This window comes from Crocuta crocuta, unplaced genomic scaffold, assembly GCF_008692635.1.
Source record: "Crocuta crocuta isolate KB4526 unplaced genomic scaffold, BGI_CrCroc_1.0 scaffold717, whole genome shotgun sequence".
Lineage (NCBI taxonomy): Eukaryota > Metazoa > Chordata > Mammalia > Carnivora > Hyaenidae > Crocuta > Crocuta crocuta.
This window is the reverse complement of record NW_027527973.1, coordinates 517642-589730: the sequence shown is the minus strand read 5'-3', so window position 1 is coordinate 589730 and position 72089 is coordinate 517642. Positions and strand designations below refer to the sequence as shown.

At 34.3% G+C, this 72089-nt stretch overlaps 1 non-coding gene across 1 annotated transcript; it reads right to left on the bottom strand.

Moving 5' to 3' along the window:
• Positions 1–39716: 39716 nt before the first annotated feature.
• On the bottom strand, positions 39717–39843 carry LOC144222335 (small nucleolar RNA SNORA1). Its single transcript, XR_013332381.1, has one exon. It is a non-coding gene; the product is annotated as a small nucleolar RNA SNORA1 (small nucleolar RNA).
• Between the last annotated feature and the right edge of the window lie 32246 nt (positions 39844–72089).

Here is a 72089-nt window from a genome sequence, read left to right as displayed (position 1 = left end):
GAGAGTGAGGGAGAGAATCCCAAGCAGGGATTAGCACAGAGCCTGAGGCCAGGGTTGGGAGTGGGTGGGTGTGGAATTCACTCTCCAGAATCCTGAGTGAATATTTAAACTTCAAATGAACTAGTTCATTATATTCTTTTTACCTCTCCTATAGTAATTCTCATTTATGTAATATGAGTTAATATAATTATATCATAAATTAAATGTTACATTAATATATGTGATTTATATATCATAAATAACAATATTGTATATAATATATATTATTAGATGTTAATAGATATATTAGATATTAACCTTAAGCAATGGAAACCTGGCCTAACGAAAAAGTGACACTAAATATACTGATGAAAATAATGATGTTATTGTTAAAGGAAATCTTTATTACAATTAGTCATATTTTCCTAGCAGATATCACATATGGTAAGCAACAAAATTGGCCCAGCAATAAATGAAAAGTTATATAGATACAGCAATTCATCACTGTGGCTGGAAAACTGGTCAACAACTGAGATAATCATTGGTTTTTGTTTGATAACAAGATTATTTCCATTCTCGTTTTTAATAAATACTCAACACACACCTGTTTACATATGTGTAATGGGTTACCTGTAACCCATTCAAAAATGGCATAATAGCAAGGAATAAGGTGTGTAATGTTTTAAGGTGATCCGAATGCATTTTTCTCTTTCTGAAGATTAACAAGTTTACCTGATCTCGCGCACATTACACTATGTGGGAGGAAAGTGGTTAAGAAGAGTCGTCCCGGGGACCCGGCACGCCACTCTCCCACTTACAGCTTCTCTAACACCGGCGGGTCTCTGGGCCTCTCTGCAGGACTAAGATTTGTGTCTCCGTCGCAAGGTTTGTGAAAAATGATAAAATGTGTAAACTGTGCTTCGTATACTTCCTGGAATAATAACTTCAGTAAATGCTAGCTATTTTCAATCAATAAAATTATTTGAAGGTTTTGACAATTTAATGAAAGCATATGCTATTTAAGTTAGATTTGTAAAGGTACGTCCAGGTTTTTGACCAATACGTTTGATACTTTGCTAATATAAGATAGAAATAGGTAATAATGGACAGATTCCATTATTTTAATTGATATTTAATATTAACATTTTTGTTGTTTTATTAAAAGTGTAAATATTATTTTTGCCCTAAATTAATNGACAGAGAGACAGCATGAGCAGGGGAGGGTCAGAGAGAGAGGGAGACACAGAATCGGAAGCAGGCTCCAGGCTCTGAGCTGGCTGTCAGCACAGAGCGCGACCTGGGGCTCGAACCAGCGAACCGTGAGATCATGACCTGAGCCGAAGTCAGACGCTTAACCGACAGAGCCACCCAGGCGCCCCGACAAAAGTGCAGTTTAATGGCACCCCCACCCCCACCCCAGGTAGGCAATGTTTGATATTCTTTGGACACCCCTGGCTACCCAAAAACAGAAAAGGACAAAAACAATGATAAAACAAATGATTAATCTGATAAGAATTGCCACCAGTTTACAAGAAAAAGGGAATCCCATCAATGGCCTTAAGTCGAGGAACTCCGCTACTGTCTTAATGTTAAAGCTTTGCTGGAGGGAAAAACAACGTTAGCTTGACAAGAGCCAGGCCTCCAGTAAATCTTTAGCAAGTGAAAGTCTCTTTGGAAACTCTCTCTTGATTTTATCTCCCATGATGACATAATAAAATAGTCACCTCTCCACACTTGCAATGCAACTCTTCCTGCTGATGGGTCCCTTTTGTTTCATAAAATCACATTTTTCACCCAAGAGGTCTTCAAGAATTCTTTCTAGGTTCTCGGCGCGCCCCACCCCATCACTCCAAAACGTCATCAATTGGGATTTCGAGTTATATTGAAGCATTCATTTTAATATTTTCAATCACAATCCTCACTTAGGGTATTGCAACATCCATACATTTGCTTGGCTAAGAAATCATAGAAAAAGGTATGATTTATTGTTGTTTCGATTTTCTTATGTAAACAAGTTGATTACCTCAATAGAAAATAAATTATTTAAAACAGATTTAATAAGGCCACAAATGCTCTCAAAAGACACTGTAGTTAGATGTAGGAATCAGGCTTGTAATTTAAGTTCTTTGTTTTCCTGTGTTGCTAACAGAACTCAGCAGATTTGTGCATCTTTCTTTTGGACACTTACATATTCCTTGTAACAGTAAAATTCAACCCTAACCTAAGTTATCCAGAGCTAATGGTGTATTTACTCCTGACTTCAATTAGGTGAATTAGCAATAAAAATGTAAGTGATTATAAAATGGAGTCAACTAAGACCATTGTGTCTGATTTCACTTGGGTTATAAGCTCTATTTCAAAATTCCATTAGCTAAATTAGAGGTTTATCCTGTAACCCATTTCTCCTACGCAAATGGCAACTCTGCATTTGTGCTGATTGTCACTGTATGATTTTATGAGTTTGTCATTTAAAAAAATAAATGTAATTGTACCATCGTAGAGCAGAGAAAATGAAGCTATTCAACTATACCCTACTACCTCACAGATATTCACATGAATATTACATATTTTTCTACTGAGTGGTTGTGGGTATAATGAGATTACACCTATTCCTAGTACCTTTCTGGATAATAAGAAGCCGCTACTATACAAGATCATTTTCAAAGTCATTGAAAAGTAGAAAATGACTACAGCATACCAATAATGAGGGCACAAGTAAAATTGCTATTAAATTTCTTCACTCTATAGTACCAAACTGTATGAAGAAAAATCGAGAGACACCCATTATTTTTTATTATTATTTAGCTAATGAGAAAATACATGGAAAAAGGACTTTAATGGCCATTTTTAGGAAGAAATAACCATGACTTTTACTTCAGAAAACGCTATAAAAGATTAACACTTTAAAGCAGGGTTCCATTTTTATTTACGAGAATAAGCAGCACTGATTTAAATTTGGTATAGGCTTCAAAATGGAAAAAATAATAATATATTTTAATTTGATAATAGTACCAGCCTTCATACACATATTATAAGCTAAGCTCAGCAACTATGTATAAAATGTGTCTCTACAGAGAACATTTTTAGAATGTTATAACCTTTCTCTAGATGTTTCCCTGTAGCTCCATCTACAAAACTTAGGTAAGCCAAGTGTGTATAATGACTTCTTTCTTCATAAGAGACATAAAGAAAAAAAAAACACAAAGGATAAATCAAAAGCTTAATTCTGTTTATAATATCTTCTTGATATTTGTTCTAAATAGCAGCTGCCCAGATTTTTTATCAAGGATGAAATACTCAACTTATCCAAACTCTTTTCCTAAGTCCCATTTCTTCCTATCCCTGTCGTCTTAATGATTTAGTCACCAAAGCATCTCATAATTTTTTCTTCTTTCATAGCAATGCTGCACACCCTACAAGATATACTCGCATATGAAATCTTCTTGGAGTCATTCTAAATTCAACTGTTTATCTGATTCCTCAATATTAATGTTGATGTAAATACTCACCCTGTTTACTAGGTTTTGAGCTCACTATATCCATTCCTTTTGAGATCTTGAGTTGACTTGATGAGTACCCTTCTGCTTTTGTAAACATTGTTGCCATTTCCATAGCCCTGGCCACAGGGAATATTAACCTTGTTCAATTCTTACTGTAACTTCTCCTGAGAACTTTGGCCACTTAAAAAATTTACTGAGAAATAAACAGCTTACAAGTAGAAATGCTTACCTTGTCAAGGAATTCCTGCTTAGAGAGGAGTTTATCTTTATGACCAAAATCTGAAAAACAATGATTCATTTTCAAAATAGGCTGAATGTTACTTGTGTTCCTCTTATGTTTTAAAAATCAAAAGAATCCAAAGTTATTTACAAATCTAAATCATTAAAACTATTTTTTGGATTTTTCTTTTAATAAAAATAAGCCTCTCACATATATTGATAGAATTTGGGAGTAATGGAACAAAAAATACTAACCATGTTATGTAAATATCACTGGGTTCCATATGATGGTTAAAACTTATTTGCAATATTTAGGGGTTCCTGGGTGACTCAATAGGTTTAGCATCCAACTCTTGATTTTGGCTCGGGTCATGACCTCATGGTTCGTGAGTTAGAACCCTGCTTGGGATTCTCTCTCTCTCTTTCTCTCTCTGCCCCTACCCTGCTCACGGCCCCCCCCAAAATAAGTAAATAAGTGTAAAAAACTTATTTACAATATTTATATTTTAACATTACTTATGAATTGCTGTGACTTACTAAAGAAGTTAAAAGTTAAGCTAGATATCCATCTTGAAAATCATCTTCTTTTTAAAACACTGGAATTCTATTTCTACCAGGATCATTTTTTAATTCCTTCAACATATATTTATAGACCCCTATAAATACTTAAAATGATTTCAAAATGTTTGAAATTTGTAAAAATAAATTCTATTACTACCAGAGACCTCTCCTTGTTGTTTGATATATAACACATTTTTCAAGGTCTAAATAATTACTGAATCTAATGGGGATACATAAAAACACAGGAAATAGTGTTGGAATTGATCCAGTCAATAGCATTGTAAGTAAATGAATTATCCTAACATTACATCATAAGCTCTTAACAGAATTAGAACTTACCCTATAGACAAAAGTAAACAAATTATGAACAATGAAGCAAATTAAGTGGGTTAAAGAATTTTGGGCATGCCATAAAATTTGTATTAGCTAAGATAAAATTATATAAGCAAAAATTACTCTTATTAGAAAGAATTTTATCATTCAAAGTATTTCAGCTTTTAAGCCAAAACAGAAAAATCACTGAGTTTGGTTTTTAAGACAATTTTTATGTTTCAAATAGAATTGTTTTTCTTCATGATACTTTATTTTTAATACTTGTTATTAACACTGATTTTCATTTATAACATTTCAGGATAAACTTATCTACTTGTGAAAATTATCTTTATGCATCTTAACTCTCATGTGCCTTCCATTAGCTTGGGTAGTTAAGCCATTATTTATGATTGGCAAAAACTATAGTTATAAATTATCAATTAAACAGTAAGCAACACCAAATATCTTAAAATTGGATTTTTAAATATACCAAATTTAATTTTGCCTCAAATTAAAACAATGAAATTTTTACCTCAAAACAAGAAGACAATTTAAAGGATTTGGAAGAAAACATGTGGAGTCTGAAATATTTATTTGTCAGGGTGCCGGGGTGGCTCAGTCGGTTAAGCCTCCGATATCTCACAGCTTGTGGGTTCGAGCCCCACATCAGCCTCGGTGCTGACAGCTCAGATCCTGGAGCCTACTTCAGATTCTGTGTCTCCCTCTCTCTCTCTCTGCCCCTCCCCTGCTCACACTGTCTCTCGAAAATAAATAAACATTAAAAAAATTTAAAAAAATTTATGTGTGAAGTTAGGGGACCTTTCTAAATTAGGAAGCCCAGGTGCTATAAAAAATAAATTTAATTTCATAAAATTACATTTATTTGCAGAGTGGAAATAAAAACAAAGTTCAAAATATAAAATTGGAATGACATATGAATAAACATCTTAAAATACTTAATTTTCCTAACATATATGTACACTCTTAAAACTGATAGGAACAATATTAGCAACATAATAAAAATACAAAAAAGAGGAAAAATTGATTCACAAACTAATATACAAATTGCTTTCACATATCAAAATATGCTGAACATTCTATATAATTTTTAAAAATGCAAAATAAAACCAATCCAAGACATCACTTTTTATATTAAGATAATTAAGGACCAAAAATTTAATTCACATTGTTAGTGAAGATATGAAGAATGTGAACTTCTTTGGGGATAATTTGTCAATATCTGTCAAACTTTAATATGCACATGACCTTTGATCCAGCACTGAAAGTCCCGGGAACGTCTATTAAAGACAGACATTATAATATGCAGGCAATCACTGGTACAAAAATATTAATAACAACAACTGAACTTCCTAAAAAGGAATTCAACCAAATATATCTTTTTTTTAAAAATTTTTTTTTAATGTTTTATTTATTTCTAGGAGAGAGAGAGCGTGAGCAGGGGAGGGTCAGAGAGAGAGGGAGTCACAGACTGAAACAGGCTCCCAAGCTCTGAGCTGGCAGTCAGCACAGAGCCCGACGCGGGGCTCAAACCCACGAACTGCAAGATCATGACCTAAGCGAAAGTCGGACGCTTAACCGACTAAGCCACCCAGGCGCCCCACAACCAAATATATCTTAAGAAAAAAATAGTTAAAGCATAATTCTGTTTTATTCTGTGATGTGATATCATACCACCAGTAGAAAACTCTTTTGGTGCCCTGCCCAGATCTCTTGACATCCAGATTAACTCATCTTCCAAGTTCTGTGAGTTGGGCAGCTAGGGGTTTATAATTACAACAGTTTACAATGTTTCCAGAGAAATGGTTTCAGTAGCTGTATTCACCTTACCTGTAAGAGTATAGTTCCATCTGGGAGTTACAAGGACACTTGTTGGCAATTAGCTACAGATGCAATAGTACAAAATATCAGGCCCCTTTTCTTAAGGATGAAACAACTGCAGCACAATTAATACTACAGAACTCACCACGAATCAGGCTGAGGATGGATTTCAGCTAGAATGTATCTGAGTTCACTTCTTCTGGGACCTTATCCCGGTTTCTCTATTTTCTCAAAGTTTTCTCTTGATAGCATTCTCCCAATAAAGCACTCATACAAAAATCCTTAACTCAGGATTTGTTTCTAGGGAATCTGACCCAAGACACATCATTTAAAAAAATGGAAGTCCTATTGTATTATTATTGATCAAACACTAAGAATATTAAGTGCAACTGAGAACTGTAGACCAAACTAATTTTTAGAAAAAAATATGTATGCATAAATATTAATACGATTTGTGTCTAGGTGCCTAAGAAATTATAATGGTTGTCTGTGGAGTTAGTGACTGTGGTAACAGTAGAATTCCTTGTTTTTCTTTTTTAAGTAGGCTTCATGCCCAGCACACAGCCCAATGTAAGGCTTGAACTTAAGACCCTGACTGAGATCAAGACCTGAGCAGAGATCAAGAGTGAGATGCTTAATTGACTGAGCTACCCAAGTGCCCCGGGAAAACTTCCTTTCAACAGGAACATTGAGTTTTCGTAATTTCTACATTTTGGAAATTTTATAATGTAAACAGAATTATTTTTGAATTGTATAAAATTAATTTAAATGGCAAATGGACTTTGGTATAAATGAATATGACTTTTAATATATTTTTAAAAAGCTAGTGATGCCTAAATAGATGTCTAAGCATGTGTATATTGCTCATTTATATTAAAAGTAATAAATACCACTATATCCTTAAAAATTGGAGCTGCAATTATCAGTGACAAATACAAAATGTATGTAGAGGTTTGGCAAGCTAAGCTGAACATTTCCTCTCTTAACAGTGACAACAAAACAAGCCCACTTTCTCACTTGCAATTTTCTAATCTATAATTACATTTTTCAAATGGAAAATTTGTATTTTCCTTTATTTTTAAAATCTCAATAGGACTATGGGTTTTAACATATACTAAGGGCCCTCATAAATTTAAAAGTGTGAAAGCTAGATCTTTGCAGATTGTTGAAATCTCAGGTCACAGATATTTTACCAGGATTCTTTTATCCAATTTATTTTGTACCAGTCTGTCTTTTTGTGTGAATATATCAGCATTAAGATGAGTTCTAAAAAATCACAATCATGATAATTTAAACTTTAATGACTGTGATGTTTTTAAAATCCTCTTTTTTACAACTTGTTTTCCATGTAAACTCTCAGAAGGGGAAAATTATTATTTTTTTTAAAAGTAATTTTTGTGGCTGTACTTTGCAGGTCACAGTTAATTATAGAATCAATATTCTGCTCTCCAGGTGGTCAAGCTACACAAAGCCAAAGAGCTATTTTATCACATTAGTCAAAGTTACATTTCTTTGAAGCCCAAAGGAATGGAAAAGATTGAATTTACGTTATAAGACTGTAATTATCATGGAATTGCATGTTTTTATAGAAAAATACCATTGTGGTTATCATGATGTTGTTCTAAGCTCCTTATGTGCATTAATTCATCTAAAGTTCACAGAAACTATATTGATCATATCAGGTGCATTAGTTTTACATGTCTGTAATGCTAAGAATATCTATTAATATATAGATTTTTACCCCAATTCAAAGTTAATTTGAACATGTTATATATTTATTGTTCTGTGTCTGATCTCAGAAGTGTTAAATACATATATATATAGTGAGATATACATATATAAATATATATGTTTTACTTTATATTTTTCAGATTGAAAAATATTGATAAGGATTTACTTAACAAACTACTCTTGAATATTATCATTGTAGAAAAATGGCATCTTTTGATATCTATATATTTTGTGTATAGATGATATATACAAAAATGTTTATTTGCAATATCTTGAAAACAAAGGCTTTCCAAAATCATCTTCAATCCCACTGAAAGCAGTGCATTGTTTCAATATTTACATATAGTATAGAACCTAATAAAATGCCTATTCCCTCTACTCTGTAATTTTTACGTGTGTGAAAGAGGTGCATACACATGCTCAGTGTGTGTGTATACATATCTACACACACACACACACACTGAGAAAGATGACGTCTACAGTACATACTGTGCGTATCTGCTATAGTAATAAACATCTATCTCTCCATTGTCAGTTGGTAGATTGTTAGATTTTTTTTTAGATTTGTTAATAAATCTCAATTGGTAATTTTGAGCTTAAGATAAATCTAGTTTTCTTTGTTTTCCTTTAAGTACATAATACAGAACTGATTTTCAAAATAGCAAGTCTTGAACTTCCATTCCCTGCAGTCCATTTCCTTTTTAGAAATCATAATCATAAAATTAGACTTAGGGTTAGGGTTAGGGTTAGGGTTAGACTTAGTGCTGTAGTTAAAGTCACAATTGCAAGTGGAGGTAAAAATAATGATTTTATATGGGGGTATCTTTTAAGGAGCAAGGAAAAATAAAACATAGTTTGATGAAAACAAAGCTACGATCTTTCAATACAAGTGACAGTGGCTCCAAAGTAGAATGGGACTGGTATAATTCCAAGGTGTCCCATAATTCTACAATGCACAACGGACATTTTTCAAAATAGGACTCAACCTTAAAGGGAGAGATTTTAATTTTTTTTTAACGTTTTATTTATGCTAGAAGAGAGAGAGAGACAGCGTGAGCAGAGGAGGGTCAGAGAGAGAGGGAGTCACAGACTCTGAAACAGGCTCCAGGCTCTGAGCTGGCAGTCAGCACGGAGCCCGACGCGAGGCTCAAACCCATGAACCGCGAGATCATGACCTAAGCGAAAGTCGGATGCTTAACCGACTAAGCCACCCAGGCGCCCCCCCCCTTTTTTTTCTAATTTTTTAAAATGTTTTATTTATTTCTAAAGGGAGAGATTTTAAAACCTTGGGTCAGTTTGGTTCATTTTTTCTCACATCAGTGTCACACTGAATTAGACATTTATCCTATGAACAAAACAATCTTCATTTAAATTCTATTTATGTGTTGGTCAGGGAAAAGTGCTTTTTTAGTTCTAGAATCTAGGAGAAAAGCAAACCTCAAATTATTTGTCTCTTTACATCCTGCAAATTTAGAATTTGTGTACTTTATTCATCCATCACCTATTTGGCACCTTTGTCAGAAAATGTTCAATGATCCTTGAATATTGATAGGGCATGCTTATTTAAAAGCTTACATAATTACTTAAATGTACATATTTAAATAGGCTCTTGTCTAAGCCAATACCCAGCAACACAGTCAAATATGGTAATTTAAAACATAATGTATAATATTTCATTAAAGTAGTGATATTGCTCAAGTGTGTATTTTCTCTATTTCTCCATTCTTTTTTAAAGTTTATGTATTTATTTTGAGAGAGAGAGAGCAAAGCAGGGGAGGGGCAGAGAGAGAGAACCCCAAGCAGGCTCCATACTATCAGCACAGAGCTCGGGGCTTGAACTCTGCAAGATCTGCAAGATGAACTGCAAGATCATGATCTGAGCCAAAATAAGTTGAATTGAATGTGCAACCAGCTGAGCGACCCAGGCGACCCTCTCTCCATTTTTATACTCAAGTAAAATATCATTTAACAGCATAAAATGCTAAATATTTACATGAACTCATTATGTCTTTTAAGAAAATTTGGACTCATAAATCTTGGCTTTGTCCACACAACAGAGTATGGGAAGTGCTCTCAGTGTACTTCCAGTATCCTCTAGGATCCTTTTATTATTTTCCTACATGCCGGCTATTAGTGTGATTTCCTACCCTAGAGCAGCACCTGGCGTCTTTGTGGAGGCCAGAACTTAGTAGCCAAGATCCTTTTTTTCTGGTGCAGAAAAAACAATAACAACAACAACAAAACTGAGAATTTATATTCCTCCATGTACAAATTTGAAATTGTTGCTAATGGCTCCCAGAGTATAAAATTCCAATAACCTTATCTCTTATTGGGACAACTCAATGATGTCACCTAAACCATCTAGAATTTCCTAAGGAACTGAACCCAAGTTACCATCTGGGAAGCTGTGCTTGACACAGCACCTTTCTTTGTCTCACTTTGCTACCTTCTTAAAAGTTTCACCCAAATCCTCATTTTAGAGTTTGTTTTGGAGGGACTCAAACTTAGACATGACCGTATTAGATGTTTAAGGTTTGCAACTTTGTTTTCATAAATTTTTAGGTGGAACTATTGATCATTGCTTTCAAAAGCCCTTCTTCCTCTACTTTCTATTAAAATCTCTATACATTTACCCTTTATATTATTTAATAATTTTTAAGCTTTGCCACAAAATCTAACCTAGTTGTTGAGCTGGAAATTTAGATCACATATTTCTTTTTTCAAATAGTCACAATCTGCTTAATATTGATTTTCAACCTTGGGTGGAAATCAGTAATACATGCCTGCACTCATGGATTTTACACTTTAATGGGAAAAAAGTGAGTATATACAAGTAAATCAATTTGTAAATGTGGTAATTCTTGATAGAAAAAAAATTAAATGATATACTAGAGCGGTGGTTGCCCATTCTAGCTGTGCATTATAATCACTTGGTGAAATTAATAATAATGAGGCCCTGACTTCATTCTTTTTTTTTTTTTAATTTTTATTTAACTGGTCTGTGGAGTGGGCCGAGGCATAGGTTTTTTGTTGTTGACTTGTTTTAAGTTACCCAGGTGACGCTGCTTTGTAGGAATAAAGGAGAACTGTGATAGAAATTATAGGGGTGGACAAGTACTTCAGATTTTCTAGTCTAGAAAAGACATGTTTATGAAAGTTGCATTTGAATAGACCATTTAGTGATGATAAGGGGCCAACATGTGAAAATCATCTGAAAGAATGTTGCAGGGAGAGGCAGAAGCTAGTTCAAGGCTTCTGAAGCAGGTGAGCCACGGAGGAAGAGAGAAAAGGCTGGTAAGGCTGGGATGTGATGAGTGCCGACAGCCTATGAGATGAGATCAGACAGATCAGTGGCTAGGACATGAGGTCCTTGTAACCCATGGTAAGGAGTTCTGAATTTCTTCCCTGTACAACTGAAAGCCACTGGAGTGTTTTAACTAAAGTGACATCATCTGATTTATGTTTGAAAAGATGCTGGCAGTTATATAAAGAATGGATGGAAAAAGTAAAAAATGGAAACAAGAAGGCCATTTGGAGTATTGAGTATTCAAGAGGAGAACTACCTCTTTAAAACTATAGCCAGCACGCCAGCAATTGCAAGATGCACAATGGTACATGATAGCAATTTATAACCGAGCACTCAGAAAGTTGTATGCTAGTGTTGCTGGCAAGTAGTAAAGTGGATGAATGATGAGCTGGACACAAACAAGATGACATTTCTCTACTGTAAAACTCCTTTGGTTGGTCTCACCTTAAATTACTGCAGCATTCAACTGCAGGAACTCAGAAGAATAAAAAAACAAACACCGAACCACTTTGCTCAAATCTCCTCCCTTAAAATGTTTTATGCTCCTTTCTCTAACAGACTCTTTGTACTCGTGAGGGTGTACTCTTTTGTGAACTTATATCTTTTTTATATCAATTGAAAAAGAAACATCCAGTGACTTCACTTCAACAACTCAAAAGCTCAAATTGTATCACTTCCCACACTTTTTATGTCTAAGAGATCGTCATGGAAGGTATGTCGAAAATAGTAAAACGTCCTGTAATGAAAATGTCATCTTTTGTTGTTCGGTTGAAGCTGAAACATAAAGTTAAGGATAAGTTCAGGAACAACAGACATAGAATTTCATTAATAATATAATAGCAGTAATAATTCTTTGACAACTAACATTTATGGAGTTTTACTATTTGCTAAGTCCCTACTATTCACTGAGCACTTTTAAAAACATTTTACAAGTAATAAGACATTTAATTTTTATAAGTCTTTACAAGATAAGTATTCACTGTCTTCAAGATTTAAGCAAATCCCTCTATTAAAGAGAGGGGGAAAGAGAGAGAGAGAGAGAAGGAGAGTGAGAGAATGCCAGCAATTGTAAGATGCACATATTATAGGATGATGAGAAATACCACAAAACAACTATCATCTGTCACTACAATATTTATGCTTCAAAAAGCTATATTTTTTTAAAAAGCAGTAATTTATGTTTCATTAATTTATGCTTTAAAACATATACTAATAAGGCTATAGTAACAAGGTTTTGAAGTATAAACTATTTGACTACTTCTTATTTAACTATTCTTTTAAAGACACTGTCTGCCCCAGCAGGCTAATAGTTGTTTCAGTAAACAAAGTTTTGCAAGGAAAACAGCAGAGATGAATTCTGAGGCATTAAGTTTATGTCAGGATCATTGAAATGAATGTTCTGGAGTGAGTCACCAGGAGATGGAGCCTATTTACAACCAAATGCAATTTCAGAAAAATTCCTCAATTTTTCAAATAATGTTAGACACCAAACCAGTAATTTCAAGTAGAACAACTCATATTACTAATTTGTTACAAATGTAACTGACAATTCTACCTCCCCCCCACCCCACCCCGCTCTTCTCCCCAGGAAATGATGATTCTACCTCCTCACCACTTGAGGAAAGTGATGTGTAGGTGATCAAGACAAAGAGGCGCTATTTGTGGCTCTTCTGTATCAGGAACATATTCATGACTTTATACAGGGAATTTATTCTCTTTGCTGTAGCATTGTCAGTCAAGAGAGAAGGAAAAACTATATTTAAAAAACCTTAATACTGAAAACTATTATGTAAATATAAGGCATGTGATTTATTTCAATAAATGATCATAATCATTATTTTTATCATCATCATTAATTATCATGAATAAAAAGTGTGCTAAGATCTCTTTTATACATTTCAGACATGTTAATTCTTTCAATTACTGCAACCATATTATGAGGGAAGAGTTAATATTCTCCCTATTTTAACATTGCAAATTTGCCAAGGTCAGAGAGTCAGTGAGGTGAATCTGTTTTCAACTACTAAACATTCTGCTTAGAAATGGTGATGGTTTGGAAAGATGACTTATGACTCTCATTCTGGACAAAAATAATGGTATGCTAGAGACAGAGATAAAAGAGACGTGAGCATGACAGAGAAAGAGACAGATGTGTCATGAGATTAAAAATTTAATGGTTCATTTTGCTGTTTTGAAGAATAAAATTTAAAACTTATACACTTTGCTTTTATCATCTCAATAATAGTTATGTCACACCAGTCCATCTGTTTACTCAGTATGTTATCTCTAATGATTATAAGAATAGTATATTATGGGAGAAAATAATAATCATCCTGGAACACATCAACCTTATGATATAAGTGGTCTCAGACATCATCAACTTTCAAGGATCACAGTTGGTTGATGTAGAGAATTGGAAACCCAAAAGGTCAAGGTCAAAAGTATATGCAAATGTTTACTGTTCTTTTATTTCAGTGGAAAAGCAAAACAAAACAAAAATTTGTTAGATAAATGAAAACAAACAAAACAAAACAAAACAAAACTCAGAATGCCCAGATCCTAGGACTGGATGAAATGGAGCGGTGTTTTCTTGCTGAGCCACTGCAGGAGAACATAATAATGATTTCCTTTTCTACAAAGTGAGAGCAATAATGAAGTGTTTGGTTTTGTTTTGTTGTGTTTTCTCCAGCCTTTTGAATATTGATGCTGGACTACAGTTCACAAATTGAGAAGTGTTTTATGACTACAAATTGTCAAACTCTCAGTGTTGATAGCCTTCTGTATCTGCCCCTGCACAGGAAAAAGGAGATAACTCTTGGAATGACTGAATAAATAGATTAATTTGTGAGCCTTAATTAGTTTATTTATATTTTAGTTGTCTTTGTTTAGTGTATCATTCCTAATAGAGACATTAGAAATACTGAACAAGAATATTTTATTATACTGTAACAGGACTTCAAATCATTTAACCCCATTTATGTTCAGAAAATAAAAACAAAAATAAATCTTGGACACAGAGGCAGAGTAAGCCATCAAGTTCACAAAAGGAGTAAATGGTAGAGCCTGAATTTAAGTAAGACATTCAGAATTTTTCTTTAATCCCAATATAAACTATATATATGACTTTTTAAGATTTAGGTCATATTTAGTTAGCAGACAAGAACACTAGTTTGAAAATAATGAAAGCTTATGCAAAATATGCTTTTATATAGTTGTTGTCAAGTTTTTTTATCCTTAAAATATCAAAGCAAACTTATTTCCCATTGCATGAAAACTATTCTCAAACTTTCTTCACTACTGCTCTCATTAGCACCCTGGGAAGGCAGTTTTGCAGATACAGTGCTTCTGACGGTGATGTCCTGAACCCGCCACCATACTTGGCAACCTGAGTGCATTGATAGGCTTTTTCTGTGCAACTCATTTGTAGTAAAAAACAGACCACGTGCTCTTTGAGCCATTGACAGTTGCCTTGTTTCATATTTAAACTGCTCATAAAAAGCCAGCACTGTTACTGTGAACTACATCTAACTCTTAGCAAGACTAGCAAAAGCGTCAGTCTGCTGTTTGGAAACGCATGTTTCTGAGATTCTGTTTGTGAAAGGTGTTTCTTCTCTAAGCCATAAACAGAAAAATATTATGTAAAAATGTGGATGATGTTCTTAAGAGAACATTCATAGCTCACATTTGTTCACCCGTTATAAAAGACTGAATGAAGGTATAGATTTATAGATTCAACAAACAGGAACAGATCCTTTATTTAAGAAAAGTGGTATAAAAAGCATTCTGACAAGTGATTTCCCTTAACTTTCCCCCATCTCAACTCTACCAAATAAATCAATACATTTCTAAATAAAGGATCAACATTGACAAGGCACATCAGAATTTTTTTTTAATAAAATGGGCCATTTGTTTTCATTTAGAGGATAGAATGAAATAGTACTTCACTGCTATGTGCTGAATTGTGCCCTCTCTTCCATTCATTTATTGAAGTCCTAGCCCTCAGTACTTCGGAATGTGGCTGTATTTTGGAGATAAGATCATTACAGAGGTAACAAAGTTAAAAATGAGGTGATTAGGGGCACCTGGGTGGCTCAGTGGGTGAAGCGTACGACTTTGGCTCAGGTCAGATCTCACGGTTCATGGGTTTGAGCCCTGCATCAGGCTCTGTACTGACAACTCAGAGCCTGGAGCCTGTTTCAGATTCTGTGTCTTCCTCTCTCTCTGCCCCTCCCCCACTCATGCTCTGTCTCTCTCTGTCTCAAAAATAAATAAACTATAAAAAAAAAGAACACCAACATTTAAAAAAAAATGAGGAGATTAGGGAGGGCCCTAATTCCATATGGCTGGTCCTTATATGTCCTTATCAGAAGGAAATTTGAACTTTGACACATACAGAGAAATATGACATGAAGACACAAAGAAAAGATGGCCAATGAAAAGATAAACACAGGAGTCCTGAAATAGGTCCTCCCCTTAATAACATCTTGCCAAAACTTGATCTCAAATTTCTAGCTTCCAGAACCATGAAAAAGTAATTTTCTGTTATTCAAGCCACTCAGTCTGTGGTACTTCGTTATAGGAGCCCTAGGATACTATTTAAATTCTTAAATTAGCAGATAAATTTGTGTTCCTTCATAGTTTTTAGTATTCCTCACTGCCATCACTGTATGAATGGATTCATACATCTAGATGCATTATTTCACACACACATAGTCACAGACTATATGGGTGTGTGTGTATTATGTACATTTAGATGTATTCATCCATTTGGTGCTATACATATATATCTGTATGTTTGTGTAGACCTCATAAAGCTATGTTTATGTTTATATACGAAATCAAATTATCAGTAATAGCACCAATTTAACCGCATCATGACTTCTACCTCCTTAACATAGGAATTCAATTCCCATTCAAAGGGCTTCTCTCCTCAATCATTTAAAAAAATTTTTTTAAATGTTCTATTTATTTCTGAGAGAGAGAGAGAGACAGCATGAGCTGGGGAGGGTCAGAGAGAGAGGGAGACACAGAATCTGAAACAGGCTCCAGGCTCTGAGCTGGCTGTCAGCACAGAGCCCGACTTGGGGTTCGAACCCACGAACCATGATATCATGACCTGAGCCCAAGTTGGGCACTTAACCAACTGAGCCACTCAGGTGCCCTTCCCCAATCATTCTTAAAAGTCCTTTGGGCAATTTCATGCATAATAACAAGTACTATTTTCCTTTTTCTTATCTGTCTTCCATTTTGGCCCCCTGTATGATGTCTGCTACTGACAAAAATATTTCGAACTGGCCTTGCCACTTTCACTGCTGCTACTATCCTCATTAACGGAGATTGAATTCCTGAGCTTGGAGGAGCCCAAGTGGTATACCCTGTTCCTTCCATTCTGTGCAAAAATTTTAGAAATGTCCCTATGCCCTTCCTACTTCTCAATTTCCCAAGTGCTTGTTCTCATGACACAAACAAACAAAAAGCTCATTCATTCATCCATCCATTCATTCCCTGGTTTAAACATCATCTTTAGGTTTTGTTCCTATAACCTCTTTCTTAAAAGCATTCAGAATGATTCTGTATAAAAGAGCTATCATGTTGACTCCTGTCTCCAAGTGTCTGTTTACTGATCTATTCCATGCAGGCTTCATCTCTTCTATAAAACATTCCTTATTTATATGGAACACTGAGGTCCAAACAAGCCATAAGTTTAGGCCTGTCATGATATATCCCCATGCCTATTACCTACCATTTTTAGTGCAACCAGAAATCCTACCATATGGTTGTCTCTCTATTCATCTTTCTATCTACATAGATTTTTATCACCAATCTGGTGGAAAGTATTACATATTATATACAAGATATTCATAATATGAATGTAAAGGCCCATATCTTAAATCACACTGTTTATAAACTAAATGAAATGCAATTAATCAACTGTACCTAAAGGAGAGCTATTTTAATGTCTCAGACAAATTATAAATATTATTACTGATTGAGTTGTTTTATTGTCAAAATGACATAAGACACATTTTGTACACAGTAGAAAATTACTTTATTTTTTAAAAACTTTTTTCTTTTTTTAAATTTATTTTTGAGAGTCAGAAAGAGACAGCGTGAGCAGGGGAGAGTCAGAGAGAGAGAGATAGAATCTAAAGACAGGCTCCAGGCTCTGAGCTAGCTGTCAGCACAGAGCCTGACGTGGGGCTCGAACCCATGAACCGTGAGACCATGACCCAAGCCGAAGTCAGACGGTTAACTGACTGAGCCACCCAGGAGCCCCCACAGTAGAAAATTACTTCATAATTCTATCTCAAAAAGAAATAAACCATGTACATGCCTTGCCTATAAAAGTACTTTCTTTTTTTTTTCTTTTTGTTTGGACTTTAAAGTTTTAGGTATTTAAGCAATATATGCAGTTGACTGCCAAATGAAAATGACTATAGCAGATATAGTGCAAGACAAATTGTACTTAGGTATTTTCCCTAGAGTGGTAAATAATTTTTCACTACCCTGTTTGAAACAAAATGTGATTTGTGGTTTGAATGAACTCTAGTTTTCTCTTATCTACTGAAGCTCTCCTACATTTGCATGGATATTCAAAAGACTACTACTGCATTGTGATTGCCAAAAAAAAAAAAAGAAAAAGAAAAAGAAAAAGTTTAGCTGAAGTTCAGATCAATGTGTTTAAATAAGACCTACCTCCCACCGGTAGACAGTGAAGTATCTATTTATGACTAGCCAAGAGGTGTAAATCAAAAAGGTGTTTAAATCTCAGAATCTCTACTCTACATGAAGTGTTTCTTTGTTCATCTCCACTTTCTATCTCAGTAGACTCTTTTAGCATGCTTATTGTGTAAAATCTTGACATATTTATGGCACATTCACTCAGCAATAATCCCATAAATTTTTAAGGCTTTCATTTATCCTGATTCAGATTGTTTTTTACTATCTAAATTAATTGGAAGGTGTCCTTCCATGTCAATTACCGTCTGATTAGAATCATCCTGAGACTGTGATCCAAAATAAAAGATTTTATAAGATGAAAAGCTTTCTTTCCAATGGATAATGAAGGCCAAATTACTTTTATATTGTCTCCAGTTATGTTTTATATAAAGATTTGGCTTTCAAACGTCAATTCTGAAGGGAATGAAATGAAACTTATGCTTATCACATACATTTGAATGAAAAGTAATTAAGCATTTAAATGTCTGATCAATTATCTGCATTGCTATGAGATGCCATCGATGATAAGATATGAGATTGCTGATTATAATACTAATGGTGTCATAAATATTTGGGGACATATTTTGTCAGTAAGCCTTCAGCCTTAAACAAGTAACCTGTATAATTTAACATGATCTGGTTCTTATTTTATAGGGATCTGATACATATTTAACTTACCTTATATGTAATGTGTTAAATATATACACAAATAGTTTAACGCAGGCCATTGTTTCTAAATAAAACTTTAATTAAGGCACTACTGACACAACATTGAACCTAGATGTATCAGTAGAACAGTCATAGATGGTCCTCTAGCATTTTCTCTCTGTGCAGATGTGTAAAGGTCTTTTATGTAGCGGGGTCCTTTATGTCAGTAGCAGAGATAATGAAAAGTCAGCATTTCAGGATACATTACACATCATATCATATTATAAAAGCAAATATTTTTTATGAAACATACTGAATTGGGATGATTTTTCTTAGATCTTATGCTTGGTGGAGGGCAATCTGGAATTCAATTGGAAGAGAAGACGAAGGCCCTCTAAAAAGCAATAGTTGTGGAAAAGGTTTTGGGCTTACAGACTGGCCAATCAGCTTACACTTGATCTGAGTTTATTCCTCACCATCACCAAAGCTACAATGAGGGCAAAGCCCTCCTTCTCCACTTTCCAATCCTTGCAAGTAGGCTTCTTTCAATTTGAAATTTTCACTTTGGGGATATTAAAAAAAAAGTCACACTAAAATAAAAAAAATAAGAAAGGTAAAAGCCAGAAGCATGCCAGATATAAAATGTTTTGGTGAAAAGCACAAGTTGTTTAAATGTTTCTATTTTAGAGTATCCTTAGAAGTACATCAAATCTTGAATTCTTTAGTGGCAGCTCCTTCTATTCCATCTATATAATCTCATATTTGAATATAACCAAGGATAAAGTTGTATCTCAAACTAAGGTAAAATTTATTAACATACTGAGCTCCCATAAAGGCACTGAGCTCTACAAGAAAGTACAACAGGATCCCAAACAGACCCAATCATTTGGTTGAGTGCTTTTAGAATTTTCAATTAATTGAAAAGACAAAATCAAAGAAAAAAGAACCACCGCCAAATAACTACAACATGNCCCAAGACAGAGCAACCTTATCCAGCCCAGTTAAATACCGCAACTGGGGGGTAAGGCTAGAAGGAGGAATCTTCTAGTCGCTCTTGAGATCCGGAAAAATTTCCTTAGCACCTAACCATACACCAGGAAAGAACATGCCTAGGGGTGGAGGTCAGGGCAGTCAGGAGAGGGAAATGCAGAGGTAAAACTGCAGTAGTGCTAGGCGTATGAAGGAATTTACCAGTAACAAAATCCATTTGATAAATCCATTTGATACTAATCCAGAATTTATCATTAACAAATTTTATTTGAAATTAATCCAGAATTCCATAAATGTTTATTCTTCAACATAATTTATATGTGAAAATGTGTATTAGCGACATCTGTTAAAGAAGTTGATTATATGGAAAGAGACCACCCACTTTGAGGAGTGTGGAGGGGGCATGCACTGCTAATGAGTGAATCTCTCATTATATAATTCTCTCATGTCTTGTTAATGAAATGTTCCACAGTCATGGGTATAACATTATAAATAAACTGAAACCCAGAGTGTTTGGTGTTTGAATAATCCATGAATGGGGACATTTGAAATGTATGTCAAATTCGTAATAGGGCTTAAAATCCATTTAAAAGCAAGCAATCCTCATTTAAATTTATAATCAGAGCATGAGACAGAACAGAAGGGAATATGTTCTTGGTGTGCTACCTTATTCTATAGAAAGGAACTCATGTGTCCCCATATTTAAATTGTGCAACATAACCTGAACTGAGACACATGGGCGAAAGCCTGTACTGCTATAGGAAACTGCATTCGTCCAAAAGAAAATGTCTTTCTGGAAGGTGAAAAGTCACATAAGTGAAGATGGTGTGTATGGCTATTGACTATGAAGAGCTAGACCTGGAAATCTTTCTCACTTTTATCTTGCTCCTGTATAGAAGTTAGCACATAAGGAACAAATTCTCCTCTGTTGTATCTTATATGCCTTGATTACAAACATAAATGAACAGTCTGCTTTTTAATAGTTCTGAAGCTCAATTACACAGCTGCACATATACTCTAAATATTGCATTTATGGATAATTTGATTGCCAAATCTCTCTGGGTCTCAGTTTATTCACAAAGTAACACTCATAACTGTAGGGCATGCCTGTGTCAAGGCATATTGGAATGATGTGCTGGGAGATGTGTTATTTGAATTTGCATATTTCCTCCATATCCCCCGACGGTGATCCCTCTTCAGATAATCATTTGTTTGAGATATGTAACTAACGGAAATATATAGATTTTATTTAAAGATATATTAAAAAATAATTATTGTTCATGTGAACCCAGTTTATAGTTTATAGTAAGCAGCTTTAAATAATCATTTGGGGAATCCAAACTGCAGAAGTTAAGCAAAATCTAATGTGAGTAATCACTGAACATTAAATAATGGCTGAGAATAAGACTTCCTTCTCACTGCTTTAACTGAGAGAAAGAAGGAAATTGAGCAAATAAGATAGGGGAGGACATGTGTGTTCAGTGGTTGGAATATACACTGAATATGCATAAAGTTTTTTTGTTTCTATAATCCTGTTCCTCATATATTGCCAAATTCACCCTTTTATAACTATACTTACTATTATGTAACACATCATTAATTTTTTGGTGAAATGTGATTTTCATTATAATAAAAAATTCTNCAGAATCGCTGCTTCCTTCTCTGGGTCAGGCTGGTGCGCAGGGGCGGGGGCTTGCCCGCAGGGTGTTCTGAGCCCGAGCCCGGTTAGAAGGCTCTCTCAGTGGATTCTGCGTCCTTTTTCTCCCAATCTCTCAGGTTTTGTAAGGTTTCCAATGGCTTCAGATCTTTTCTGTGTGATGTATGGGCGCGAGTGCAAGTACAGAGCTCCTTACTTCTCCGCCATCTTGCCCTCTCCCTCTACAATAAAAAATTCTATATGCCAGTATGACATAGAGACAAGTATTGAGACTTTTTTTCACAGATGTATTGGCACCATACATCATTTACCAGCCAAGGCCAGAATGCTTTGGAGAGCATAGAATTTGGTTATTAAAGCTGAAGTGAAAGTCAAGAGGCTTTACCTACACTGAAAGTCCTTATTTCTTGGTGTGCCTGGGCACCACAGTTGCTTAAGTTCCTTACTGTGCCTCAGGTCATGATCTCATGCTTTGTGGGTTCGAGTCCCGCATCAAGCTCTGCAACGACGCACTTAAATAAGAAAAGTAAGTCCCTATTTCTCTAGCCCTCTCTTTTGATGTTCTCATTACCAGAGTTGGTGGAACTGTGCAGACACCCACTGCAGCCTAAGGAGGGTATATCATCAGAATCTTCAGGAATAAGTTATAGATGCCTGATTATTTTGAACAGATCTCTGTACATTTCAGTCAATAATAACATAAACTGATTCAATTAAATAGACAAATAAAGAGAAGGAGAAAAGAAGAATGGGAAGGAAGGAAAGGGAGGAAAAATTCAGAAGGCTCATTGTAAATTTTGTATGAATTCATGTGCAGATATGTCTTATATTAAACATTGTAAAATTAGGTGCTGACAAATATGTATTGCCAAATTGCAGTGGGTTATCATAATAGAAATTTATGTTTTGTCCCTACGACAGCCCCATGTGGGGTTTCCCGGGTAAGCAGGCAGCCTCTTCTATATTCTGAATCAAGAACACTGTACTTTTCCAATCTGAAACTTCAACACCTCCCATTGGTTGGTCTTTATCTATATCCATCTGGCAAAGAGGAAAAAGTGCATCAAAAAACCTGTCCCATAAATGTCATTACAAACAAATAGCACGATATAATAAATGTCATTTGGCAAAGGAGAGGCAATTACCTACACACCTAGGTTAAGGGGAACAGGGAAATGGAGTTCCTAACTGGTCAGCCACTTCTCAAGGATAAGGTTACATCACAGAGGTTGATCATAGAATTGATCATCTCCACTTTGTGTTCCTTTCCTTTGAGATTCTCAACAGGAGACTAGAAGTCTAGGCAGATATCCAAAGTATTGTCATAAAACTAGTAATTCATAAACTTTTACCAACTCAAGAATCACATAAAATTATTTTGTGATTGTATTCCTCCTTTCTGGGGTTAAAGGGTGGAAATGTGGGAGCCAGAGCCAGGGAGTACTTTCAGTGTTTGGGAGTTTATCATGTTTTAACATCTAATGCAGGCTTTAATGAAAACCTATTTCTTTGGCCTTAAATAAGTATATATTAGAAATTACTAATACATTTACTTAAATAATCTACAAGCAGAATAATGAATATGAACAAAATAATTAGACAGATTGCTTTTAAATCCTAAACTTGATTAATCACCAGTATGAAATATTGATGAAATTAAGCCATCAATTACTAATGAATGTTGGTGAGTCCTTTCTAAGAAAATGTGATTAAAAAAATTAAGAATAGTGACATCCTTGAATTTGCATTATACTAGGCTTTTTGGCATTGATCTTTTACTACTGACTAATTTTTCATGGTTGTTTATTTCTTCCATATGATTTTTCTACTGAAAAATTTTTCCTTCAGATTTTTTTTCCGAAAGAAAAGAACAGGAGAAGCAATAAATAGGAAGCAAAACTGATTAGAAGAGGTTTAAAGGTGAAAAGATAGGAAACCTTCTTAGTGTCCATCAAAAAAGGGGAGGTTTGAATAAATGATAGCACACAATGCAGAGCACTGATACATATCTGCAAACAGGAATGACCAAGGACACTGACTATAACTCTGACAAGTGCTCTAAAACCTATAGTTAGATGAAAATGCAAGGAGCAGAACACTGTCTCCAGAGTATAATTTTGCATACAAATGATGGAGGAGGGCAAGAATATAGATTAATACATGCTTCTGTTTGCCTAAAGAAACTCTGAGAGAATATATAATACATGAATAAAAAGGGGCTATCTGTGGTAATAGTTTTTAGAAACAAAGCAAATCAGGAAACAAGAGAAAGAGCACAATTGTTCACTGCAAGTTTTTTTTAAGGTATTATGAATCAAAAAATAAAATAATTAAGGGCATACAATGTGAATGCAGGGAAAAAACTGTGCTGGAGGAAAGAGACTAATGACAAATCGAAAGCAGTAAATCGGCCTGATTTTCTTCTTTCCCTATTGCTTTTTTCCCTGTGAGGTCTCATTTGGTGTCATTGCTCAAGTTATGAACATCTCTCTCCTCTGTGGCTATAGAGCCTGGGTTTCTTGTCTAATTCCATCCAACATCCTCCTAGCTTGATGACTTGTTAACATGTTTAAACCACTTGTTCATCTTTATTTCTACCTAGTCCCTCTCCTCATTAGTCTGTTTTCTTTTCTTTTCTCTCTCTCTCTCTTTCTTTTTAAGTTTAGTTATTCTGAGAGAGACAGAGACAGTGTGAGTGGGGAAGGAGAAGAAAGAGAGGGAGAGAGAAAGAATCCCAAGCAGGCTCTGCATTGCTAGAGCAGAGCCCAGTACGGGGCTGGAACCCATGAACCTGAAAGATCATGACCTGAGCCTAAAACAAGAATCAGACGCTGAACCAACTGAGCCACTCAGAACCCCCTCATTAGTCTATTTCTGTTCAGTGTCCTCTTACCCCTTGTGGTCACACAAGCTGGAAATCCTTAAAGTTGTATTTAACTGTTTCCTTTTCCACACTGCTAATAAACATGGATAATCACTGTCATAACTTGCTTTTTATATATCCTTTCATTTTATTCTTTCTACTGCTTTACCAAGTTTAGAATCTTCTTGTCATCTGGATGGTTCTTGGAGTTAATTTCTATAATTTAGACTTGCTTGTCTAAATTTAATCTTCCATATTTTAAGCAGATTATTTAAAATATTCCTCTTATCCCCCCAAATCCAGCGGCTACTGTATTTAAGAATATATTATTCCTTTTAGGAATAAACATTTTATTAGATATTTTATTATTAAGACTTGAAANAAAAAAAAAAGAACAATACCAAGTTTTCAAGCCTAGTAATGATTCTATTTCCTTTTTATTTCACTGCATCTAACCATGAATTTCTTTGATTGCAGAAATGTTTATAAATAAATTCAAGCAAAAATTGAAATCAGAATCGTATGAGCTTGTTGCAGTTATCTGACTACTTTCCAGTCTTAGCTATCAAGCTAAGAATTCTCAGAACAAAACAATAGAAGCCATCTTTCTTGATTTTCACCCTTCTAATACTGTTTGTATTTCTCTTACAACAAAACATTGTATTTTTTTAACTTTATATTTTTAACATAAATTTCTTTCTTTTGTTCCACCCTAAATTATAAGGAAGTAGGATTGTGCCATATTGCTTACTTGTATTGCTTTTTTACCTATTTTATTACTAAGATTTTGTTAGAAATTGAGGTAGAGGAGCTCTTTAAATACTGGCATTTCAATTGTGTTGAAACTAATAAGATTTTAGCAAAATTTTCCTTATATGCTCCAATTTACTATTTATAATATATATGACCTTGACTTATGAATAAACAAACTTAGTGTATGAATAGACAGAAATAAAGTAATACAATGTAAATAAAAACTATGATTTTAGTGTTTCCCACTTCTCTTAGTTACATAAATCTTGTTACAATTATATTTATATTTCAGAATTTAATTAACATAAAATTACTTAAAAAAGAATGTTGGAAAAGTTTTAAATTTCAGTGACTAAAGTATTACTGTAAAAAAAGCATAAATAAGAAAAACATATTTTTGAGGACATGGCAAATAGATCATATAGTTCTTAATATTTAAATACGCCTTGTCCCTTCTTCTTGTCTTGGTTGTAAGTCTTTCTAAATGTTTATTACAGTTAATAAAAATAAAGCAAATGAAATATTTTTTGAGATATTTAATTTACCAGAAAGCATTTAAAATATAATGGCTCAAACATTTAACTAAAAAATTCTATTAAAGGAATAGGTATTTGTTCACTCAAATCATAAAAAGAGTATTTCCTTATAAAAGTACACATTAAGTTATTAGTCTTCTATTAAAGTATCTGTATATGATCAGTTATGTTCATTTCTTAAATTGTGATAATATTGATTGCTATCTTCTACAGATACAGTAAAATTGAGAACTCTGAAAATCTATTCCAACAACTCTACAGAGACTAATTCTTCTACCAGACCTCCAATGTAAACCGTGCCTATTTTCATAATTATGTACTAATTTCCTTGATCCATCCATACAACTTTATGTACTTTTTTATATTAAGTGCCTTATTTGCATTTGTATTTAATAGAATATATTAACTTGCTTATGCTTGGTTTTCAAAATGTTCATTTTGGTAATGCAAAAAAATATGTTTATGCTTCATGGTTCACCAAACTAGGGGTTCTCAAACTTCAGCATGCATCAGACTGTTCTGAAGGGTTTGCTAAAACACAGACTGATAGGCCCTCTGCTCAGAGTTTCTGGTTCAGTAAGTTCTAGAGTGGCTTTTTAAAATCTGCATTCTCAGGTGATCTGATGCTGCTGGTTTGGGAACCACACTTTGAGAACGAGGTCGTTATTGCATTATTATGAAAACGGGCTGTTCAAAACTTTTTGCTACTATATATTATACTGCAACACATATTTTTGTCAATTTAGTTCATTGCTTTGTCAACTCATTTCTAGATACCTGTTTTATTCTGAAATCGTTATTGCTTTCCTTTATAGACTATGAGAATGATGAAGATGACACTTTGAGTCATTACAATACATGTTTAAAAAGATGTAGATCTAAGTCCAGATTGATCTAATTTCTAACTTTTTAAACACTGATTGAACAAGTAATATTTAAGTTTCCACAAATTATTAGTGTTGTTATGTTTGTTGGGTTTATGTTTAATCTAGCTTCTCTCATGTGAGCCAGCACTTTCTACAGTTCTTACATAGTCTACCACAGCATTGTTCTATAGCATAAGAACTTTCCATATCAGACTTCCCAAAGATTATACCCCACAGGTGCACTAGGAAATTAATACCTGTCCTTAGGGTGATGGCCAGTGCCTAGGATGGCCAAAGGTCTGAAGCTTATCATCTCTGGCCACAGGCCAGAGGGTCCTGATAGGATGTCACTTTTGAATCAAGGTTAGATGGCACATTTTGTGGTAACTGCAGGTAGAAAGCAAGAGTGATATTTAGCACACAGTATCCTGCCAAAATGTGCCAAACACAGCCAAAGATCAGTTCTGTTCTGAAGATACCGACTTTAACAGCGTCAGCAGAAAGTACCATAGCACATAGTAGATAAAATGCCTATAGAGATTCTTAGAGTTAATGTCTCTGGGTGTGGAAAACAAAGCACACAAACAAAAAATATGTAAAGAAGAGACATATGTTTATTACATATGTGAGAAGGAGTAGAGGAATTGGGCAGTGTACCTCACTGGGCACAGCTCTAGTCTACAGACCCTTCAATGTCTAACTTGTCATGTATGGTATACATTTCTCTCTTTGTGGTTGAGATACCCTTTCAGTGGCATCCAAGCTGGTCACAGTAGGATTGCTCTAACAACCTGCAAATTAGAGCTTCTTAATTTTTTGAAATATTAGGTTAGAAGAATTCAGGTGAAATAAAATTAATTTGCAATTTCAACATTATATTAATGAAATGAAAGAAAGAGACATTTTTAGGTACGAAAATCTAATTGGCTTTATTAAATGATTAATGAGTCAGGCAGCATCTTATCTATCTAATAGAGGGGTGCTCCTGAAATGTGGTTTTTAATAATATAATTTTAACTGTTGTTAAATTTTGAATGGCTGTAAAAAATATTTATTTTTTTAGCAGCTACTCAAGTGAATGTTTGTAGTCAATTCTGATATCAAGAATTTGAAAAGATTGGAGCCTCTAGAGATGGCGGAGTAGGAACAAGATGTAAGCTCACCTTGTTCCACGGATACACCTAGATAACAGGCACATCAGTGAAACTAACCCAGAACATGACCTGAAGATGGGAACAAAAGACTTTTCATGGTTAATTTTAGAGAGGAGGCCACATAAAAAATGGTAGAAGTGGAGATGCAGTCGATAACCAAACTCCTGGTGAGATGAACCACAAACTGGAAAGTCACCACAAGCACAGAGAAGGGAGAGGAAGAGATCCCATCAGGCACCCCAGACACTGGGTTCTTCCATTGTGAAGATAGGTCCCCATGACATTTGGCTTTGAAAACCAGTGGGACTTATCTTCCTGAATTAATATGATCAATGGGGGTTTAACTCCATGCACTTTAGAAATGAGTGAGCTCTGCTCTGGGAGAGCCAGAGGGTGATAGGAAACTATACCCCTGCCCTTAGGGAGTTAGCATAACTAAAACCTCACTGATGTACAGCATAGAAGCAGCGATTTGAAAAGTCCCTCAGGTGTATGGAAAGATTTACTAATCTGAGAGCCTGTGCTGGAGAGACGGGGAGACTTAAGACTTCTCCAGGAACAAAAGAGCTGGAAGGAGCCATTTCTCTAATTTGGGGGAAGAAAACATACCTCTAAGTACAGGAAGCAGAGAAACCCCCAGCAAAATCAACCCAAGGAGGTCCACATCATGGCATATAATAAATAAAATGGCAAAAAAAAAAAAAAAAGTGAAAAAGAGAAATTTAAAATCAGCAGGAGAAAATAAAAAAAGTTTTACATACAAGGTAAGTCCTTTAAGACTATCAGTAGAATTTTTCAGCAGACTTTACAGGTCAGACAGAGTGGCAAAGTGCTGAAAGGAAAAATCAAGAATACTCTCTATCAGTGAGCCTCATTCAGAATAGAAGTAGAGTTTCCCAGACAAATAAAAGTAAAAGGAGTTCATCATCAGTAAACAGGCCTTAAAAGAAAAGTTAAAGAGAATTCTTTATGAAGAAAAGGAGTGGAAAAATCAGGAGTAAGAAAAATTAGGAAAGCAAAAATTTAACAAGTAAATACAAACATAATAAAAGTAAATCAATCACTTATAAAACAAGTATGGTGGGGAAAAAAAGCAGTACAGAGATTAAAGTACAAAAGCAGCAAAATAGAAAAAAAATCCATAATATCTTTAAAAAAGTCAAGGGTTTCACAGAATAAAAGGATGTGAAGTATGACACCATATACATAAAACATGGGAGAGGATAAAAAGTTAGTGCTCTCAGAATGGGTTCAAACTCAAGTGACCATCAACTTAATATAGACTGCTATATGCAGAAAATATTACATATCAGTCTAATGGTAACCATGAATCAAAACTTTTAATACATATGCAAAAGATAAAGATAAAGGAATACAATCATATCACTAGAGAAAGCCATCAAACAATAAGGGAAAAGAGCAAGAAAAGAAAGGAACAGAGAAGAACTACTAAAGCAACTGTAAAAAAAAAAGTAACAAAATGGCAATTGGTACATACCTATCAATAATAACTATAAATGTAAACAGCGATTGAAAGGATAAAAAAGCAGGACCCACCTATAGGTTGCCTACAAGAGACTCAGACCTAAAGGCACATGCAGATTCAAAGTAAAGGGATAGAAAAACACTTATCATGAAAATGGAAGTGAAGAGAAATTTGGGGTAGCAATATTTCCCCATATCAATATCAATTTTGATAACAATGTCAAACAAAATAGGCTTTCAAACAAAGACTGTAATGAGAGACAAAAAAGGATACAGCATAAATAAAGGGAATAATCCAACAAGAAAATCTAACAATTCTAAATATTTATGTACCAAACATGAAAGGACCCAAATACATAAAACAACTTATAAACAGACATAAAAGAAGAAATTGAAAGTAATACAATAATGGTAGGGGGCATGAATATCCCATTTACATTAATGGCTATATCAACCAGACAGAAAATCAACAAGGAACCAGTGGCATGGAATGACACACTGGACAAGATGGATCTAACAGATATATTCAGAACATTCCACCCCAAAACAGAGGAATACATATTCTTTTCAAGTGCACATAGATACTTTCCAGAACAGATCACATGTTATGCCACAATACAAGTCTCAACAAATTCAAAAAGATTTAAATCATGTCATGCAACTTTTATAAGCACAGTGGTATGAAACTAGAAATCAATTTTTAAAAATCTGGAAAGAACACAAATACACAAAGCTAAATAGCACGCTACTAAACACTTAATGAGTTAACTAAGAAATCAAAGAGGAAATAAAAAATACATCGAGAAAAATGAGAATGAAAACGCACTGGTCCAAAATCTTTGGGATGCAGCAAGAAACTCATCTACAAGGAAGATTATAGCCATACAGTTATACCTCAAAAAACACAAAATGTTTCAAACAACCTAACCTTACATCTAACGGAGATAAAAAAGAACAAAAAAACCCTGAAGCCAGTATAAGGAATGAAATAATATAGAATAGAGCAGAAATAATGAAAAGGGACCAAAAGACTAAAACAAAAACAAAGAATAGATCAATGAAACAAGAAGCTAGTTTTTGAAAAGATCAACAAAACTGATAAACTTTTACCCAGACTCTTCAAAGGAAGAAAGAAAGAAAGAAAGAAAGAAAGAAACAATGAAAACGAAAGAAGACTGAAATCAATAAATAAGAAATGAGAAAGAAGACATAACAACACACACCACTGAAATACAAAGGATAACTAAAGATTATGAAAAAATATATGCCAGCAAATTAGACAAACTAGAAAAAATGAATAAATTCCAGGAAACATAACCATCCAAAACTGAATCACGAAGAAATAGAAGCTCTGAACAGACTAATTAGTAGAAATGAAATTGATCAGTAATTAAAAAACTCCCAGTAAACAAACTCTAGGACCAGAAGACACCATAGGTGAAATCTAACAAAGATTTAAAGAAAATACCTATTATTTTCAAACTATTCCAAAAAACAGAAGAGGAAGGAAAGATTCTAAATTACTTCTATGAGGCCAGCATTACCCTCATACCAAAACCACACACAGATAATAAAAACCATAACAACAACAACAACAAAAAAAAACTACAGGCAAATATCTCTGATAGACAGATGCATAAGTCCTCAACAAAATATTAGCAAACTGAATCCAACAATATATTTAAAAAAATCATTCACCATGATCAATGGGTATTTATCCCATGGATGCAAGAGTGGTTCACTATTTGCAAATCAATCAACATGATATATCACATTAACAAGAAAAAGAATAAATAACATGGTAATCTCAGTAGATGAAGAAAAAACATTTAATAAAGTACAACGTACATTCATGCTAAAAAATCTCAACAAAGTAGGTTTAGAGAAAACATATGTCAACACAATAAAGGCCAAATATGTAAAATCCACAGCTAATGAACAATACAAAAAGGTATACCTGGGTGGCTCAGTTGGTTCATGATCTCATGGTTCAGGAGTTCAACCCCCTGCATTGGGCTTTCTGCTATCAGTGCAGAGCCTGCTTTGGATCAACTGTCTCCCTTTCTTTCTATCCCTCTCCTGTGCTCGCTCTCTCTCTTTCTCAAAAATAAATAAAAATTAATAAAAATTAAAAAAAAACAATAAAATAAAATAAAATAAAATAAAAAAATCCACAGCTAACATAATACGCAATGATAAAAAACTGAGAGTTTTTTCTCTAAGATCAGAAGCAAGACAAGGATGTCCACTCCAACCATTTTTATTCAACATGGTACTGGAAATCCCAGCCATAGCAATCAGATATAACTTCTCAAGCAAAGGAAACAAAAGCAAACTATTAAACTATTGGGGCTACAATGAAATAAAAATCTTTTCTCAGTGAAGGAAACCATCAACAAAACCAAAATGCAATGTACTGAACGAAAGAAGCTTTTGAAAATGGTATATCCAATAAAGGGCTAATATTCAAACTATATAAATAACTTATACAACTCAACATCCAAAAAACATATAATCCAATTAAAAATGGACAGAGGACCTGAATAGACATTTTTTCCAAAGTAGACAGATGGCCAACAGACACAAGAAAAGATGCTCAAAATCACTAATCAAAAGGGAAATGCAATTCTAAACAATAATGAAATAACACTTCACACCTGTTGGAATGGGTAAAATAAACAACAACAACAGAAGAAGAAGAAGTAGCAATATTGGTGAAGATGTGGAGAAAAAGAAACCCTCTGTTAGTGGGAATACTAACTGGCATATCCACTGTGGAAAATGGTAGGGAGGCTCTTCAAAAAATTAAAAATATAATTGCCATATGTTCCAGTAATTACACTTGTGAATATTTACACAAAGAAAATGAAAATACTAATTTGAAAAGATATATGCACCGCTATGTTTATCGTAGCATTATTCTATAGCCAAGATACGGAAGCAACTCAAGTGCCCATCCATAGATGAACAGATAAAAAAGATCATAGAGATATATGTGATATATACGTGATATATATATATGTATGTATATATATTCTATGGGGAATATTACTCAGCCATAAAAAGAATGAAATCTTGCCATTTGCAACACCATGGATGAATCTATTGGGCATAATGCTAAGTGAAATAAGTCAGAGAAAGACAAATTCCATATGATTTCACTCATATCTAGAATTTAAGAAACAAAACAAATGGATAAAGGAAAAAAGAGACAAATCAAGAAATGGACTCTTAACTGTAGAGAACAAACTGAGCGAAGGTGGGTGGGGGATGGGTGAAATAGGTGAAGGGGATTAATAATATATTTATTGTGATTAGCACTGAGCAATGTGTAGAATTGGTGAATCATTATACTGTACACCTGAAACTAATATAACACTGTATGCTAATTATACATGAATAAAAATATCGTTTGAAATTACCATGTTCAAGAAGTATTGATCCAGAATTTTTTAGCCATTTCAGTATATTGCCTGGGATTAGGCTCAATATTTATTCATTAAATATTGTATAATTATTTATAGTTTATGATTTGATATTTGATATTTGAGCACATTATTATAATGCAATATTTGATGCTTTCCTTACATTTTGTTTTGTTTTCCTCTTTAAAACATTTCATATAAAATATTTATTCACTCAGACCCATACAAATATATCCCTGATTTATCCAATGTGCTGAACAGATACTTTCTATTATGCCAGGCATTTGAAAGGGAAACACAGTTCTAAAAGATAAATCATTTTTCATATCAATTCTTCACTTGTTGCTAAGTTTTTCCTAGTAGTCTACTATATATACTCCTTCTCCCAGAGACACTAGAGCTCAAATCTAGTAGCCATTGTCAATTTTCAGAAGTCAACAGCATGTCTCTCTTTTCCAGTGTAAACTGTAAATGAACACCTCCACAAACACTTGTGCCCCTCTGTTCAGCAACTCTTAATTTTTGCTATGACGGCATTACTATTGTGGTTTTTTGTCTTATATTTTATGAGATATCTTATTTCTCCTAGGAACTCAATATAGTCACACTCCTTTTGAACACAGCCATGGTACATATAAATTTTGTTTTCTCATATGCTTTTCCTTTCATTAAACAGTGGGCCCAAATTTAAGGCAAACCTCCCCCTGTTTGAGAATGTTGTTCTCTTATGGTCATGTTTTCTGAGAAGTAAGACCTAAGTCACATACCGAAAAGGAAGTGCAGTAAACAGAACCTTAGCAACTTACTGATCATATGACTCAGAACCAAACAGAGATAGGATAGAAAAAAAAATCATTGGAAGCAATGTTTTCTCAGTTTTGTGTAGTTGTATTATGTGCCCTATTAGGAGAAGATATGCATATTTGAAGTGCTATAAAGGAAGACACTAGGTATAATAACCATAGGACAGCAAGAAACTGAGGAAAATGTTCTCATGATAGGGAAGATTTTAAGAACAAAAGCACACAATAAGATGGTTCGAGTTTCTTTTGAGGACAGAGAAGAAAAGGGGGAAGAAAATGTCTTTTCCCAGTGATTCCAAGTGGTCTTTGTGATTGAGATTTTGCCTGTTAATTCTTGGCTGAATGTTTTATAAATCTGAAATTTACTCTAAAGTGTCTGCATATGCATATCTAGGTTAATTGTCTATAACTTTGGAAGCGGGTATTTAGCATTTGAAGGTCTCTATTAACAAGTGTACACTGCATAACTGGCTATGACCAACCATTATCTAAATCTGCACCGGGAGGTTTTTTGTTTTTTTGTTTTGCTTTGTTTTTGTTTTATTTCAATGGTAGGAATGCTAGAAATAATTTCCCTGGAGAAATGGATAATGTTCAAAAAATGTGTTTTGCAAAAAAGATTATATAGGCATTACCATCTTTGCATGAATAAAGTATAAAACTTGACAAACTCAGCAGGCAAGTGCTTAATGAAGAATTCCATCATCTGACTCAATTAGAACACAGAAGTAAACACGTGACTCTAGAGGTTTCTCAAAATGCCTTATAATGGAGGTGGTGGGGTGGGAGGTCATCTGCTAGCTTATACTGATAATTTATATGGCTTTTTTGGCCTTCTTGATATCAAATATTTTTATATGTAGACAAACTTTTAGTATAACATAGTATGTGCTAGAGTGATACTATGGGCTGAGGGAAAACAATATTTCATATAATCTGAAAATTGTTTATTTTATTCTAGATCAGTTTGTAAAACTGATATTTACATCTGCTTTCTATTAATTGAAAATAAAATTAGTTCTCAGTAAGAGCTCAATACCAAACACATGTAATAGTCCTGGAAAGGTAGTTAGAGAGAGCCCTGAGTAGAAGGGCCCCTTTATCATAATGAATGCCTTAGCATTCTTGTTATTATCTGGCCAGTTGTTACAATCTTCAGGTAGAGAGTACAATTCTAGGAACAAGGTTCTTAGTTTAAAATTATATATATTTTTTCATTTGGGAATTAATTCATTAAATCATCTAATATTCTTGCCTGCTACTGTTTGCCAAGGACTGAAGACATAAAAGCAGAAAATAAGTCTTTTCTGAAAGAGCTCACAAGCTGTGGAAAGAAACAGACAAAGAATTATTATACAGTGTATAATGACATGAATACATAGGCTGAAAACCCTGAGATTCAGAAAGCACAATTCTTTCAAGAATTACAAGGTGTTTTGGTAGATCTGGAACATAAGCAGGGAGGGAAAGAAAAGAAATGTGAGCTAAGGGTGGCTGATACCTAGAGGTCAGCTCTAGTTTGGATTTTTCCTCAGGGCACTAGTGTGAAATTGAAAAGTTTTTAAATGTGAAGTGGCATTCTCTCCATAGAGCCCCTCGGCCCAACAGCTACTTTTCATAGCTCAGTAGACAGTGAACGCCTGAGGCATATTCCAGAGTGAGACTATTGTGTCCTTTACAGAAGTCATTGTCACTGTCACCCTGAAGACTGTATCCTCTCTGAGTCTCAGGCAAGCCAGAAGCACTGTCTTTATTCTCAGTGAAAAGTCATCCATAACAAGGTATCCTTCCCCGAACCTCTAAGTAGATAGTTTTTTTTTTTTTATTGTTTGCTATCTTTTCCTTTGACAATAAGACCCAAAAAGCCTTTTTCTCAGTGGAATGAACCTCATCACATCCTAAACGTCTGGAAGGGCTATGGGCAGGTGAAAAATGCAAGGCCGTCTCCTGTTCAAATTTTCAACCTTATACATTTTCTGAAGAAAAATGGAAGTGCTGATGGAGAGGGTGATCCCAACCAGAACAGAGCTGATGCTCTATGACCCAGAAGCCAAGGTTAGAAAGAAAATCTGGATCCACAGTTTCATTAACATTGAAAAGCTGTCCCAGAACAGAATCAGGATGGAGCACTGGGCACAATGTTGGAGTTCATTATATACACTAAATGCTGTTTTATTTATTTTTTGGCAAAGTGCAGCAAGGAGATTGTTCTTAATCAGAAAACCCTATTAAATTGTTTTTAAATCTTTACTTATTTCTGAGAGAGAGAGACAGAGAGAGAGACAGAGAGACAGAGTATGAGCAGTGGAGGGGCAGAGAGAGAGGGAGACACAGAATGTGAAGCAGCCTCCAGACTCTGAGCTGTCAGCACAGAGCTCGAACTCACGAACTAAGAGATCATGACCTGAGCTGAAGTTGGACATTCAATTGACTGAGCCACCCAGATGCACCAGAAAACCCTATTTTAATATCTAAGGTTTAAAAATATTTTGATGAAGTTTTACATGTATTGCCTGAAAACATATTATTTTTTATATTGATCTATCGGAAACCTGAAAGACGTTCCATGCCATTCTTGGGTGTGGATCACAGCACGTTATGTGTTGTTTCAGGTTTTTCTTTTTTTAGAAGATCGCTTCAATTTTCATCTTGGTGCTAATGAGTGAGTTAATGAGTTGATGAGGAGTCATTTAATTTTCAGTTTTTTAAGTGTTTTTTTTTTTTTTTTTTGAGAGGGAGACAGAGACAGTACTGGTGGGGCTGTGTCAGAGAGACGATTAACTAACTAAGCCACTCAGGCGTGCCAATTTAATTTACAGACAAATAGGGCCTACTATAGAATCATTTCTCTTACCAAAATAAGGTGCTTTTGTTCTTGTTTCTCTTTTTGTCTATAAACTTTTCTCAATTGGTTAGCACAGTGCACTCTTAAAAACCAAGCTGTAAAAATTTTTAAAGTGTATTTTTTAGGAAGGCAATTTTTAAAAATCATGATTGATGAAAGAATGTAAAAAATATAATTTTGTACATCAGTTTCAGTGACTCCTGAGATGTAGAGTTTTTCACTGTGAGTTTAATATTCCTTTTTTAGAGAAATGTTTTCATAAATTCTTGCCAGGAATGGAAATGCCTTCTTATTTTTTTCCTTCTTCCTTATATACATCCTCTTTTGTTTTGTACGTTGCTGTTGTGAGAATAATAAAAGATAAGGCCCAAAAAATCAAGTTTATTTTAGTGTTGAACTTTGATACCTGTTGCTATAATCTAGATTTTTTTAAATTTCATTTCTCAAAAAAAGAGATACATGTTTTCCTGACTGAAGCTTTTCTTTTTCAATAAGAACTTACTCTATTATACATGTTTTAACTTTAAAGACAGTGCACAAGCATGCTCTCAAAGAACAGGAAGATACCAGGAAGTTCAAAATACATCTATCATTCTCAGAATGAGAAAAAAAACACCTGCTCAGTTTTTTGGGGTGCCTGGCTTGCTCAGTCAGAAGAGTGTGCAACTCTTGATCTTGGGGTTGTGGGTGCTACATGGTGGGCATAGAGATTACTTAAATAAATATTTAAGACAAAAACAAAACTACATCCTCCTTGATTTCTGAGAATGCAGGAAGGTAAAGGAAAAGCATTAAACCATAAAAACCAACAACAAACAATCCAATACTTAGAGAAGTTTATCTTTCCAGAATAAATTTTACCATTACTGACCTTAATATTTTTAAACATCTATGAGAGCTAAAAGAAAGCTTACTCTTTTTTAATCCCTAAAAACAGATAGTACTGGTCTTCTTTTACACTAGTTCCTGCAGAAATGTATATGGATTGATAAACTGACATAATATTGCACATTTACACGCACATGCAGGTGAGCGCGTGCGCACACACACACACACACACTTACATGTTAAAACAAAACAAAATAAAATCCTTTAATTGATGTAGTACTTTCCCAAATAACTATCTTTAAATAAAAATATCCATATGTTGTGAGGTGCTTGTGTGGCTCAGTGTGTTTAGCATCTGACCCTTGATTGCAACTCTGATCATGATCTTGTAGTTTGTGGTTTCGAGTCCCACATCAAGCTGTGAGCTGACAGTGCAGAGCTGGCTTCAGATTTTCTGTTTCTCTCTTTGTCCTCCTCCCACTCTCAAAAATAAATAAACATTTAAAAAGTACATCCATTTGTTGGGAGATGATTCTACATGGACTTTCTCCATAACTAAAATAAGCTTTTTTCCAGATAGCTTTTCAAGGATGCTTGTATAGAGAACAGCTTTGGAAGAGATATATAGTGCCTCTCTTCAGGGTAAAGAGAAGATACATTTCCTGAACAAAATAATACATCACTTCTTTGCAGGGCAATATCGTGGCAGGTTTGCTAGCATCCTGCTTACAAAATTGAGGGTTTCCTAAGCTTATGGTTCTTTAGCTCAGATATAAACCGGTGGTGTACGTGTAGCATCTACCTGGGACCCTCCTCGGCTCTCCTGTGGGACTTGGGAAGCAAAGGGAACTGATGCAAACATAAAGGTCATCCAGCCTTCCTGTCCATTATGTTATACCTAGAAATCTCCATTCTTCTACCACCATCCATAAAACAGGGGTAGGCAAATTTGTCCAGTTACAAATAAGCTGAAATTTCAAAATTTTTATACTTCTCAATGCCTTATTGATGTGGTTTTGGATGATGGGGGTCTGGAGCCATTAGCCAAGAAAGAATTCTTGAGATGTATTTGGAACAAAAAAGGTGATTTTATTAAAGCATAGGGACAGGACCCATGAGCAGAAAAAGCTGCCCTGGGACTGTGAGGAGACTGATTATATACTTGGGTTTGTGGGAGGTAAAGGCAAGGTAAGTTTCCAAAAGGATTTTCATATGTTGAAGAACACTTGGGATACTAGATGCCTAGCTATTGTCAAGCTAAAGTTGTTTTTACCTCCAGCAGAACATTGGCAGCAAGAAAGTAAAGAATTCCTGGATAATGTTATATTCCACCTGCCTTAAGTATTTGTCAATGGGCTGTAGGTTATAAGGAAATTTAATTTTACCTACCATTTCCTTCTACCTTTTTCCCACATCACTGACTATATAGAAAACTACACAAGCAAATACTGTAAAATGACATCTATCTTATGTATGTTTCTAATTCTGATATATGATTACTTGGGTAAAGTACTCAGTTTTTTTCTTTTATTTAGTTTTTTTTCTTGTTTTTTGTTTTGTTTTGTTTTGTTTTGTTTTTCTGAGAGAGAGAGAGAGAGAGAGAAAGAGAGAGAGAGAGCACAGGTGGGGGAGAGGGACAGAAGGAAAGAAAGAAAGAATCCCAAGCATGTTCCATGCTCAGCACAGACGGGAAGCAGGGCTGAATCCCACAACCCCAGGATCATGACCTGCACAGAAACCAAGGATCTACTCAGATGCCCCAAGTGCACAGTTCCTAAATGCACAAATTAATGCACTGTGTTTTGACTAACATATCCTACCATATCCCCTGCCAAACATAGACAAGTTCTACCACTTTGGCGATTTCTCTTCTTTCTCATTCAACCAGCCCCTACTATGAACATTTTTAGTCAATAATTTTTATTATTTACTTCCCCATAAATTGGTTTGCCTCTTCTTGAAGTTTATTTTTGTTAAAACATTTTGTATGGGTTCTTTTTAGTCTGTTGCTTGTTCTCAAAATAATGTTCCCAAAAGTCATCCATACTGTTGTGTAGATTATATTTTGCTACTTATTGCTGAGTAGAATTTCACAGAATTTATTTGCACAATGCTACCCATTCTTCTTTACATAGACACTTGTAGTTTTCCAGTTTTTAGTTTTTTATGAATAAAACTGCATCAAATATCCCTTATAAGTCTTTTGTGAACATATGTTGGGTAAATATCTAAAAGTGTAATGAATAGAACACATGGAATAATATAATATAGGTATATGTGACACATTTAGCTTTTAAAGAAGCTATAAGATAGATTGGCAAATTGGCTCTACCATTTTATATTCCTACTAGCAAAGTATGAGAGTTCCAGTTATTCTTCATCATCTCCAACATTTTGGTTTTTTAATTATAGCCATCCTAGTGGGTGAAGAGTTTTATTTTGCATTTCCATGGTGAGAAACAATGTCGAATAACTTTTCATGTGCTTACTGATTATTGGCATGTATTCTTTTGTAAAATCTCTGACCAAATTTTGGTTATTAAAAAAAACTGTGCTATTTACCTTATTGTTGGTTGATATCTTTTATATATAATTTTTCAGAAACACATGCATATACACATATATATTATATATGTGCACGTATTAAACACTTCCAATCTATACAATTCATTATTATGTTCTTTTTTTTTTTACAAAATGTTACAGGTCTCATTGTCACCACTGCAAAAAACGTGCTGTGATGCAAGCATTACCTGTGTCTCCATGTAGCATTATTATGTTCTTAATGGTAAATTCTTTTTTGTTTCTTTAAAAAAAATTTTTTTTAATGTTTATTTATTATTTTAAGAGAGGGAGAGACAGAGCACAAGCAGAGGATAGGCAGAGAAAGAGAGAGATACAGAACCCGAAGCAGGCTCCAGGCTCTGAGCTGTCAGCATAGAGCCTGATGTGGGACCCAAACCCACAGACCACAAGATCATGACCTGAGCTAAAGTCGGACACTCAACCAACTGAGCCACCCAGGTGCCCCTTAATGGTAAATTCTGATTAATGAGTTTTATTTTTTGTGAAGTCCTATTTATCTTTTTAAAAATTTTTGATAAGGGCACTGTGGGTAAGTGCTCAACCCATTTTAAACTATTTTTTTATGGCTTGAGATATGGATTAAAGTATATTATATTTCTTCACAGACACTGCTTATCTTAAAAGATATTCAGTTGCAGCACTATAGACAATACCCAAACTATGGAAAGAGCCCAAGTGTCCATTGGCTGATGAATGGATAAAGAAGATGTAGTATATATACACAACGGAATATTACTCAGTGATAAAAGAGAATGAAATATTGCCATTTACAACAATGTGGATGGAACTAGAGTGCTTTATGCTAACCAAAGTCAGTCAGGGAAAGACAAATATCATGTGACTTTACTCATATGTGGAATTTAAGATACAGAACAGATGAACATAAGGGAAGGGAAACAAAAATAATATAAAAACAGAGAGGGAGACAAACCATAAGAGACTCTTAAATACAGAGAACAAACTGAGGGTTGCTGGAGGGGAGGGGGGATGGGTTAATGGGCAAGGGACATTAAGGAAAACACTTGTTGGGATGAGCACTGGGTATTATATGTAAGTGATGAATCACTAAATTCTATTCCTGAAAACATTACTACACTATGTGTTAACTAACTTGGATTTAAGATAAGAAAAATAAGATATCCAGTTGTTCTAATATCTTTGTTGAAGACTTTCCCTTCTCCATTGAACTGCACTGATACAATTCAACTGCCTATGTATGTGTGTATCTTAACATACTACATGCCTATAATATCCCAAAATTGAACTCAATAGTCATTTCCAGACCTGTTGGTATTTATTTGGTATTTGTAATTTTGATTAAAAATTAAATTTTGATCTGTACCTGAATATAGTACTTATATATCAGCCTGAAAGTTATTTCTGCATGAAATAGTTTTCCAAATAAAAATTTCAGTTTTTGTCTAAAATACCATGTTCACATTAATGCCGTGATTGCCTCAAAATATAAAGAACATTTTACAAAAGCAGCAAATAGATAGCTTTAAACAGATGCTTATGAATTATTTTATAGACCATATAAGACCATTAACTCTAAGGCTCATATTTATTGACTGTCTAACTCTCATATCTCTTACTTTGAATCAAATGTGCATTGGTTCACAGTCCTCTTCAATATAAACATACTATCTGTAAATACATCCTATAGAAGAAATCCACTGAAAACATGAAGTAATAAGATATTCTTCCTCTGGGGGGGACTTGGGTGGCTCAGTCGGTTAAGCATCTGACCTTGGCTCAAGCCATGATCTCCAAGTTCATGAGTTTCAGCTGCATGTCAGGTTTGGTGCTGATAGTTCAGAACCTCCAGCCTGCTGCAGATTCTGTCTGTCTGTCTGTCTCTCTCTCTGCCCCTCCTCTATTTGCACTCTGTCTCTCTCTCTATCAAAAAACTAAACATTAAAAAAATTAAAAAAATAAACATTAAAAAATGTTAAAAAGATTATATACATATATAAAAATAATATCTGCCAATGAAATAACAATTTATAATTCTTCAAAGAACCATAGAGAGCTTTTAAGCCTCATTTTAGTACAGCACAGTTATTATTTCCTGAATTAAGCCTTTATGGTAATGTTTTTTTTTTAAATTCTCTTTTCTCAAGCCATTCAATATAAACTTCCTGAAATATTTTGCAAAAGCCTAGAAATATTACTAATGTTAATGTATAGTTTCATATTTAAAGTCCCTGTAAATGATGGTATTAGATGTTATACATCTCTAATAATTTCCATTACGTTTTAGTAATATACACACCACAGGAGATGATAATAGACATGGAAGCCAAACTTTATGTTAATGAACTTTCTACATTTATTAGACACTTTGGGTAGAGTTTTTGCATGGTGTGAAAGGGAGTGGAAGTACAACTCTAATTGGCCTTAATTGGAGATGCATAATTAATTCTCTTCATACTGTGCTAAAAATCCCAGTGTCTCTTATTTCAATTGGCCTCGAAATATGAAGGAAAAAAATTATGGTATTATAATAATAATGTTTATTGAAATAAACTTTGAAATATAAAATACTTCTCATAAAATAATTATGGATCTTTTTATACTGATATGTGAATTACTTTTCCTTTCATAAAAGATAAACCAATTAAAATTTAAAGATATGTATTTGAAAGATGATTGCATGAATTCTCCTCAGACAAACTAGCAGTTTTAAAGTCACTTGTAAGAGCACAGTATAGTGGAACTTGTAAATAAATAAAAGAATTGAGATTAAACTTTAAACAAATTACTAAAATAAATTTATATTAGGAAGAATTTTGCAGTAAGATAAATTACTTCAGGATTGATTGCCAGTCCTAAATAAATTCCTAAAATAATAATTTGAATCCTCTATCTTATTATTCCCCCAAACATTAAATCATGAAAATGTATATTACTGTCATAATAATATGAGAGAATTTTTAAGTGCAGAAAACAAAGCATGATTATGGAAAAGAAACAGAAAGACAAAACATGCTTTTGCAACTATGAAACCATTTTCATTTTGTTTCAAATCCATTTAAATGCATCTTTAAATCAATAAGGGATTGAATACAATCAGATCACATTATGCTGTAATTGGCCCATTGAGTTTAATGTGGCAAGAGGTTTTTAAGAGTTTTTATTTATTATTTATTTGAAAGATCAATTTTTGGATGATCTTATTGATGCCTACAGATAAGCTGATGATGCAACCAGGAATCGGGGGTCCTATTTTTTTTCCCTTTGAGATTATTTATAGTTAAAATTTTTGTCTTTATATTAAAATAATTATATGTGTCTTTATCTTTAAAATGACCAAAAACATCTGTACTTTGCCATTAAATCTCCATGAAATTTAAAAATAATTGAATTACCGAAGGCAAAATGCAGTTTCCTCTTGTGCAGTATGTTTCTAACAATACTGCCTTTGTCCTTTGTTATCACTTAACACATGATGCAATTTACAAGTACAGTAACATAAAAGTACTTGAAAAATTACCAAGTATGTTTTATCAATAGGGAGGACCATTTTCATTGATTCATTCAAAGACGATGTTTTAATGTTTTAACTTCTCAATTCCTCACATATGGAAGAATGGTTGTTATATTATTATTTGCCCAAGATTCCTGGATAATTGCTTTTACATTCTATAACCCACAAAAGTAAGTATTGAAAATTATAAAAGTTTAAAGAAAATATGTCCATCATTCTAATTTTTCTATGTGACAATGGTTCACTCATATGGCTTAAGATGAAACACGATTAGATCAAATTCATTGTGTTACAAAGTGTACCTATATTAACTCCACAGATGATACGAAATACTTCCAGTATTAAAAAAATGAGAAAACCCTGGGGCACGTGGGTGGCTCAGTTGGTTGAGTATCTCACTTCAGTTCAGGTCATGATCATCCAGTTTGTGAGCCTGAACCCTCCGTCCGGGTCTGCGCTGATGCTTGGCTCAGAGCCTGGAGCCTGCTTTAGATTCTGTCTCTCCCTTTCTCTCTGCCCCACCCCCAGTTGCTCTCTGTCTCTCAAAAACAAATAAATATTATTTTTTAATGAGAAAAATCCTAATTTTCAATATTGGAAAGGAGGTAAAAACTTGAAATTTTGCTAACTGTATGGGAGAATGCCAGTTTTATTCACCACTATACACGGAGTATATTACAGTGCTGCTTACAAGATGCTCACTATGGATGGATGAGTAAGTGCTGACACAGCTAAATCAAATCAGTCAGTGTTAGGGGTGCATGGATGGCTCAGTCGGTTGCGCGTCCGACTTCAGTTCAGGTCATGATCTCAGGATTCATGGGTTTGAGCCCCGCAGAGGGCTCTGTGCTGACAGCTCAGAGCCTGGAGCCTGATTCAGACTGGGTCTCCTCTTTCTGCCCTTCCCCCACTCACATTCTGTCTCTCTCTCAAAAATAAATAAAACCTTAAAAAAATCAGTCAGTTTTAGAACTAGATGTTTCAGTGAGTTCCAGTTTACTTGAATATATTTATGAAACCATCAGTATCTCGATACCAGTTGCTTTGTTGTTGTTGTTGTTAATATTAATACAATCATTTTCTAAATATTTGAAGGAAATTAAAGGCAGATCGAGTAGAAAGTGCCAAGTAAATGGTACCTTTCGTACTTTCAAAAAAGCTTTCAGAGCAACCTAGTTTAATCATTTCCTGCTACATTAATAAATAATATTTGACCCTTCTTGACCAGGAAAAAAAACAAAAACAAAAACAAAACCTGAACTCTTGAGCGCTAAGGGATGAAATGGAGGTGCCTAAAGAAAACAACCCATAAAACTAATAGGANTTTGGGGGAGAAGAAGGGGAAAAATAGTGGGGAGAGGGAGGGAGGCAAACCATGAGAGACTCTTGAATGCCGAGAACAAACTGAGGGCAGATGGGGTGGGGGGGTGGTGAAGGGGGGTGATGGGCATGAAGGAGGGCACTTGTGGGGATGAGCACTAGGTGTTATATGGAAACCAACTTGACAATAAACTATTAAAAAAAAGAAATGGAGGTGCCTACACAATCACAATAGACTTTGGGACACCTGGGTAGCTCAGTCAGTTACGCATCTGACTCGATTTCAGCTCAGGTCAGGATCTCATGATTTGTGGGTTCAAACTCTGAGTCAGGCTCTGCGCTGACTTTAGATTTAAAGCTGAACCCTGCTTTAGATTCTTTCTCTTCCCATTCTCTTTTTTTCCCTTCTGTGTGCTCTCTCTTTCAAAATAAATAAATACACTTACAGAATTTTTAAAAAAGTAACAATAGACTCTTTTTTTAGTAGTGGTTTCAACTACCATACACTTGCAGGCTATAGTAGATATTCACATTTTGACCGCTAAAAACACACAAATAAAGATATTCTTGCCCTGACTATACGAAAAAAATAGCTAAATCTGGAGTATATACTACACGTAAAAATAGGACATTCATATTTGATCATGTCTGATTCCTTTATGTTATTGTTTAATCCTAATTTACTAAACCTCATGCCCAACATCTTTTTTGATATATTATAATTCTCAGATCATTCTGTAAGTGCTTTTTACACTAACAATCTTAAAATGAACTTCACTATATGTTTTATGCTGATGTAAGTTATTAAATATTTACCTACAACATAGGTATGAAAATAAAAACATAGAATCCAAAATTTGTGAAATCACTAGGTAGCCATTTAGATATAAGAAATATTGAAAATATTGAAGGTTCTATCATCAGAGAATAAAACAAAATCTTTTTTAAGTTAATGCATTAAGAGTCACAAACCCTGTCTTGTGTTCATGGGTTAATCCAGTTTCCTTCTTTTCAGTGTATATGTAGCTTTCTTGGATGGTTATACTGAATGTCTTTTTAACCCAAGTAAATATCCTCAAATATTCATGTATCCAATAATGACTTCAAATAATACATGCATATGTCACTTCACAGTTCTTTTCTTGGGCACAGTATTCGTGCGGTTCTATTCTCCTATGATACTTATTTTCGTTATTTCTTTAGTTACCATTCCAGACTGAATTAAGCCACAGTTTGAGCTTTCAGTTTATATGATGATGATGACACTATTCTGCATATAATGGTCCCTTGTCTCTTTTTTTAGTTGTCTATTACTGATAGAATATGAATAACAAGATCGTAAACATTCCTAATTAAGCCATAAGACATGACAGGTTGTGAATTGTGTTGTAATATTTCACACCTAGTGTGCTGCTAAGCATGAGACTGAAGGCTCTGAGCCATCAATGCACCTAAGCATGAATTAACTCTGTGCAATTCGTGCCCTGGAGTATCTGCCTTTGATTATGAAATAGTGAATTTGTTTGGCAATTAAAAAAAATAACTTTGTTTTGTGTTTGTCCTTGTTTAATTTTATGCATGCAGTTAGACAATATCAGTTTGTTTGGAAATAAGATTTTTCAAATAATTTAAAATAGACTATGGAAGGGGTGCCTGGGTGGCTCAGTTGGTTAAGCATCCGACTTCGGCTCAGGTCATGATCTCACGGTTCGTGGGTTCAAGCCCGGTGTCGGGATCTGTGCTGACTGCCAGCTCAGACTCTGGAGACTGTTTCAGATTCTGTATCTCCCTCTCTCTTTGACCCGCCTTTGCCCATGCTATCTCCCCCTCTCTCAGAAATAAATGAAACATTAAAAAAATAGAGTACAGAATATAATATTCTAAAACAAAACAGAAACATTATTGAAATTTAATTCTTGGATACACTGTAGCAAGATTCTCACTTTATTTCAATGCATTCATGTTTGATGATGATTGACACAATTCTGTGGAAACTGTTTTAAAACCTTTGAAGGTAACTATTGCCTGATGCCCACCATAGTGAAATAGTTTGAATGGTTTTGTCTCACTCAACTCTTACCTTAATGTTATAAATGCATGACAAGTAAAAAAGGGAGTGTTATGGTTTAAAGGAAACACCACACAGGCAGGCGACTTCTGAAATATAACATAGCTGACATTTAGAAAATAATATCGCTGTATACTTTGTGCTCCTCAGATTCTACCCCTTATTACACATGTACTTTGAAATGAAAATCACTTAAGATAAAATAATAGCTATAATCCAGAGCTAAACCTTATTTTTAAGTTATTAGGAATTACACAAATATATAATGTAACATAAAAATTGATAGATTGGTAATGAGGAAAATGTTAGGCCACTTAAATAAAGCTATTTAAATGGAGGTATTTTGAGAAAACAAATGTTTCTTTGAACACTGTCTCTTTAAGGTCATCTTGCTTTTCCTAATAGTTTTGTGTTCATGATAGAATCAAAAAAGGTGTACCATATACTTTCCTAGATTCCAAAGAAATATATAATTATTTTTAACAACATGGGTTTTGATGTTAGCTAAAACTCAGTTTGTTTTCATGTTACTAATCAGAATCCTTTATGTTAGCATAAAGACACTTTAGCATTTCTTATAAGGCAGATCTAGGGGTGATGAGCTCTCTCAGCTTTTGTTTGTCTGGGAAGGTCTTTATCTGTCCTCTATTTCTGAAGACTTACTGGGTAAAGTATTCTTGTTTGATTTTGTTTGTTTTTCTTTCAGCACTTTAAATACATCATCCCACTTTTTCCTGGACTGTAAGGTTGCAGCTGAGAAATCTGCTGATAGCTGTAGTAGGTTTCCTTGTATGAGATGAGTCTCCTTTCTCTTTATGGTTTCAATATTCTTTGTATTTGATTTTTGACAGTTTTATTATAATGTGTTTTTATGTAGTCATTTTGGGGTTGAGTTTGCATGGAGACCTATAAGCTTCAGGTACCTGTATGTATCTCTCTCCAGGTTTAGGTAGTTTTCAGACATTTTATTTCTAATCAGCTTCTGTCTCTTTTTCCCCTTCTGGCATCTTCATAATGCAAAAATTGTTTTCATTGATAAAATCCCATAACCCACACAGGCTTAAGGTGCTTTAGAATTATTGTGTTCCCTTGGTGGTATCATGTTTCCCACCTTGTGTAGGTGGCTCCACATTTGATGGAGCAGTTACCTGTTCTAGACTTTACATACTGATTTGAGTGCAGAAATCTTCACCTGTGGGTGAGTTGAGGATGCCACCTGGCTGAGGTGTGGCAATTCTAGCTCCAGGAAAGACCCACGGGTGTTGACCTCATGCATCTCCATCAGCTGAAGTCAGCATTAGCGACGAGTGCAGGGGCTCTTAGTGGCCAGGGCTGTGGGTATCTGTCGTGGTGGTAAGGGCTATTAGGGTCTTCTGTATCAAAGGCTGGTGGAGACCTCTTGATTTCCTTTTTTCTCACAGATATGTGGTGGCTGAGAGAGGCCCTCATGGCAGCAGGTCTGGCTTGTGGGCACTTTAAACACACTAGCCGTGGTAGGAGCACAGTGCCTGTGGAACAGCCACAGTGTTGGCCACTGGAGTACAGGTGCTCACAAAATGAAAGCAGCTCCAGGGTCCAGGGCACTGGGTAGCCCCTCCCCCCTCCCTCCCCCCCTCCGCCCATGGTGGCTTAGGTGCCTACGCAGCTGTAGAGTAGGGTCTGAAGTACTGACACTCGGTAGAGCCAGGGCTCTGAGGTGTGGGCTGTGTGCGTGAATGGGAGAGACTGGACGCCATGGTCCTGAACAGTGCAACAGCCCTCCTTCTTAGGGGCGCACAGCAGCCTTCCCTCTCCACGTGTCTGTGGCAACACCGGTTATTGTTGGTTGCCTCAGTGGCAAAAACTGCCAGTGCCCTCTGTGGAGTGGGCTGCAGAGGTCCACAATAAACACTATTGCTAACTTCATCCTCTTGAAGTTAGACATAGTGAATTGCTCTGGTGCTATTTAAAGGCTTATCTCCCCTAGAGCAATCTGCTTAAGCTGCAAGGGTAATAAGCCTAGAGATATTTTCCCCCCTTTTTACCCCAGAAACATTTGATCATAATTCAGAGTTGAACTAAGTTAGGGGCCTTTCCTTAAGAGAAATAGGGAATTTGGTCCAGAGTGGATAAGGGCAGTATTTATGCCACCATATTTAAACTCTTCAGATCTTTGAGGTTTCTCTCTTCTGGTGCAAAATCTGCTGCCTGTTCAGATAAATATCTGGCCCTCATTGCATCACCATTTAGGAAACTTGAGCATGAGGAATTACTATAGGATGTATGTACTCTTTATTTTAGAATGATATATTCTAGAATTCTGGAACTGTAGACACAGGTCTGGAGTGTGGTAATTAATAGCTGGAGAACCACTGGAAAGTAATTCATTGACTTGTTTTCTAATCTGTTTTATCATCGCTATTAAATATTTGAATTACTTGAGGAACACGTTTTGTTAATTTTTTTTCCAAGACAGAAGTTACATTTTAATATGAAACAAAATAAAGACACCACCACATTGTATATGAACAATGAACACAGAGTCTTTGTACATACTGGCCTGGCTGACAATCTCTGGGTTTTCTATATACCTTTGAGGAGAACTTTTTAGTTGTCTTTTTTCACAGATCTTATTGCATAACTTTTAATACTCTATTATGTAACTAATTATTTAATTTCATCCAGAGATTGAGACAATATATTGCCTGTATATTAGGAAAACTTACAACACAGAGTGAGAGTACATATATTATGGCAATGACTTTAGGAATAGAAATGGAAAGAATAATTTTATATTAGTAGTAGAATAAATAGGATTAGTCATTCATTAAATGTATCAAACATAAAATAAACTAAATTTTATTTATTTTTGTGTGTTTATTTTATTTTGAGAGACAGAGAGCTAGCAGGGGAGTGACAGAGAGAAAGGGAGACACAGAATCTGAAGCAGGCTCCAGGCTCTGAGCTGTCAGCACAGAGCCTGACGTGGGGCTCCAACCCATGGACTGTGAGATCATGACCTGAGCCGAAGTCAAATGCTTAACCAACTGAGCCACCCATGTACCCCAAAATAAACTAAATTTTAACTCTACTGAGTATTGATTGTGATTCTTATTTCCCCCCAAATACCTTTATTTCTAAAATTGATATAATCTAAAGCACTGTTATATTTGCTCTTTTTTCTCAAAAAAACATTTTCCAAATATGACATCAGAAAAGAGACTGCATCTTATTCATGTTAATGTGTCTAGTGCCGAATGTAGTATTTAGAATACAAGGTTTGAAAGTAAAAAGAACATAATAGGCAGGGAATGAGATGGGAACAGAAAATTACTACAAGTTTAGCTGTAAAGTGAGGGTTTTAGAATACATGGGTATTCTAGTTAATAATGTTGCACAAAAAAAAAAAAACACTTCAAATTTAATGGCTTAAACTTAAATCATTGTTTTTAAAGATACTGTGGGTCAGAAATAGAGGCAGGGATTGACATGAAAGCAAGTTATTTAAGATAAATATGGAGGCCTACAATTTTGCTTCTCATTTCATTATCTGAGGTGACTCATTGGTACTCCGCTAGTGGGTTTATTGATTGATTTGAATTATTGACTTGAATGGTATTGATTTGCTCACCTGTTTCATGAATAAGCAGAGATAACAGAAAGTCTGGAAATATTACACTAGGAAATATTAAACCCAGTGGTAGTTTCAGGGTAGTGGGACTTCTTACATGTCAACTAGCTTTGCTCAGAATGATGCTTCAACAGAACAGTTAAAGCTGATAGCCTCTTTTGACCTAGCTTTGGAAGATATATAGCTTTCTTCCCACATATTCTGTTGGTCAAAGCAGTTATAAACTTGTCTAGATTGAAGGAGAGGGAAATTGGATTCTACCTCCCGTTGGGGAAATGACAGGTTCACACTGAAAAAGAACATTGGGATGGGAAATGGTGGTATCTCTCGAAAATAAAATCTGTTAACCTGGAAATAGACAAAATTGCCAAAGTAAACTAGGAAATATATAGCTGATGTCTTAATTTTGAAAATGTATTCATTTATCAAATGGCAATAAAAGGGAAACCCAGGAGTAAGACATAAGAAAAGTGAGTAAATTAAGAAGAAAATTAGAAAAGTCAATGAGATGGAAAATGAAAAAGGCCAATAAGAGTAAACAAGTATGTAGAGGTATCTAGGAGGAGGAAACTACCATGATTATTTAATTAAGGGGATCAGACATCTGATAATAGTCTCATGGTAGGTATGGTAATAGAGTCATGAAGGGGAGAAAGTCTCAAGTCTATTGACAATAGAAAGAATCCCTCCCCAAATGTCAGATTCTAATCCCAATTACTCCACTCACTAACTAGACAAAAAACTTAAATATCTATGCAATTTATTCACATCTCATTGGCTTGTTATGAAGATTAACATAGGTCATACATGCTTAGAACAGTGTCAGGAAATATTAATTAAATTAATATATTTTAAAAGACTTTTAGTTCAGTCAGTTGTATTTACTACTTGGACCCACACTGTAGAGTAGTAATTTGGATTTAACAACACAAGAGTTTTAATTCCCAGGAGGCCAAGAAGGAGTTCCTGTGCTCTTAGCTACTAGCACATCAAGGAATCCTTTGTCTCCACCTCTGACAATGAATTATCAAATACATATCACGATGTATATAACACAGCTATTGTTAGAATACTTGACTTTTCAAGGCACCTGGGTAGCTCAGTTGGTTAAGCATCTGACTTCGGCTCAGGTCCTGTTCTCACAGTTTGTGGATCTCAATCCCTGCGTCAGGCTCTGTGCTGACAGCCAGCTCAGAGCCTGGAGCCTGTTTCAGATTCTGTATATGTCTCTCTCTGACCCTCTCCTGCTCACGCTGTCTCTCCTCAGAAATGAAAAAAAATATCTAAACAAATTTAAAACAAAATAGTTGACTTTTCTATGATAAAAGGAATAATTAAGACTTTTTTTTGGTGCTTATTTAATTCAAAGAGCATGCCACTTCTATCTTTCCATAAAATAGTTTTCAGACATCTGCTTTAATGAGCATCAACAGTACCTCGTTACCTAACACAAGAGTAAAATATGCTATGCCCAAACTATACCCTCTTCTCTATCCCAGACATGACTATGTTCTGCATCATTTCAACAAAGTTACTGTTTATTTGTTATTACAAATACATTAGTAGTAAATTTGGCATAATCACACAGGTTGTACCTTTCATTAATACTAAACTCTTGCATCAACCCTTCCACCTGAGAAGGATAAGTGGCAATGACCAGATAAATTTAAAGCACAGTTCCATAAAAGAAGCCCAAATTTTTCTGGGCACATCTCATACACCACAATTTAATTTAACTGCCACCCAACAGTGCAACTACAAAAATAAAAGTGAATTTGGTTTATTCTATAAAGCCATCCATTTCTCTTGTGTTTGATTATTATATGGGATATAGAAAATAGTGGGCATGATAAAAACACTGGAGATTTTGACTAAAGCAAAAGCCATACAGTATGGTTATATACAGTAAGGCAATGGCTATTGAAGAGTAGAGTTTAGACTAGCAGCATCAGCATCACCTGGAAAATTGTTAAAAATGCAAATTCTCAGTCCTCACCCCAGGGGTCCAGCAGTCTTTGTTTTACTAAAAGGCCCTTCAGGTGATTCTGATTAAATACAGAGAAGGGATAGTTTTGACTGGCATATGGAACCACCTATAGAACTGTTAACAATCTTATTACAAATTTAATGTACATGAAATTTACACTTCTTTGAATCAGGTATGTAAAGAATACCTCACTTTACATCTGTTTAAATACAAATGATGGGACCTAGTTTTATTGACTGTAGGATAGTTATAAAGTGTCCATTAAAGAAAGATAAACTGGGTGTTATTCCATTTGGAACTGAGTTACTTTTGTCATAACTTTTTATTCAATCAAGGTTCTCAGATTTCTCTCTCTTTAGCTTTGTATTTTATTTCTTCCTGGAGTTTATGGGCTCACATATGTTCTTTAATTCAAGGTGGAACGGAGTGAGAAGACGCATAACTATTCTCTTTCTATACAGACCCCCAAGTGGGATCAGTATACTCCATCTTCACAGCTGTGTACGTTAAGCATTTTGATACCTTAGACCTGCTCTGTCCTCAGGTAGCCAGCTCCACATACTCTACCTCTACCTTGTCCCTCTCCCAAAATATTAGGGGACTCTCTTCCATCTAACCCACATTTTTATCCCTCAGAGGAGATGGAAAGATTTAGAGAAGCCTTCTTTACTTCACTGGGGGGTGCTGGACTCTGCAGGCTGCCCTTAGGTGTGAGATCTGCCTGGGCAATTCCATCCCCATTGTGACTCTTCCTCTCTGACAACGTGCAGAATGCAGCACAATTCTTGGTAGAGTGCAACTCTAGTCTCTGAAAACTTTTTTTTTTTTTTTTTTTGCTTCCCTTTCAGCTACAACCTAGGGATTCAGCCCCGGGATTGAGGCATTGGGTCTCTTCTGAAGAATCTACCTCACATAGATTCCTCAGATCATCCTCCCTTAGACTAGGGAAGGGATTAACGAAGATCAGTTTGCATAATTCCCCTGTCCTTTATCTACAGCATACCTTCCATACACCTGATCCTTCATGAATTTGCAAGTCATCCTTGCACAGGGGCCATCCAAAATCGTTCCAATTTTAGTATGTGTGCTGTTGACGTGAGTACTGCACCTAATCCTTGAAGTTGTAATATTTAACAGGTATATCTAACCTTTTGGAATTGCCTTAACTATACCTTAAGCCTATCTTTAAAGTTTTTACTCTTAATAATCTTAGTTATTTTGATATAAAACATACATTTTCAAATAAATACATAAATTAAATGGTTGGATATTACAATATTAAACATTGCATAATAATTATTTTCTCCACATTGATTTCAAAAATAATCTTTAAAGAATATTCACTGACATTTTTATTCTAAGGATAGTCTTCCAATTTTTAGATAATGCATGTCATGGACTATTAGCATCAAGTACTATTGGGAATAAAATGCCTAAACATTTTCTTTAAAATATTTAAATTTGGTTGCAGGGCTTAAAGAAGAAGCAACTCTGGTTTGAAGAACAGAGAATAAGCAACAATAAATTTATTTACTTAATTATTTAGCACAATAAATACTGATTTGAAGAGACAATCTTTAAGTACTGGTTTTGGAAACTAGAAATATAACAAGATATAACTAGTAATATAACTAGAAATATGAACAAGTTAAAACAAGTAAGAATATTCCCCCACATGTAGCTGTCAACTTCTGAAAACCTGAATTAAAGAATGTTGACTCTATGTCACTGAGCAGTCATTACCATTAACTTCTAAAGGTCTTATGTAACTCTGAAACATGTTTTTGACCTTACTTAAAGGAGGCAGATATGTTTAAAAGTCATTGCTTTATTAGTTTTCTCTTGTGGAAATATGTATTTCAAATAGAAATCAGGCATTGGTCAGTTTCAACTCTTGGAGACGATTGTATAGATATGCCATGATACAATGTGTGAATATAAATTTTACATAACTTTTGATTTATAATAGGGACTGCATAATATAGTCCAGTATATGAAAATCTATAACAGTATTACAGGAGAAGCTTAATTTAGAATCAACTTTCATGTTTTTCAATCATGAATAAAATATCATAAGAGGAAAAAAGCTACTTATTGAATTATGCCACCATCATTGCTTTCAAAGTATGTATGTCTAAGAAAAAATGATGGAGAAAATATAAACTATATGATTTTTTACCTTGTAAAAATGGTACATTAAATCATAAAATGTGTCATATTTAAAAATTTTTGAGTCATGGCAAATACAAATAAAGATTAAATCCTATCAGTAAAATTATTCTTATTTAAACAGCCTTGAGGCATATCTTTTAATTTTACAAATATATGTGTTTTTAAACACTGTCATGTATTGCAAACATTAAGCAATTTTCTAGTAAGCTTTCATTAATCACTTTGAAAACAACTTATATTCCTTCCAATTTAGAAAAAAAATAGCTGGAATTTACCTCCTTGAAAAGTTTAAAATATTTGTTTTAATGCCAACCAGTTGCTATATTTTGAAACCTAATTTCAAAAGTGGGTATTGAGAGGAGGAATCAAACATAAACTGTATATTTTGCTAATGGTACAAACTAGTCTGAATGATCAGACAGGCTGGAAATAGAAAAGTCGATGGAGTAATCAATAAACTCAAAGAAGGATGAAATAGAGGACACACAAGTCCCATGATTAGTAAGCAGACAACAATTCACAGCAGCATCCCCCCAACAAAATACAATCTACTTCTCTATATTGGGTAAAGGAATTAATCTGGAAACTGAACATAAATTCCTACTCTCAAGCTAATAGGTACATTATTGGGAAAATGGAATTAAATACATAATCATATTTAAAAATTGTGTCCAGGTGCAGGGTATTATTTGAATTCATTATTATTCTCTTTATTATTTTAAAATTTATGCTATTTTTTAAAATAAATACTTCAAGTAGTTTAGCACTTTGAAAATCTCTACTCCTCATCCTCAATTAAGCTTTAAAATAAAGACTGTTAAATATTCTTTCTTTATGGCACCACTGTGATTTTCGCTCTCTTAATTTTATAGTTATAGATTTTTGAATTTAGCAAAGAACAAAAAGGATTCAAAACATAAAGCCAAAAAATGTGGGAGACCATTTCTAATGAGTTTAATATTACTTGATTAATCCTAGATATATATTAAATCTATTCTCAAGATGACCAGCATCAAATAATTAAGCATCATTTTGCCCAATACTTGAGTTGAGATCACATATAAGTGCAAATTTAAAAGCAAAATAGAGAAAATAATAATAATAAAGTCATAAAATCTAATTATATCTAAATCTCATGGCTCTGTTTATACAGACATTTCTGTATTCTTTACCCACTTAACTGTCTCTTTCTTGCTCTTTCTCCTAAAGATTTATTCCTTCAAAAAAAGAATCAGAAAGGACTGATGACTCAAGAATATTTAATTCTACAAATAAAAACATCTCATATGACTGTCAGTCCTGGAAAGAATTAGCAATGAGGGGAATTCTTAATCCACACATTCATCCTTCTCTCTCTGTAACATACCACCCTCGGAAATGTTTAGAGTCTCGTCTTTTTTTCCTCCTTTGCCTCTTCCTAATCAAAATATATTTAGGGGAAATTATATTTTTATCAGTCCTTTATGTATAAATATACACTGTGTCAAGGCTACATATAATAGCCTGTCACTCTGCTTAAAAAGATAAAAATCCACTCAGTAGTACACAGGTGGAAGAGACACTGCTCTGTGGAAGTTTCTTTTTATTAGCAACAACTTACTCTCTCAGCGCACAATTTCCCTGCTAAAATGAGGTTCTATAGTCAAAGTGTCCACTATTGTAGTAGACAGTGTTTTTGCCTCTCTAGCATTTGTTCCCCCTACTTTCTTTCTACCAAATACTCATTTTATGGCTGTCTCTTCTGAATGCCATAGCAGTAATAGATCTGGGGAAATTCCCTCAGTTCCCTGCTCTGACTCTGATAGAAGTAAATGCAGTTAATTAAGCCATTTGATACATGGAGCAGGTGAACCAGAAATGACCAGTTTGAAGGGAAAGACTCATTCCATGTTTGAGAAAAAAAGGGTTTTCACTTTCTCTGGGTGTGAGCCAGGACCCAGCACATTCCAGTTTTTCTGTCTGACATCTTATGGCAATGAGGGAAAGGGATGCATTGATTAAACATCCAGAGACAAAGAAAAAAAACAAAACAAAACATAAAACAAACCTGGATGGTCTTCCTACCTAATGCTATGTCAAATAATATACTATTTTAGTTATTGTTTATATTTTTCATGTTTGATTTAGAGTTTCTTTTACCTGCAGCCAATACCAAGAGCCATGATGCCTCTTGATACATGAAGCTTTTAACATACCAACATACCCCTTTTAATTTAGCAATTTAGTTCCCAAAGGATCCAGTATAACTTTCTTATCCAAAAAATTTTGAATTTCATGTATACCTACATTTATCCCAATTTCTTTGGTATAAGTATTGGTTGATGTTGATTTGAATAACTGTTTCATGTCAGCACAAATCTGAACACTAATTGAACTAACTTATTTTTACAATAAAGAGGTGCTTTTATTCTCCAACCACTTTTCAGAGATCACCTCAAACAACAGAGTGACTGAGTGTGTTTATTAAGTGGCAGCTCCAGGATTAAACCCAGGCTGTTCAAATTCAGAACCCATTCTCTATATATCTACTAAAATAAGAACACTCCATAAAAATTATCCAATACCTCTCATGAGAAATTAATATTATAGTGGATATTATTCCATCTTGGTACAATCTATTTGTTTCTAATTCCTGATTGGAGCTTATTTCTGCATTTGTTTTACTGAATAACAACAGATAAAAAGTGATGAAAGAAATGGAGGAACACTATGCTTACTCTCAATGCCTTCCATACTCTGGTTTCTCTTCAGATCACATAAATCTTTCGCCTTTTACTCTCACTGCTTTCCTTGTTTAATCTCTTTTTTGTTACCACAGTGCTTTTCACTTCATTAATTTTGGCTGACATAGTTCTAATTTCATTTTCTGGCAAATTTAAGGCATTTTACTTCTTTTATTTTGTAAATGTAAATATTGGGTAGAAAGAGAAATCAAAACCAGAAAGGAAACAAGATTCCTTCTAGATTCTAGAGAGAAAAAGGAAAACAGTAATTAGAATGTAATCAAGAGAGAAACTGGTCAACATTACACGTTGCACAAAAATAAAGAGCATTTTGTGAGTGTTCCATGACTCCCAATGAGAGAGAATTTAAATAACTTTTAAAAATGAGGATAAGTCATAATTTATAACGGCTTTCTTGAATCCATGACCCTGTGTCATTTTAATCTTGAATTTTGGAGCATTTAATGCCACTTTATCCTTTCACCTTTCTCTAGATTTAGATTTCTGCTAAAGAAAACAGTTATAACAAAGAACTAGATTATTAGTTATTCATTACATTTGCTTTGGTTGTTCCCAATCTGACCCGATACCATAGTACCAGGAACTGGTTTTAAATCACTTATGGTAAAGTGCTTGCCTCTTTCTCATTTCTCACATCTAGGTTTCTAACTTAACCCATGTTTGCAAATATCTACCCAGTTCAAACCTCAGTTCAAAGCCCAATATCTCGAAATTCTCATTTAAGTCTTAGTTAAACTGTCACATAATTAAAAAGCTTTTTTTTTAATTTGTCAAAAATCAAATGTCCCTATGTCCATCCCTCACATTTATGACCGGACTATTTCTGAAGCTGTGATGGGAGTGTCTAGTGGGATCTTTTCTCAATCCTCTTGCTACCTCTCTTTGAAAGTAATAGCTGAATAACCAGAATTCTATTTTGCTACCTGCTGCTGGAAATTCCATTGGTGCGGCCCTTTCATAGAGAGCTCAGTATTATTCCCTTGATCCAAGCAACCAAACCTCAATCAAGGACAAACTGTCACAGAGAATAACCTCTTCAGTGCCAGATCTGAAACAATTTCAATTCACTAAGTGGAAATTTCCAGGGAGAGCCGGTGATAGGGAGGCTCCCACATTTTTTTGGTCAATAAAAGTGGATATAGATACAAAAAGTCATATTTGTAAGTACACATTGAAAGGAAAGTAATATTAATATTTAAATTGAAATAATAGAATTAAAATATTAAAACTTTAGATCTTATACATAAATGTTTGTATTTATATCAAATGCAGAACAATGGACAAAACACTATATTTGGAAATTAACCCCTTTCAAAGAAAAGGGAGAGAGGGATAATAGTCAAAATTCTAATATAAATACATACAAAAGCCTATTAATATTAGCAATTATCTCTTTGGAAATTTTTAAATGTATTTTTATTTTATTTATTTAGTTTGAAAGAGAGAGAACAAGTGGGGGAAGAGATGGAGCGTCAGGGAGAAATAGACTTCCAAGCAGGCACCATGCTGTGAGCACAGAGCCTGACTTGGGGCTAGGATTCTCTGAACCATGAGATTATGCCCTGAGTAGAAACCAATAGTCAGACACCTAACCAACTTAGCCACTCAGGTGGCCCTGGAATTTTTAATAGATTAATTAGAGATTCTAATTTTGACATTCAATCACAGTAAACATACCTGCTTCAGGGTGCAATCAATCAAATGATTCAAGCTATATTTTGAGTTTATGGTTATAAGTTTTTTATTCATAAAGAAGATGTCACTGAATTTTGTCTGTACTTAGGAAGAAAATACCCCCGGCTTTGTGGGCCATATGATATCTAGTCTTCTTGCAGCTACTCAACTTTGCCAATTTAAAGCATTAGCAACCATAGGGCAAAACATAAATGAATGGGCTTGACTGTGCTCCAGTAATCTTTATTTATAAATGAGAGATGCCAGTCCAGATTTAGATGGTGAGCAACAGTTTGCAGACCTCTGATCTATTGGAACTATTATGAAACTTATAGGAACAACAGTTGAACATTATCTAAAATAAAATTTAATTTTATTTCTTCTTAATCATATTTCATATTACCTACTTTACTTTCTGTCCCTATTAGATTACTTTCCTATGTTTCATCCCTATTAGATTACTCTTTCCTATGTTTCATCTGTTTCTAATATGTGAAATACATATGTATACTAATTTAGTAAGATGCACAATTGTTGACTATAATGAGAGTGTGTCTCTACAGTATTTAATAATGTATTCCACTATACACTTCCTGAATAGCATTAATTTAAAAAAAAAACAGACTTTGATTTATTTCTGTTCAGATATTTTTTAACACTTATTGAGCCACTACAATTTTTGGGCACTATATGTGCATTAGGGATAAAAGGTGATTAAGAGAATCCACATGCTAAAAGAAATTTACGCTGGTGGTACCTTTATCTCTTTTTGGAGAATGGGACAAGCAGAAAACATGGACACAAAGGTACAAAGAGTTGGTGACTGTGCAGTAAAGGATTAACTCCGCAGTTCTGGGCTGTCCAATACTGTACTTCTCTGAAGAAAGTTAAGGCCTTTGCCTAGCTTCTGGGAGACAATCTCTAAATCCTTGGATTATCCTGCCTGTTCCCTCGGTCCCTCCTTTCTTCCTTCTGCTCTTTCTTTCTTCTTAACCCAAAAAACAAACAAACACAAAAAAATAGGACTTCTGGTTTCCAGTTTTACATGTAAGGAACTTGGAGGAACCTGTCAACATTCAAAAGTTGAATAGACTAAAAATTCAACAACTCTTCTTGAATCTGTAAGGAAGGACACGGGAAACTGCTGGCTGTTGGAGTGGAGAGAGAGGTGCATCCAGGAGTCCTGGTTTACCAGAGAAGAAACTTAGGAGCAGGAACTGCTGGGCACTGGTGCTGGGGTTGAAAACCCCGGACTGCAATTGACAAATTGCCGGAGGCTCTGTGTGGACAATTCTGAGTGAAAATTTCCAGGGGGAGCTGTAGGGAAGCCTCCACACTTTGGTGAGTTTTATCTCCAGGAGTTTGTACAGGCTTTCACAGTAAATATAGGAGAAAAATTCCCTCATGCTTCCTTCCAGTAGGGAGAGGGTAAAAGGAACCATCTTCAAATACACTGGAACACTCTGCGTTTCTCTACAAGGTCTGCCCTCAGAGGGAACTAGTTAATCTGAGCCTAACCCGCTGGGGTGTTATCTGAGCCTAACTGATCTAAAGAAAGGGAATACCCAATTCCAGTCCACTCTAGCCAAACACTGTCCCCAAAACAGAGGTTTATGAAATTTTTGGCAGAGGTTCTAATTCAGGTCTCATGAATTCTTGTAGTGATCTCTTGAAATACCATTTAGAGTCGATGGGAGACATTTTTATTTGGAAGTTAATGTAGTTATAGAGCCACCACAAAATCTTGTTAAAAGAAGCGTATATATTTCTACATCACAAATTTACTTTTTCAGTATTTTATAAACTGTATTTAAAGCAATTATTTCCTTCTTTTATGAGTTATTTAACTTAAAAGTATTATTCTCAGAAGGGATCCACTGATTTAATCAGAATGCCAAAGGGGTCCATGGCATTAAAAAATTAATCACCTTGTTTATTACAGGCTACCTGTTTTGGAACTTTGAGTTTAGGGCGGCTGCCTTGGTTACATGAAGCTTAGGCACTGGGGTCAGCACCAGGAGGATACCCTGAAGCAGGAAGTACAGATACCTCCAAACTCCCAAAGCATTTACTCCCCATAATAGGCAGCAAAGTGAACAGTTAAGAACATGCCTTCTGGAGTGAGAGCGCTGAGTTTGAGTTTTAACTTTAACCCTCATTCTCTACTCTTTATCTGAAAAATGGCAACAGTAATACCCACAGCAGAGTGGGTTTAACAATTACATTATTCACGATGTGGAAGGCACTGAATAAGTATCTGTCCTATGGTAATCATTCACTAAACACTTTCATTATTAATTTTTGAAGACAGAATGTTTGCACGATTTACATTTTATTTGACAATCATGATTCCTCCCTTAAAAGTTAGCAATATTCAAATTTTTTTATAAAAATAAAAAAGTTAAATTTTGGGAGATCACATTCTACTCTGAATTTCAGAAGTAATGAAGAGTGCTGTTTTTTTTTTCATTATCTGACAGCATTTATTGGTTTGTGAATTATGTTTCATGTTATTTCCTTATTATTATATTATAGAACTGACCTCTGGTCTTTTTTGTTTATAAAAATTTTTTCACATGTTGTTTCAATGTGATTTCTCAGGAAGTAGAACCTGAGGCAAAGATTTATCTGAAGATATTGTGTTGAGAAAGTGTAAATCAGAGAAGTCGAAGCTAAGGACGAGGGAATAGGTAAGGGCAAGAAGAGGCAGTGCAAGGATGCTTATTATTTGATACTAAAATGCACTGACGACTTGATCTCATGCATGACATTACTCTAAGTAGCAATAATCTGAGTGCATTGCAGCAAGGACTATATGAGAGAGGAAAGGATAAGAACTTAGGTGACTGGCTCCTAAATCTCATTAGTCAAAGATATTCAGTCCTAGAGTTTAACTGACTCTCAAATTTAAGTTGCTCATGCAAATGAGCTGAGACATTTCATGCCTCAAGGTCAACAGTGAAGCGCATCAGATTTGGAGGAGAAAAGTAGATGGAGTGCGTGTTGGTCAGGGCCCATCCACATGAAATCAGTCGTAGGCAGTAAAAGGTCAGTTGCTACAGCAATCGGTGGGCTGGAACACTTGCACAAAACCGGGGAGACAGGGCAGGGTCTGAAGTGGTACTTAAGAGGGACTTCACACAAATATCCAGATGTTAAATCGTTTGTTGTAGGTGCAACTTTTGTTTTTTTCTTTTTTTAACAGTTTAGGGTATAGAGATACTTAAATGTATATAGTATGATATCTCTGTTTTAAAGATACTTTATTGGGTTGAATTTATATCATACCTAGTTGTATATACTATATTTGATTAATGTGCATATTCTTATCACTATTCCTTAATGTCAATTAAAAGAGATTATTCCTCTGTCTGCAAAGATTATATTTCTAATATATTTAAACAGACTTAGATCCAAACTGTGATACTGTGTTTCTGGTAAAGAAAATCATTTCAATACAACAATACCTCTTAACTGAAATGGCGCTAAAGTGAACACTTCTTGACCACTTGTAGTTGTGAATTAAGAATGACTTTTATAGGCTTAATTAATAACTAACATTTTTTCATAATTATTTTTCTTATACTAACAAGCAGGCATATTTTTCCTTATTTTCCTTTCTTTCTGGAACACCTTTTAAAATAAAGTGTTGATAATGATCACATAGTTATGTCTCCAAAATAGTTGAAATAATAAGCATTTTTAAAGAAAATAATTAATTTCCCCCTATGAAGGGCTACAGAATTACCTATTCCTTTGTTATACATGGCATTAGAGATGGAATTAAGTAGTAAAATTATCGCTATAAATTCTTGTCTTTTATAGGAGGGATATTTTATAGTTGATTGCAAGCTCAATGTCCCATATTAGCAATTCATCATTTTACAATATTAATATTCATTTTTACTAAATATGGAAACTTCACATAATCAGCAATTTCCTCATCAATTTGAAAAAATCAAATTCATTATTAAGAGTTAGTATATTAACGGCAAAATGTCATTCCTGGTTTAAAAATAAACAAGTCTTGATTTACCTATTATATCTAGTTTTGCATGTTATAAGGAGAGAAAAAAATTTATAATGTAATTAACTTATAAATTATTTTAAAGGATATCTTAATCATTCAATATGGGCTAAATGAGAGAAAGAAAAGAGAAAATTAAAAAAGAAAAAGAAACTTTTTTTTTTCTGAAATTACGAACACAAATTACAAATGTACTTCTCATATTCTAAACATAGACTTCATTCTTAGTCAAGATCAATCTTTTCTTGGCCAATATAAATGCACAATTAAGACTTAATTGTAGTTATTTATATCAAAGAACTATTTAGAGGTTCTGGGCAAAATTACTGATCACAGAGAAATATCTATTTCTATTCCAGGAGGATACATGGCAGGGAAAGGTACAATTACATATATTAGAGTAAAAGCAAGGGTCTTGTGCTGCTAAGAGAAATAAAGGATAAAGTGGTTAGAAATCTTTCACAAAAACTTTGTGGATATATTAACATTTTATTGCTATACTCTTTGATTACTGAATACATAGTTAAATTATAGTATACATTTAAAAAACATAATCTTTATGTTTGTCCACAAAATGAGCCCATTGCTTATATATGGGACTTAAAATAGCCCTTATTCTTTCTGAAAGAGGCATGCAAGGATCTTTCTAATGAAAAAATAATTGTATTTCATAACAAAGATTTACACTGTCTCTGACATTTTTTTATAAGCAGGCTTAGGAAATAGGGAGAATAGTATTTTATAAGACAATCAAACATGAAGTAAATAGAGTGAATCAAGTGTCATGCCTATGATATTTTATCAGTTCTCAGTAATTCCTCAGAGTCTTGTAATATGATTTGCTCTTATCTGTCTTAGCTACTAAACTTCCAAACTTACACGTATATGGTCAACTAATTTTTTACACAGGAGCCAAGAATATTCAATGGGAAAAAGATAAGTCTCTTCAATAAATGATGTTGTTAAATATGTATAATGACGTATAAAAATTAAATTAGACTTACTATCTTAACAGTGTTCAAGAAAACCAACTCAAAATGGATTAAACACTTAGCTAAAATACCTGAAACCATAAAACTCATACAGGAAAACACAGGAAAAAATCCCTTTCATATTAGTCATGACAATGACTTTTTTGGATAGGACAGCCAAAACACAAACAACAAAAGCAAAATAAATAGGTGGTAGTACATTAAACTGAAACTTCTGCTCAGCAAAAGAAATAATAAACAAAATAAAAAGATAACCTACAGAATGGGAGAAAATATTTGCAAACCATATGTCTGATAAAGCGTTAATCTCCAGAATATAAAAGGAACGGAGAATGCTGTTACAGAAAACAAAAACAAAAAACAAAAAACTGATTGAAAAATGGACAGAGGAAGTGAATATACATTTTTCCAAAGGAAACATCTGAATGGTCAACAACAGATCCAATAAATGATGAGTGATCTTACTTGTAAGTGGAAAGTCAAAACTCATAGAAACAGAGTAGAATGGTGGTTGTCAGGGGCTGAGGAGATGGGAGGAAATGGGGAAATACTGATTTAACAGTATAAACTTCCCATTATTCAGTGAATAAATTCTATATCTGTATATCATAGTAACCATAGCTAACAAATCTGTATTACTTGAAAGATGCTAAGAGAGTAGATCACCACAGGAAAACATGATAATTATTTGAGATGGTGGAGGTGTTTACTAACCCTCTTGCGGTCATTCATCATTTTGCAATATATATGTGTATCATAACATGACATTTCACACCTTAAAATAATACAATGTTATATGACAATGTTATCTCAATGAAGCTGGAAAAAATTAAAACTATATTGCTTAAATCAAAAATGAATAAATAAATATTGCTACAGTCACATGATTTAAAAAATGTTATCAAAGAACAAAGCAGAAAGCACTGAGTTAGCTCCACGGATATACAGATATTTGCTAGAGTTGGCATTATACAATCTGTATAAAAATAACAATTCAGAGAGCACCTGGGTGGCTCAGTCAGTTAAGCAGCCTATTTCAGCTCAGCTCAGCTGATTTTGGCTCATAGTTGAAAATATTGTTAATTCAAAATGTATGTAATACACATAACCTATCAAATATCATAACATTCTCAGAACACATACATTGGTCACTATGGGTCAAATCATTTAACACAAAGCCTATTTTACCTAATTTATTTTTTTAAGTTTATTTATTTATTTTTGAGAGAGAGACAGAGGGAGTGAGAAGGGGTGGGGCAGAAAGAGAGAGAGAGAGACAGAGAGAGAGAGAGAGAGAGACAGAGAGAGAATGTCAAGCAAGCAGGCTCCATGCTGTCAGCATAGAGCCCAAGGTGGGGCTCTAACTCACAAACCATGGGATCATGACCCGGGCCCAAACCAAGAGTTGGACACTGAGCTGACTGAGCCTCCATGTACCCCCACAAAGACTATTTTAAAATAATGTTTTTAATATTTTATGTAATTTATGGAATACTATAGTGAAAGTAAAAAAAAAAAGAAGAATGGTGCTATAGGCAAAAGTTGGCTGTAAACATATTAGTTATTGACCCTCATGATCCTGTGGTTGACTGGGAGTTGTGGCTGGCTACCCAGCACTATGAAAGGTTATCATACAAGATATCACTAGCCCAGGAAAACATCACAATTCAAAATTTGAGGTTTGGTTTCTACTAAATATGTATCGCTTTTGAGCCATTATAAAGACAAAAAATCGTTAAGTCAGACCATTGTAACTCAGGGATCATATGCACAGACATATTAAATATGCTAAAAGTTTTAACATATTTACTAGAAGTATTAAATTCCTCAGAGTATTGAGGTATTTAAGACATGTACTGAGATAAGTACTGACATATTTAAGACATATCTTTAAGAATTGGTATAAAAAACATCTTTAAAAAGCATAAGCAGCACAAATCATAAAATAATAGACTGGTGAATTTTACTACATTTAACAAGTAAATCCCACTAAATAGGCATAATATTATAAGACCATAAAAAGAAAAGATCTATGTGCCCACAATGTATAAGACAGTCTTTTTGAAGTGAGAAGAATAAAGATGTCCAATAAAATTGGACAAAGTTAATAAATGGGAATTCACCCAGAAACAGATAAAAATGGGTAAAGCATGTGAAAACAGTATTCAGCTGCACTGGTCATCAGGAAACTAAAATTAAAACATGTCACAATTATCAGATTGGAAAAAAAAATGTTAAAGGATGCTAATGCTCAATATTGGTGGTAGTGTTGTAAAATGGGAACTATGATAATCTGTTTTTGGAAATGTTAATTTGTATAACCATTTGAGAGATTAATTGGTACTGTCTTGTAAACTTGTAAAGTTAAAGATACACACTTTTAAATCAGTGCATATATATGCATATATGAGAAATCCTTGTTTATGTACACTAGGGAAAGTGTTCAAAGTACACTGCAGCATTAATTTTTTTTTTCTAATAGCAAACTTGGAACTAACCTAAATAGTCATCAGTAGGGAAATGAATAAATCAATATGATATATTCATGTAATTCTACTCAAATTTAGGAATAAAATGAAGTAGTTTTATGTGTATCAAAAATAAAGAACATAAAAACAAAGGCAGTTTTGTATGAAACAAAAAGTGGAGTAAGAAATCTAAGTCTTGTGAGGATATATCAGATACGTAATTTTTAAGTGTCTACAAGATTGCATACATATCTTAAAATGTACTTACATACGTAGATTGAAGATGTTTTTAAAATTCTCATTGCTAATTGGAGAAAAAAAAAGGAATGGGAATTAGTAAAGATACAACAGTATATTATGCCTGAGTTAAATATATACATGTATATCAACATATAAGTTGCGCCCTAAATATGCTTATATTTATTTTTCCCTTTTTTTCCTTCTTTCTTTTCTTCTTTTCAAAAAGTTTTACTAAATGTATGCATATTACAAGTGCAAAGGATTTAGCAGTGAATGAAATTTCATATTCTGTGGGTGTAAAAACACAATGTGCATGTAAACAAAATATACAGTATATCAGATATAACAAGCTCTGTGAAGAAAATTCAGTGGGTAAGAGGATAGAGAGTACTGAATGGGAAGCAGAAATATGACATTTTACTGTTCAGTGAAGGCCTTGATTTTAAGGGGGAATTTTCACTAAGTTGTATCTATTTTTCTTAAGTAATCTTAGGAAAATATTCTTGTAATTTATAAAACTAACAATTTTCATAACTAAACAATTATAACTTGGTTTGTTTTCAGTAATTCCAAGTGCCTAAGTAAACTAAGTTATGCCCCAAGAGAGCACATTTATTGATTCTTGATTGATGTCAGCTTTTGATTGATAGTTGCATGTGAAGATTGCTCATGATACACTTGTAATATATTCAATAGGAAATTTTTCTAATCCACTTATGACATGTTCTCATTATAGTTTCCTTCCAACAAACAACTAAAGAAATTTTATTCCTTTCCACTATCACGTTAAGCCAGGGTTATTTGAAGGTTATATTGTATTTTCTACAAGGTTGATTTGAAAGCATATATAAATCTTTTAATCCCTGTGTACCACTAAGCTTATTAAAATTTGGCACATTAAGAGGTGATGTCTGAAAATTTTAATCTGTTGGAAAGTTACAGGTTGATTTCTATTTTTTGTTTCTTTGCCAACCTGGGAGTGGTTAGAGAATGATGAGTAGCATAGTGGAAGACATCACCCAGCTCATATTAGAAAAATATCCCACCAACCTGATAAAGTGTATGCTTTTATTTTTTTTAAGGTTACTATTTATTTATTTTCAAAAGGAAAAAAAATGTGTTTCATTAACTACCACACTGTTATATTATACTTTAAATGTACAATAAGGTAGCTTTAAATTTGAGGTGGTCTCAAGAATAATAAATGAACAGAATTCCAAATTTTTGAAATAAGCGAACTTCAGCAGTTATAGAGATACATTTAAGAAATCCGTATAACTGTTATAAGAACAGCAATGGAATTTTATTTTGTACATTTTAATAATTTAAATTATAAATAATAATTAAAACTGAAAAGAAAACACAGCATAACAAAAAGAACCATACATTCCTAAATTAAATGTATTGGATACATATAAATTTTAAGGGAAGAAGTGAAAAAGGAAAATGGTTGACATTTAAGGCAGACTGACTAGCTAGACAAAAAGAGACTTGAAAAATATCATAAACCTCTAGTTTTCTATGACTAATATGCATATGGTTGGAGTATCATCAATATGGAAGTGCTTTTGTTATGTTTGCAAACGTTATACTTTACTGGTAATTTACATGATGGCTTTTAAGGCCCTGGCTGACATATAGTTTTTCCAAACAAGAGCGGATTAAAAAAAATCACTGCTAAGATGCAACACACCTTATTGTTCTGGTCCTCCAATATTCAAGAAAAGGGACAATTCACTGTAACATTTTCTTACCATCCAAATGCCTCAACCTATACATTTTTGACTTTTCTCTTAAAACATTGGTTATATTACCCAACTTCGTTATTGAAAGAATATTAACAAGACATTTTGGCAAATTAAATACTAAATGTGGCTTTTCAACAGGATTTAAAAGGTGACTATCCTTAGAGTTCCATGTTAAAATGTAGTTTTCAGAGTTTTACAAGAGTAATGCTTAAAATATTGTATATACTTAACCTGATTAAAATAATAAGCTTCAAAATGACAAACTGATAAGCTAAGTAAAGCATATACTGTGTAACATTTGCTTGGAAACTTGATTTGTCAGTTATTCCTAGAAATTCCAGTCATCAAGAAAATTACAAATAATTTTTATTTATCATAATATGTTTTCTTTGACCCCTCCAACTTATTTTTAATCCTAAAACAGATAAATGTCAACATGTTCTCATCGTTTTAATGTTTGTTTAATTTTTTTTGAGAGCAGTGGGCAAGGGGCAAAGAGAGGAAGACACAGAATCTGAAGCAGACTTCAGGCTCTAAGCTGTCAGCACAGAGCCTGACACGGGCTTTGAACTCATGAACCATGAGATCATGACCTGAACTGAAGGCTGACGTTTAACTGACTGAGCCACCCAGGAGCCCCCAACATTCTCTCATTTCTATTTTAAACCACAGGATTGATGCATTTAGTTAGACTACCATTAGAATAGTTATATCCAATTTTATCCTTATATAACATGGTAAAATTTCATATCTTCTAGATTCCAAAAGTACCTACAAAACCCATGAAATTTTACCATTTTTAATATGCTTGGAATATCATACAAAGTAAGGCATTTCAGTGTCATGTATAACCAAGTTACTGTCAATCCAAAACTTTTTGCACATAAATAAAAAAATATCTAAAAACTTAAGAACAATATTCCTGTCACCACTGTATAAAAATAACTACAATGAAGGGCATCTGGGTGGCTCAGTTGGTTAAGCGTCTGACTTAGGCTCAGGTCGTGATCTTGCAGTTTGCAGGTTCAAGACCCATGTCAGACTTTGTGCTGTCAGCTCAGAGCCTGGAGCCTGCTTTGGATTCTGTGACTCCCTCTCTGTCTGCCCCTCTCTGCTGACTTTCTGTCTCTCAAAAAAAAAAAAAAAAAAAAGTTAAAAAGAATTAAAAAAAAAAAAACCACAATGAATAAGTATTTGTATAGTATTTACTCCATTACTTCATTTCCAGAAACTGTGACAAGCTATAAGATATCTTGATTACTAGTGGTGAAAGTATTAATAGTTTCTATATCTGAAACCAAACCTTGTTGAATATTTGCAGGGATAAATGTTGTTCCTCCTACAGTAATCAAAGCATCATCTTGTGCAGCTTCCATAGATGCCGGCACTGTACTTCTGGAGTGAATACCTTATATTTATTCTGATGTGTTTTAATATGTTTGGCAAGGTGGTCACTTCTCATAAAGCATTTTGAACATTCTGGACAAATTTCTTCTCACTTGGATGTGTTCTTCTGTGCCCCTGTAATTTTTTATTTCGAGTAAATCTTTTACCACAGAATATCCAGTTACAAACAAAAGGGTGCTCCCCAGAATGTCAATGCAGATAAGCTCTGAGATGTGAGGTCTTCCCAGAGACTTTACCACACCCTTGTATTTGACAAATACGTTGCTTCTTTTTTCCAAGATTGGAAAAAGATTACCCCAAGATTACCTCCCCTACCACCTTCTTTACAGTTAGGACAGGTGCAAGCTACCCTCCAAAGTCCTTTTCCTTCTTGATGTTGTTGGTTTCCTTGTAGTGTATGCTTGTATTTTTTTTTTAAGGTTTTTATTTATTTCTAGGAGAGAGAGAGACAGCGTGAGCAGGGGAGGGTCAGAGAGAGAGGGAGTCACAGACTGAAACAGGCTCCAGGCTCTGAGCTGGCAGTCAGCACAGAGCCCGACGTGGGGCCCGAACCCACGAACCGCGAGATCATGACCTAAGCAAAAGTCGGACGCTTAACCGACTAAGCCACCCAGGCGCCCCTGCTTGTATATTTTTTTTAAAGGTTATTGATTTATTTTGAGAGACAGAGAAGATGTGAGTGGGGGAGGGGTAGAGAGAGGAGGAGACAGAGAGAGAATCCTAAGCAGACTTCATGCTGTCAGCATAGAGCCCAACATGGGGCCTGATCCCACCAACTATGAGATCATAACCCAAACTAAAATCAAGAGTTGGAAGCTTAACTGACTGAGCCATCCAGGTACCTCAAAGTGTATGCTTTTAAAAGTCATCTTTTTCCTAGACTATTGTTTTACATAATATGTCTTTGGTGACTTTACTCTTAAATTTGGAGATCAACTCATGTTGGTGAATTGGCTATATTCAAACCCTATTATGTTATTAAATTGCAATCAATGTTAATTTGTTGAATCATACAAGAGAATCATCATTACTAGTTCTATTACTAATAGCAGTAATACTAAAAGTACTATTAGACTGCTAAGAATACTACTACTACTAAAAGTAAGACAAAGTCTCATAACAATAGTTGACTTACTAAGAATAGTGCTTCCCATGTTCCAGGGTTACTGGGGAGAAGATGTTTTATAGCTGTTAACTTTCATTTTACAGGTAAGTTGTAAAACAGTTGCCCAACCTTGCTAATACTCAACATAGGTGGTGATCTAGTAGAATGGGAATTCTTATCATCTGTTTTTGGAAATATAACTTTATAAAACCACTTGAGAGACAAACTTGGTATTATCTTGTAAACTTATAGAGTTGTGATGCTTTTAGATTGGACCCAGAAACCACACATCTCAACACTGAGATACATTTATTTTTTTAAAGAAATAATATGAGCTTAAAATATTTAGTGTAGTTCCTACAAATCCAACATAAATATATTTAGAAACTGATATATCAACAAGAGACTGAACAGGAGAGAACTCAACAAATGTCTCCATTTATATAACCTTCACAGACTGGCTTATTCAAGTTATAAGATTTTATAAAATGTTTAAGATATTAAACATGTTCTTGAATAAGCTCTTATTCAATGTATATACTATTGGAATCTCTCTAAAACAGAATTTAGTTTTCAATAGTTTAATAAGAACATCAGCCCCCCCCCAAAAGGTGAGATATTTAATCACTTAAATTGTCATGATTTAAACAGGGTTATTGAGACAAAATTCACATGACATATATTCACCCATTTGAAGTGTAGAAATCAGTTTTCTTTTTAATGTTTATTTATTTTTGAGAGAGAGAGAGAGCACGCATGAGGCAGGGAAGGGCAGAGAGAGAAGGAGACACAGAATTTGAAGTAGGCTCCAGGCTGAGTGTCAGCACAGAGCCCAAGGCAGGACTCGAACCATGAGATCATGAACTGAGCCGAAGTCAGAAGTTTAACCGACTGAGCCACCCAAGCACCCTAGAGATCAGTTTTTAATACACACACAGGAACTGTGTAGCCATCACAACTATCTAATTTTAGAAAATCTACATCATCCTAGAGGAATCTCATACCTGTTAGCAGTCATTTTCCATTCCCCTAACCCTAGCTGCCAGCAACCCCAACTCCATTTGCTGTCACTTTGGATATGCATATTCTGGGCATTTTATATAGACGGAATCATATAATATGTAGTCTTTTGTAACTGGCTTTCACTTAGCACGGTGTTTTCAGGGTTCACCTGTGTATTTTATGCATGAGTACTTCATTTTTTTATTGCTGAATAATATTCTATTGTATGGATATATCACATTTGTTTACACATTATCATTTAATGGACATGTGGACTCTATGCTTTTTGGCCGCTATGAATAAAGCTACTAACTTTCAGTTACAAGTTTTTGTTTGGACATATATTTTCTATTGGCTGTAAGCATAGAAGTTGAATTGATCAGTCATATAGAAACAAGAAACTATGTTTAACATTTTGATGAACAGCC